The 72089-nt window shown below is 38.3% G+C and overlaps 2 non-coding genes across 2 annotated transcripts; one reads left to right on the top strand and one right to left on the bottom strand.

The window, feature by feature from the left end:
• The first annotated feature begins 39733 nt into the window (after window positions 1-39733).
• LOC112746484 (small nucleolar RNA R71) lies at window positions 39734-39841 on the top strand. The gene has a single exon (XR_003174365.1). It is a non-coding gene; the product is annotated as a small nucleolar RNA R71 (small nucleolar RNA).
• Window positions 39842-63273: 23432 nt separating this feature from the next.
• Window positions 63274-63381, bottom strand: LOC112746108 (small nucleolar RNA R71). The gene has a single exon (XR_003174006.1). It is a non-coding gene; the product is annotated as a small nucleolar RNA R71 (small nucleolar RNA).
• Window positions 63382-72089: the final 8708 nt, after the last annotated feature.

The following is a 72089-nucleotide window of genomic DNA, read 5'->3' as shown; positions in this document are numbered from 1 at the left end:
ATGATCTAGCTCTGTCTCTTACAGCAAAAGGGAAAAGCATGAGCCTGTAGACTTCAGGATCTATTCCATTAGTCTTAACAGTATCACATATCTGCAAGAATTCAGTTAAGAACTGAAAAGGATCTTCAGATGGAAGTCCATGAAACTTGCAGTTCTGCTGCATCAGAGAAACTAATTGAGGTTTCAGCTCAAAGTTGTTTGCTCCAATGGCAGGAATGGAGATGCTTCTTCCATGTAAATTGGAATTAGGTGCAGTAAAGTCACCAAGCATCTTCCTTACATTATCATTATTTTCGGCTGCCATCTCCTCTGCCTGTTCAAAAATTTCTGAAAGGTTATCTCTGGATTGTTGTATTTTAGCTTCTCTTAATTTTCTCTTCAGAGTCCTTTCAGGTTCTGGATCTGCTTCCACAAGAATGTTCTTATCCTTGCTCCTGCTCATATGACAAGGAAGAATGGACAGAAAAATGATAATAATAATAGAGATTCTCTTTACCACAGTAAAGAGGATCCTTATTGTTAGTAGAAGAAAAGAAGAAGAAATTCGAACACAGATAGAGGAGGGGGTTCAAATTTGGTGATGATGTGAGGAAGAGATGTTAGTTAATGAATGAATAAATAGAATAGGATGAGAGAGAAGGAAGGAATTTTCAAAAATTATTTTTGAAAAGGAGTTAGTGATTTTTGAAAATAGTTTTTGAAAATTGTTAGTAAATTTTTTTTTTTCGAAAAATTTTAAAATTTAAAAATAAAAATAATATTAATTAGTTAATAAAAAAAGAAATTTTTGAAAAAGGGAGAAGATATTTTCGAAAATTGAGAAAGAGAGTTAGTTAGGTGGTTTTGAAAAAGTTAAGAAACAAACAAAAAGTTAGTTAGTTAGTTGAAACAAATTTTGAAAAGATAAGAAGTTAGGAAGTTAGAAAAGATATTTTGAAAAGATATTTTTGAAAAAGATAAGATAAGAAGATATTTTGAAAAGATATGATAGGATTAGTTTTGAAAAAGATTTGATTTTTAAAATCACAATTAATGACTTGATTCATAAGAAATCACAAGATATGATTCTAGAACTTAAAGTTTGAATCTTTCTTAACTAGCAAGAAACAAACTTCAAATTTTTGAGTCAAAACATTAATTGTTATTGTTATTTTCGAAAATATGGTATAAAAATAAGAAAAAGATTTTTGAAAAATATTTTTGGAATTTTCGAAAATAACTAAGAATTTTGAAAAAGATAAGATTTTCAAATTGAAAATTTGATTTGACTCATGAGAAACAATTTGATTTTAAAAATTTTTGAAAAAGTCAATCCAAATTTTCGAATTTGATGAGAGAAAAAGGGAAAGATATTTTTTTGATTTTTGAATTTTTATGATGCAAGAGAAAAACACTAAAAAGATGCAATGCATGAAATTTTTAGATCAAAACATGTGATGCATGCAAGAATGCTATGAATGTCAAGATGAACACCAAGAACACTTTGAATGTCATGATGAACATCAAGAACATATTTTTGAAAAATTTTTAATGCAAAGAAAACATGCAAGACACCAAACTTAGAATTCTTTAATGCTTACGCCCTAAGAATTCAAGAATGCATATGATAAACATGAAAAGACACAAAACAAAAAATCATCAAGATCAAACAAGAAGACTTACCAAGAACAACTTGAAGATCATGAAGAACACTATGAATGCATGAATTTTCGAAAAAATGCAAGATGCATATGCAATTGACACCAAACTTATAACATGACTCAAGACTCAAACAAGAACACAAAAATATTTTTGACTTTTATGATTTTCTAATTTTTTTGGATTTTTATTTTATATTTTTCGAAAATTAAAAGGAAAAATAAGGATTCCAAAATTTTTAATATGAATTCCAGGAATCTTGCCATGTTATTCTAAAGCTTTAGTCCAGGAATTAGACATGGCTCACTAGCCAGCCAAGCTTTCAAAGAAAGCTCCAGTCCAAAACACTAGACATGGCCAATGGCCAGCCAAGCTTCAGCAGGTGATCAGAAACAGTAGCAGGTGGATTAACTCCAACTAACTTACTCTTGATAACAAATTGCTGCCTCAGTCCAAATGAATTTAGACATGGCTTTACAGCCAGCCAGGCTGCAACATATAATTACATGGGCTGGAGTGATTAGTTGAATACCAATCCCAAAGTAGTTTGGGTATGGCTTTACAGCCAGATATGATTCAACATATTTCATGAAACACTAGAATTCATTCTTAAAAATTTTGAAGCCATAGAATAATTTATTTTTGAAAACATTTTTATTTTTTTCGAAAAAAGATGAGAAAATTTTAGAAAATTTTTTTTTTTTTTTGAAAAATTTTTGAAAATAAAATAAAAAGAAAATTACCTAATCTGAGCAACAAGATGAACCGTCAGTTGTCCAAACTCAAACAATCCCCGGCAACGGCGCCAAAAACTTGGTGCACGAAATTGTGATCTCCAGGCTCGAACAAATCCTGGTAATGGCTCCAAAGCTTGGTGCTCTGATCTTAATTCATAATTGTCACAACTTCGATACAACTAACCAGCAAGTGCACTGGGTCGTCCAAGTAATATCTTACGTGAGTAAGGGTCGAATCCCACGGAGATTGTTGGTATGAAGCAAGCTATGATCACCTTGCAAATCTCAGTCAGGCGGATTTAAACATGATATTTTATTAGATTCAAATAAACAATAAAAGGGATAGAGATACTTATGTAAATCATTGGTAGGAATTTCAGATAAGCGAATGGAGATGCTTTTCGTTCCTCTGAACCTCTGCTTTCCTGCTATCTTCATCCAATCAGTCTTACTCCTTTCCATGGCTGGCTTTATGTGATACATCACCACTATCAATGGCTACTTTCGGTCATCTCTCGGGAAAATGATCCAATGCCCTGTCACGGCACGGCTAATCGTCTGGAGGCATCACCCTTGTCAATGGCTTCATCTTATCCTCTCAGTGAATAATATGCTCACGCACCCTGTCACGGCACGGCTATTCATCTGTTGGTTCTCGATCATGCTGGAATAGGATTTACTATCCTTTTGCATCTGTCACTAACGCCCTGCAATCGCGAGTTCGGAGCTCGTCACAGTCATTCAATCATTGAATCCTACTCGGAATACCACAGACAAGGTTTAGACCTTCCGGATTCTCTTGAATGCCGCCATCATTCTAGCTTACGCCACGAAGATTCTGGTTAGGAGATCTAAGAGATACTCATTCTAGCTTATTTCATGTAGAACAGAAGTGTTTGTCAGACACGCGTTCATAAGGGAGAAGGATGATGAGCGTCACACATAATCATCACCTTCATCACGTTCTTGGGTGCGAATGGATATCTTAGAAGAGAAATAAGAAGAATTGAATAGAAAACAGTAGTACTTTGCATTAATCTTTGAGGAACAGCAGAGCTCCACACCTTAATCTATGGAGTGTAGAAACTCTACCGTTAAAAATACATAAGTGAAGGTCCAGGCATGGCCGAGATGGCCAGCCCCTAAAACGTGATCAAAGGATCATAAGGTAATCCAAAGATGCCTAATACAATAGTAAGAGGTCCTATTTATAATAAACTAGTCACTAGGGTTTACATGAGTAAGTAATTGATGCATAAATCCACTTCCGGGGCCCACTTGGTGTGTGTTTGGGCTGAGCTTGCGTGTAGCACGTGCAGAGGCCATTTGTGGAGTTGAACGCCAGTTTCTGTGCCAATTTGGGCGTTCAACTCTGGTTTTGGATCCTTTTCTGGCGCTGGACGCCAGATTTGGGCAGAAGGCTGGCGTTGAACGCCAGTTTACGTCATCAATTCTTGGCCAAAGTATGGACTATTATATATTGCTGGAAAGCCCTGGATGTCCACTTTCCAACGCAAATGGAAGAGCGCCATTTCGAGTTCTGTAGCTCCAGAAAATCCACTTTGAGTGCAGGGAGGTCAGAATCCAACAGCATCAGCAGTCCTTTTTCAACCTCTGAATCTGATTTCTGCTCAAGTCCCTCAATTTCAGCCAGAAAATACCTGAAATCATAGAAAAGCACACAAACTCATAGTAAAGTCCAGAAATGTGAATTTAACATAAAAACTAATAAAAACATCCCTAAAAGTAACTAGATCCTACTAAAAACATACTAAAAACAATGCCAAAAAGCGTATAAATTATCCGCTCATCACAACACCAAACTTAAATTGTTGCTTGTCCCTAAGCAACTGAAAATCAAATAGGATAAAAAGAAGAGAATATACTATAAATTCCAAACTATCAATGAAACATAGCTCCAATCATATGAGCGGGACTTATAGCTTTTTGCCTCTTGAATAGTTTTGGCATCTCACTTTATCCATTGAGGTTCAGAATGATTGGCATCTATAGGAACTTCAGATTTCGAATAGTGTTATTGACTCTCCTAGTTCAGTATGATGATTCTTGAACACAGCTTCTTTATGAGTCTTGGCCGTGGCCCTAAGCACTTTGTTTTCCAGTATTACCACCGGATACATAAATGCCACAGACACATAATTGGGTGAACCTTTTCAGATTGTGACTCAGCTTTGCTAAAGTCCCCAATTAGAGGTGTCCAGGGTTCTTAAGCACACTCTTTGTTTTTGCTTTGGACCTTGACTTTAACTGCTCAGTCTCAAGTTTTCACTTGACACCTACACGCCACAAGCACATGGTTAGGGACAGCTTGGTTTAGCCGCTTAGACCAGGATTTTATTCCTTTAGGCCCTCCTATCCACTGATGCTCAAAGCCTTGGGATCCTTTTTATTTGCCCTTGCCTTTTGGTTTTAAGGGTTATTGGCTTTTTCTGCTTGCTTTTTCTTTTATTTCTATTTTTTTTTCTATTTTTTTTTCGCCCCCTTTTTTTTTTTCTGCAAGCTTTGTTTTTTGCTGCTTTTTCTTGCTTCAAGAATCATTTTTATGATTTTTCAGATTATCAAATAACATGTCTCCTAGTCATCATTCTTTCAAGAGCCAACATATTTAACATTCTTAAACAACAACTTTAAAAGACATATGCACTGTTCAAGCATACATTCAGAAAACAAGAAGCATTGTCACCACATCAATATAATTAAGCTAAGTTCAAGGATAAATTCGAAACTCATGTACTTCTTGTTCTTTTGAATTAAAACATTTTTCATTTAAGAGAGGTGATGAATTCATAGGACATTTATAACTTTAAGACATAGTTACTAACTACTAATGATCATGTAATGAAGACACAAACACAGATAAGCACATAACATAGAAAACGAAAAACAGAAGAAATAAGAACAAGGAATGAATCCACCTTAGTAATGGTAGCGTTTCCTTCTTGAGGAACTAATGATGTCCTTGAGCTCTTCTATGTCTCTTCCTTGTCTTTGTTGCTCCTCCTTCATTGCTTTTAGATCTTCTCTGATTTCATGAAGGATGATGGAGTGCTCTTGATGTTCCACCCTTAGTTGCTTTCAATAATTGTGTGGAAGAAAATGTATCCCCTGAGGTATCTCAGGGATCTCTTGATTTGCAGTCAAATGTTCTACCACTGAGCTATAGACCCTTGATGGAAGCGTTTGTCTTCCCTTTCCTCTTTCTAGAGGTTTCTCTGGCCTTAGGTGCCATCAATGGTTATGGAAAAAACAAAAAAGCTATGCTTTTATCACACCAAACTTAGAATGTTGCTCGCCCTCGAGCAAAAGAAGAAAGAATGAAGAAGATATGGAGGAGATGGATGGGAGTGTGTATTCGGCCATATGGGTGGGATTGGGTGGGAGAGAGATGTTGAATTTTGAAGGTAGTGGGTGTATGGATGTGAGTGGTAAATGGAAAACAGAAGGGATGATCATGAATGGAAAGAGAGATGATGAGGTAGGTGGGGATCCTGTGGGGTCCACAGATCCTGAGGTGTCAAGGCATTTACATCCCTGCACCAATTTAGGCATGTAAAATGCCATTGCACACAACTCTGGGCGTTCAGCGCCAGGTTGGTGCCCATTTTGGGCGTTCAACGCCCCTTTGCTGCCATTTCTGGCGTTGAACGCCAGAACCATGCTTGTTCTGGGCGTTCAGCGCCAGGATGCTCCCATTCTGGGCGTTCAGCGCCAGAACTATGCTTTGTTCTGGCGTTTGAACGCCAGACAGATGCTCCTCCAGGGTGTGATTTTTCTTCTGCTATTTTTTGATTCCGTTTTTGATTTTTTTTTGTTTATTTTGTGACTCCACATGATCACGAACCTACGAAAACATGAAAAACAATAAAAATAAGAATTAGATAAACATTGGGTTGCCTCCCAACAAGCGCTTCTTTAATGTTAATAGCTTGACAGTGGGCTCTCATGGAGCCTCACAGATGTGCAGAGCTTTGTTGAGACTCTCCAACACCAAACTTAGAGTTTGGATATGGGAGTTCAACACCAAACTTAGAGTTTGGTTGTGGCCTCCCAACACCAAACTTAGAGTTTGACTGTGGGGGCTCTGGTTGACTCTGCTTGGAGAGAAGCTTTTTTTGCTTCCTCTCCATGGTTGCAGAAGGAGATCCTTGAGTTTTAAACACAAGGGAGTTCTTATTCCATTGAAGGAATATTTCACCTCTGTCAACATCAATCACAGCTCTTGCTGTGGCCAGGAAAGGTCTTCCTAGGATGATGGATTCATCCTCTTCCTTTCCAGTATCCAGGACTATGAAATCAGTAGGTATGTAAAGGCCCTCAACCTTTACTAATACATCTTCTACTTGTCCATAAGCCTGTCTTCTTGAGCTGTCTGCCATCTCTAGTGAGATTTTAGCAGCTTGCACCCCATAGATTCCCAGTTTCTCTATTACAGAGAGGGGCATGAGGTTTATTCCTGAACCAAGGTCACACAGAGCCTTAAAGATCATGGTGCCTATGGTACAAGGTATTATGAACTTTCCAGGATCCTGTCTCTTCTGAGGCAATGTCAGTTGATCCAGATCACTTAGTTCATTGATGAACAAGGGAGGTTCAACTTCCCAAGCATCAATGCCAAATAATTTGGCATTCAGCTTCATGATTGTACCAAGAAACTTGGCAGTTTGCTCTTCAGTAACATCCTCATTCTCTTCAGAAGAGGAATACTCATCAGAGCTCATGAAGGGCATAAAGAGGTTCAATGGAATCTCTATGGTCTCTAGATGAGCCTCAGAGTCCTTTGGTTCCTCAGAGGGAAGCTCCTTATTGATCACTGGATGTCCCAGGGGTCTTCCTCCTTGGGATTCACGTCCTCTCCTCTCCTCACTGGTTCGGCCATGGCGCTTATGTCAATGGCCTTGCACTCTCCTTTTGGATTCTCTTCTGTATTGCTTGGGAGAGTACTAGGAGGGATTTCAGTGATCCTTTTACTCAGCTGGCCCACTTGTGCTTCCAGATTTCTAATGGAAGACCTTGTTTCATTCATGAAACTTACAGTGGCCTTAGATAGATCAGAGACTAGATTTGCTAAATTAGAAGCATTTTGTTCAGAGTTCCCTGTCTGTTGCTGAGTTGATGATGGGAAAGGCTTGCTATTGCTAAACCTGTTTCTTCCACCATTATTAAAGCCTTGTTGAGGCTTTTGATCCTTCCATGAGAGATTTGGATGATTTCTCCATGATGAGTTATAGGTGTTTCCATAAGGTTCACCTAAATAATTCACCTCTGCTATTGCAGGGTTCTCAGGATCATAAGCTTCTTCTTCATAAGAAGCCTCTTGAGTACTGTTGGATGCAGCTTGCATTCCATGCAGACTCTGAGAGATCATATTGACTTGCTGAGTCAATATTTTATTCTGAGCCAATATGGCATTCAGAGTATCAACTTCAAGAACTCCCTTCTTCATAGGCGTCCCATTACTCACAGGATTCCTTTCAGAAGTGTACATGAACTGGTTATTAGCAACCATATCAATGAGTTCTTGAGCTTCTGCAGGCGTTTTCTTTAGGTGAATGGATCCACCTGCAGAAGTGTCCAGTGACATCTTTGATAGCTCAGATAAACCATCATAGAATATATCCAGGATGGTCCATTCTGAAAGCATGTCAGAAGGACACTTTTTGGTCAACTGTTTGTATCTTTCCCAAGCTTCATAGAGAGATTCACCTTCTTTTTGTCTGAAGGTTTGAACATCAGCTCTAAGCTTGCTCAGCTTTTGAGGAGGAAAGTACTTGGCTAAGAAAGCCGTGACCAGCTTATCCCAAGAGTTCAGGCTGTCTTTGGGTTGAGAATCCAACCATGATCTAGCTCTGTCTCTTACAGCAAAAGGGAAAAGCATGAGCCTGTAGACTTCAGGATCTATTTCATTAGTCTTAACAGTATCACATATCTGCAAGAATTCAGTTAAGAACTAAAAAGGATCTTCAGATGGAAGTCCATGAAACTTGCAGTTCTGCTGCATCAGAGAAACTAATTGAGGTTTCAGCTCAAAGTTGTTTGCTCCAATGGCAGGAATGGAGATGCTTCTTCCATGTAAATTGGAATTAGGTGCAGTAAAGTCACCAAGCATCTTCCTTACATTATCATTATTTTCGGCTGCCATCTCCTCTGCCTGTTCAAAAATTTCTGAAAGGTTATCTCTGGATTGTTGTATTTTAGCTTCTCTTAATTTTCTCTTCAGAGTCCTTTCAGGTTCTGGATCTGCTTCCACAAGAATGTTCTTATCCTTGCTCCTACTCATATGACAAGGAAGAATGGACAGAAAAATGATAATAATAATAGAGATTCTCTTTACCACAGTAAAGAGGATCCTTATTGTTAGTAGAAGAAAAGAAGAAGAAATTCGAACACAGATAGAGGAGGGGGTTCGAATTTGGTGATGATGTGAGGAAGAGATGTTAGTTAATGAATGAATAAATAGAATAGGATGAGAGAGAAGGAAGGAATTTTCGAAAATTATTTTTGAAAAGGAGTTAGTGATTTTTGAAAATAGTTTTTGAAAATTGTTAGTAAATTTTTTTTTTTTTCGAAAAATTTTAAAATTTAAAAATAAAAATAATATTAATTAGTTAATAAAAAAAAGAAATTTTTGAAAAAGGGAGAAGATATTTTCGAAAATTGAGAGAGAGAGTTAGTTAGGTGGTTTTGAAAAAGTTAAGAAACAAACAAAAAGTTAGTTAGTTAGTTGAAACAAATTTTGAAAAGATAAGAAGTTAGGAAGTTAGAAAAGATATTTTGAAAAGATATTTTTGAAAAAGATAAGATAAGAAGATATTTTGAAAAGATATGATAGGATTAGTTTTGAAAAAGATTTGATTTTTAAAATCACAATTAATGACTTGATTCATAAGAAATCACAAGATATGATTCTAGAACTTAAAGTTTGAATCTTTCTTAACTAGCAAGAAACAAACTTCAAATTTTTGAGTCAAAACATTAATTGTTATTGTTATTTTCGAAAATATGGTATAAAAATAAGAAAAAGATTTTTGAAAAATATTTTTGGAATTTTCGAAAATAACTAAGAATTTTGAAAAAGATTTGATTTTTGAAAAAGATTTTGAAAAAGATAAGATTTTCAAATTGAAAATTTGATTTGACTCATGAGAAACAATTTAATTTTAAAAATTTTTGAAAAACTCAATCCAAATTTTCGAATTTGATGAGAGAAAAAGGGAAATATATTTTTTTGATTTTTGAATTTTTATGATGCAAGAGAAAAACACTAAAAAGATGCAATGCATGAAATTTTTAGATCAAAACATGTGATGCATGCAAGAATGCTATGAATGTCAAGATGAACACCAAGAACACTTTGAATGTCATGATGAACATCAAGAACATATTTTTGAAGAATTTTTAATGCAAAGAAAACATGCAAGACACCAAACTTAGAATTCTTTAATGCTTACGCCCTAAGAATTCAAGAATGCATATGATAAACATGAAAAGACACAAAACAAAAAATCATCAAGATCAAACAAGAAGACTTACCAAGAACAACTTGAAGATCATGAAGAACACTATGAATGCATGAATTTTCGAAAAAATGCAAGATGCATATGCAATTGACACCAAACTTATAACATGACTCAAGACTCAAACAAGAACACAAAAATATTTTTGATTTTTATGATTTTCTAATTTTTTTGGATTTTTATTTTATATTTTTCGAAAATTAAAAGGAAAAATAAGGATTCCAAAATTTTTAATATGAATTCCAGGAATCTTGCCATGTTATTCTAAAGCTTCAGTCCAGGAATTAGACATGGCTCACTAGCCAGCCAAGCTTTCAAAGAAAGCTCCAGTCCAAAACACTAGACATGGCCAATGGCCAGCCAAGCTTCAGCAGGTGATCAGAAACAGTAGCAGGTGGATTAACTCCAACTAACTTGCTCTTGATAACAAATTGCTGCCTCAGTCCAAATGAATTTAGACATGGCTTTACAGCCAGCCAGGCTGCAACATATAATTACATGGGCTGGAGTGATTAGTTGAATACCAATCCCAAAGTAGTTTGGGTATGGCTTTACAGCCAGATATGATTCAACATATTTTATGAAACACTAGAATTCATTCTTAAAAATTTTGAAGCCATAGAATAATTTATTTTTGAAAACATTTTTATTTTTTTCGAAAACAGATGAGAAAATATTAGAAAATTTTTTTTTTTGAAAAATTTTTGAAAATAAAATAAAAAGAAAATTACCTAATCTGAGTAACAAGATGAACCGTCAGTTGTCCAAACTCAAACAATCCCCGGCAACGGCGCCAAAAACTTGGTGCACGAAATTGTGATCTCCAGGCTCGAACAAATCCTGGTAATGGCTCCAAAGCTTGGTGCTCTGATCTTAATTCATAATTGTCACAACTTCGATACAACTAACCAGCAAGTGCACTGGGTCGTCCAAGTAATACCTTACGTGAGTAAGGGTCGAATCCCACGGAGATTGTTGGTATGAAGCAAGCTATGGTCACCTTGCAAATCTCAGTCAGGCGGATTTAAACATGATATTTTATTAGATTCAAATAAACAATAAAAGGGATAGAGATACTTATGTAAATCATTGGTAGGAATTTCAGATAAGCGAATGGAGATGCTTTTCGTTCCTCTGAACCTCTGCTTTCCTGCTATCTTCATCCAATCAGTCTTACTCCTTTCCATGGCTGGCTTTATGTGATACATCACCACTGTCAATGGCTATTTTCGGTCATCTCTCGGGAAAATGATCCAATGCCCTGTCACGGCACGGCTAATCGTCTGGAGGCATCACCCTTGTCAATGGCTTCATCTTATCCTCTCAGTGAATAATATGCTCACGCACCCTGTCACGGCACGGCTATTCATCTGTTGGTTCTCGATCATGCTGGAATAGGATTTACTATCCTTTTGCATCTGTCACTAACGCCCTGCAATCGCGAGTTCGGAGCTCGTCACAGTCATTCAATCATTGAATCCTACTCGGAATACCACAGACAAGATTTAGACCTTCCGGATTCTCTTGAATGCCGCCATCATTCTAGCTTACGCCACGAAGATTCTGGTTAGGAGATCTAAGAGATACTCAGTCTAGCTTATTTCATGTAGAACAGAAGTGTTTGTCAGACACGCGTTCATAAGGGAGAAGGATGATGAGCGTCACACATAATCATCACCTTCATCACGTTCTTGGGTGCGAATGGATATCTTAGAAGAGAAATAAGAAGAATTGAATAGAAAACAGTAGTACTTTGCATTAATCTTTGAGGAACAGCAGAGCTCCACACCTTAATCTATGGAGTGTAGAAACTCTACCGTTAAAAATACATAAGTGAAGGTCCAGGCATGGCCGAGATGGCCAGCCCCCTAAAACGTGATCAAAGGATCATAAGGTAATCCAAAGATGCCTAATACAATAGTAAGAGGTCCTATTTATAATAAACTAGTCACTAGGGTTTACATGAGTAAGTAATTGATGCATAAATCCACTTCCGGGGCCCACTTGATGTGTGTTTAGGCTGAGCTTGAGTGTAGCACGTGCAGAGGCCATTTGTGGAGTTGAACGCCAGTTTCTGTGCCAGTTTGGGCGTTCAACTCTGGTTTTGGATCCTTTTCTGGCGCTGGACGCCAGATTTGGGCAGAAGGCTGGCGTTGAACGCCAGTTTACGTCATCAATTCTTGGCCAAAGTATGGACTATTATATATTGCTGGAAAGCCCTGGATGTCTACTTTCCAACGCAATTGGAAGCGCGCCATGTCGAGTTCTGTAGCTCCAGAAAATCCACTTTGAGTGCAGGGAGGTCAGAATCCAACAGCATCAGCAGTCCTTTTTCAACCTCTGAATCTGATTTCTGCTCAAGTCCCTCAATTTCAGCCAGAAAATACCTGAAATCACAGAAAAACACACAAACTCATAGTAAAGTCCAGAAATGTGAATTTAACATAAAAACTAATAAAAACATCCCTAAAAGTAACTAGATCCTACTAAAAACATACTAAAAACAATGCCAAAAAGCGTATAAATTATCCGCTCATCAGCACCCAAGAACATGATGAATGAGATGATTATGTGACGCTCATCATCATTCTCACTTATGAACGCGTGCCTGACAAACACTTCCGTTATACATGCAAACAAGCTAGAATGAATATCTCTTAGCTATCTAATACAGAAGACCGAGTCCGAGATATTAGAATCTTCGTGGTATAAGTTAGAACCCATGGATGGCCATTCTTGAGATCCGGAAAGTCTAAACCTTGTCTGTGGTATTCCGAGTAGGATCTGGGAAGGGATGGCTGTGACGAGCTTCAAACTCGCGAGTGCTGGGCATAGTGACAGACGCAAAAGGATAGTAAATCCTATTCCAGTATGATCGAGAACCGACAGATGATTAGCCATGCAGTGACAGCGCATTGGACCATTTTCACAGAGAGGATGAGATGTAGCCATTGACAACGGTGATGCCCTACATAAAGCTTGCCAGGGAAAGGAGTAGGAATGGTTGGATGAAGACAGCAGGAAAGCAGAGGTTCAGAGGAACGAAAGCATCTCTATACTCTTATCTGAAATTCTCACCAATGAATTACATAAGTATCTCTATCCTAGTTCATATTTTAATTATCTATTTAATTATTAAAACTCTATAACCATTTGAATCCGCCTGACTGAGATTTACAAGGTGACCATAGCTTGCTTCAAGCAGACTCCGTGGGATCGACCCAGTGCACTTGCTGGTCAGTTGTGCGAAGTTGTGACAAAGAATTAAGATTATGAACGTGCGTATAAAGGTTTCAGCGCCGTTACCAAGGAATGGAACCGTCACGATTTCTGCGCACCAAGTTTTTGGCGCCGTTGCCGGGGATTGTTCGAGTTTGGACAACTGACGGTTCATCTTGTTGCTCAGATTAGGTAATTTTATTTTAATTTTAAGCTTTTTATTTCTTATTTTCAAAAAATACAAAAAATTTTTCTTCTTTTTCGTTTTTCCCAATTAAATTTAAAAAAAAATCAAAAAAGTTTAATAAAATAATAAAACCAAAAATATTTGATGTCTCTTGTTTGAGTCTAGAGTCAAGTTTTAAGTTTGGTGTCAATTGTATCTTTTTAATTTTCTAAAAATTATTTTCGAAAATTTCATGCATTGCATTCTTCATGATCTTCAAGTTGTTCTTGGCCAGTCTTGTTTGATCTTCATATTTTCTTGTTTTGTGTCTTTCCTTGTTTTTCATATGTACTCTTGAATTATTAATGTCTAAAGAATAAAAATTTTTAAGTTTGGTATCTTGCATGTTTTCTTTTCTTGAAATTTTTTAAAAACATGTTCTTGGTGTTCATCTTGACATTCAAAGTGTTCTTAGTGTTCATCTTGACATTCATAGTGTTCTTGCATGCATCACATGTTTTGATCCAAAATTTTCATGCATTGAGTCTTTTTTATGTTTTTCTCTTTCATCATTAAAAATTCAAAAATAAAAAAAATATCTTTCCCTTTGTCACTCACAAAATTCGAAAATTTGGGTTGACTTTTTCAAAAAAAATTTAAAATCTAGTTGTTTCTTATGAGTCAAATCAAATTTTCAATTTCAAAATTCTATCTTTTTCAAATCTTTTTCAAAAATCAAATATTTTTCATTTTTCTTTTATGATTTTCGAAAATTTCAAAATTGATTTTCAAAAATCTTTTTCTTATTTTTATTTCATATCTTCGAAATTAATACTAACAATTAATGTGATTGATTCAAAAATGTTAAGTTTGTTACTTGCCTAGTAAGAAAAGTTCAATCTTTAAAATTTTAAAATCATATCTTTTTAGTTTCTTGTTAGTCAAGTAATCAACTTTAATTTTCAAAATTAAATCTTTTTAGTTTCCTTTTCAAATCCTTTTCAAAATGATTTTCAATCATATCTCTCAATCATATCTTTTTCAAAATCAATTTTCAAAATCTTTTCTAACTTCTTATCTTTTTCAAAAACAATTTTCAAATCTTTTTCAATCAATCTTATCTTTTTGTTTCAATCATATCTTTTTCAAAACTACCTAACTAATTCTCTCTAATTTTCAAAAATCCCTTCCCTCTCTTTCAAAATTCTTTTTTTATTTAACTAATTATTTTAATTTTTAATTTTAATTTTATTTCTTTTCTAATTTTCGAATTTTATTTTCAAATTAAAAACAAAAATATTTTTATTTTAATTTATTTAATTTTCAAAAATTCTTCTCTCTCATCTCCTTCTAATTATTTATTTATTTACTAACACTCCTCTTCATCTAAGAATTCGAACCTACTCCTCCCCCTTGTGTTTGGATTCTCCATCTTCTATTCATATCTTTTTCTACTCACATAAATGAATCTCTATATTGTGACATAGAGGATTCCATATTTTCTTTTCTGTTTTCTTCTTTTTCATATGAGCAGGAACAAGGATAAGAACATTCTTGTTGAGGCTGATCCTGAACCTGAAAGGACTCTGAAGAGGAAGCTAAGGGAAGCCAAAGCACAATTCTCTGGAGAAAATCTGACAGAAATTTTCGAAAAAGAAGAAAACATGGCCGAAAATAATAATAATGCAAGGAAGATGCTTGGTGACTTTACTGCACCAAATTCCAATTTACATGGAAGAAGCATCTCAATTCCTGCCATTGGAGCAAACAACTTTGAGCTTAAACCTCAATTAGTTTCTCTGATGCAACAAAACTACAAGTTTCATGGACTTCCATCTAAAGATCCTTTTTAGTTCTTAACTGAATTCTTGCAGATCTGTGATACTAATAAGACCAATGGGGTTGATCTCGAGGTCTACAGGCTTATGCTTTTCCCATTTGCTGTAAGAGACAGAGCTAGAGTATGGTTGGACTCTCAACCTAAAGACAGCCTGAACTCTTGGGATAAGCTGGTCACGGCTTTCTTAGCCAAGTTCTTTCCTCCTCAAAAGCTTAGCAAGCTTAGAGTGGATGTTCAAACCTTCAGATAGAAAGAAGGATAATCCCTCTATGAAGCTTGGGAGAGATACAAGGAACTGACCAAAAAGTGTCCTTCTGACATGCTTTCAGAATGGACCATCCTGGATATATTCTATGATGGTCTGTCTGAGTTATCAAAGATGTCACTGGACCATTCTGCAGGTGGATCCATCCACCTAAAGAAAACGCCTGCAGAACCTCAAGAACTCGTTGACATGGTTGCAAATAACCAGTTTATGTACACTTCTGAAAGGAATCCTGTGAGTAATGGGACGCCTATGAGGAAGGGAGTTCTTGAAATTGATACTCTGAATGCCATATTGGCTCAGAATAAAATATTGACTCAGCAAGTCAATATGATCTCTCAGAGTCTGAATGGATTGAAGGAATCATCCAACAATACTAAAGAGGCATCTTCTGAAGAAGAAGCTTATGATCCTGAGAACCCTGCAACCGCAGAAGTGAATTACATGGGTGAATGATGCGTGAGCATCTTTCCTATCTTTTCCTAGTGAATTTGCATCTAATTTGTTGAGTTTAATTAAGAATTAATTATATTTTAGCCACAATGGATGCTATTTTGAGTTTTGTGCAAAATTATTTATTTTAGGTAGCATTCGGATGGATTTGATGAAGTTTCTGCAGAGAAAGAGAAGAATCCAAGGAGATGACCAGCGAATACCGACGCGGACGTATGGCTCATGCGACCGCGCGGAATGGAGGAGATCACAATGACGCGATCGCGTGCCTGACGCGAACGCGTGGACTGGAATTTGCACAAATGACGCGAACGCATGGACGACGCGGACGCGTCATATGCGCCACGTGCAGAAAACGTAGAAAAACGCTGGGGGCGATTTCTGGGCTGTTTTAACTCAATTTTCAGCCCAGAAAACATAGATTAGAAGCTACAGAATGGACAGAACAAGTGGTCCCCATCCATCAACTGAAGATCTGTTAATTAATTCAAATTTAAATTCAAATCTTAAATTAGGAAAAGATATTATTTTAATTTTTAGTTTTAGATATTAGGTTTTAAATTTATTAGGATTAGTTATAAAATGAGGAAGCTTTCCTTCCTTTAGGGAGAGATGCGGGGGAGGATCCCATTCCTATTTTTACAATTTACATTCCATATTCCATGAGCAACTAATCTTCCATTGTTAAGGTTAGGAGCTCTGTCTATTGTATGGATTGATTTTATTGTTTTTTTTATTTTAATTCATGTTTTGATTTATATTTCAATAATTGTTTTTGTTCTTCATTTTATGAATTTGGGTGGAACGGAAGTATGACCCATGTTCTAATTGAGTTCTTGTATAACTTGGAAAATCTCTTTACTTGAACAATAGCTTGAAAACATATTATCTTGAATTTCTAATTGTTTGTATTTAACGGGATACGTGACATATAATCCCTTTATTTTTGGATAATTAGGATTCTTGTGGCATATAAACTAGAATTTGATCATTACCCTCTAATTGGAATTGATTGACCAAGGAATTGGCAGTTGATGAATTTTAGAGGAGACTAGGAAGGTCTAAGGAATTAGGGTCTAGTCACTAATAGTTTGCCATGAATTAAATCTTACATGATTAAAATTAGTTAATAAGAAAAGTCAATCCAGAAAATAGATAACTCTGAAGCCTTAACTATTTTCTCCATATTTTATTCCCAACTTATTTATCTGCCTATCTTTAATATTTTTGCTATTATTTAATGTCTTTTATATTGCATCTCAAACACTATTTTCTACTTGTCTAACTAATCCTATCAAATGCTATTGTTGCTTAATCCATCAATTCTCGTAGGATCGACCCTTACTCACGTAAGGTATTACTTGGTACGACCCGGTGCACTTGCCGGTTAGTAGTGTGGTTAGAGATAACGCACCAAGTTTTTGACGCCGTTGCCGGGGATTGATTGTGATTAACAACTATTCGTTGTTTGATTGTTTAGATTAGATAATTTTTTTTATATATTTTATTATTAATTTTTATTTTGCATTTTTTTTACGTTATTTTTTTTCTTTTTTTTTTCCTTTACGTTTACTTCCACCCCCTCCCCTTTCTACAGTACTTTTTTACTTTTATTAAAATATATATATATATATATATATATATATATATATATATAAAATAAAAAAATAAAAAATAAAAAATAAAAAAAGAAATATTTAAATAAATAAAATAGCACTAAAATTTATTTTTTTATTTCTGAATTTAAGTTTGGTGTCACCCAATTAATTTTATTTTAATTTTTCTGTTTATTTTTCCTTTGAAATTTTCAAATTTATTTATTTATTTATTTAGTATTTTTATTTTATTATTTTACACAGGTTACCTCACAGGGACTTCTCTGTACTCTGACGTAGAGAGTCCCATTTTTTCTTGTTTTCTGCTTGTGTATGCGCAGGAATAGAGACAAAGAACATCTCTTAGACTTTGATCCTGAACCTGAAAGAAATTTCAGGCCACGTTTGCAACAAGCAAGACTTTGCAAGGCTGCAGAATCTACTATGGTAAATAATAACGCTAATGCCAATGTGGTAAATCCGAATGGGGATGATCAACAAAGGAGAGTGCTTGGCTCTTATTCTCCTCCTACTGCAGATCTTTATGGAAAGAGCATTGTGGTGCCTCCTATAACTGCAAACAACTTTGAGTTGAAGCCACAATTGGTCACCCTGGTGCAACAAAATTGCCAGTATCATGGTCTTCCTCACGAAGACCCAAATCAATTTATATCTGATTTTCTGCAGATATGTGATACTGTGAAGACAAATGGAGTAAATCCAGAGGTGTACAAACTCATGCTTTTCCCGTTTGCTCTGAGGGATAAAGCAAAGCTATGGCTAGATTCACAACCAAAGGAAAGTCTAAATACTTGGGACAAGGTTGTTACAGAGTTTCTCACTAAATTTTTCCCACCAAAGAAGCTGACTAAGCTTAGGTTAGAGGTTCAGACCTTCAGACAGAAGGAGGGTGAAACACTTTATGAAGCCTGGGAGAGATACAAGCTACTGACTAGGCAATGCCCTCCGGATATGTTCTCCAAATGGACCCAACTAGATATCTTCTATGAAGGCTTGGGTGAGATGTCCAAGATGAGCTTAGATACTTCTGCGGGCGGTTCATTGCACAAGAAGAAGACACCAGAGGAAACTATTGAGCTGATTGAATTGGTTGCAAGCAACCAATATTTATAATCATCTAACAGGAATCCTGTGAACTCTGAGACCCCTCAGAAGAGAGGCGTGTTAGAAGTAGAAGCTGTTAATGCTCTTCTTGCTCAAAACAAGCTTATGTCTCAGCAAATAAATCTACTTACTCAACAGATGGGTGGCATGCAAGTCTCAGCTATCAACACCCAGAATCCATCACAGGAAGTCTCTTATGACATGGCAGGTAACTTTGTGCAAAATGATAATTATGATTATGCTCAACCCTCTTCTGAACAGGTCAACTACATGGGGAGTGGCCCTAGAAATCTCAACAATGATCCATATTCTAAGACATACAACCAGGGATGGAGAAATCACCCAAACTTTGTGTGGAGGGACCAACCTCAGAGACCTCAGAACTTCAACAATAGTTCTCAGGGCAGTTTCTAGCAGAACAATGATTTGGAAGCAATATTGACAGGTTTTAGACAGGAAACCAGAGCATCCATCAAGAACCTGGAGCTTCAAATAGGTCAATTAGCCACAAAGGTTAATGAAATTGATTAGAGGACCACTAATAGCCTTCCTGGTAACACAATTCCAAATCCAAGAGAGGAATGCAAGGCTATCACCGTAATAAGTGAACAAGTGGCAAGTACGGAAGCACAAGTTATACAGGAAACCAGAGCCTCTATTAGAAACTTAGAGGTGCTAGTGGGCTAACTGAGCAAGCAAATACTTGAGAGGTCTGCAAGTACATTTCAAGGTGATACAGTGGTGAACCCAGGAGAAGATTGCAAGGGTATTCAATTGAGAAGTGGTAAAGTAGCTGGCTCTGAGACTAAGGTCAATGAAGAGCTAGTTGAAAAGGAAGCTCTAGAGGAGAAGAAGGAAGAAGTAGAACACGCCCCTCCAAAGCGTGTGGACAACCCATTCCCAGACTCTCTTGACACTTATCTTACTTTGCCAAAGGCTCCTGAGTACAAGCCTAATATGCCATATCCTCAGAGACTTCAAAAGAAGACTAAGGACAAACAGTTTTCAAAGTTCTTGGAAGTCTTCAGAAAGCTGGAAATAAATATTCCTTTTTGCTGAGGTTTTGGAATAAATGCCTCTCTATGCCAAGTTCATGAAGGAGCTGTTGTCAAAGAAGAAGCGTTTAAAGGGAGATGAGACAGTAGTCCTGACTAAGGAATGTAGTGCTGTCATTCAGAATAACTTGCCAAGGAAGATGCCAGATCTAGGGAGCTTTCAAATTCCATGCACCATTGGGAGCACAACCTTTGAGAAAGCCCTATGTGATCTAGGGGCAAGCATAAATCTAATGCCCTTATCTGTGATGAAGAAGCTGCAAATCCAAGAGACACAACCCACAAAGATAGCATTACAGATGGCAGACAAATCTATGAAACCTGCATACGGATTAGTGGAAAATATCTTGGTTAAAGTGGGTAAGTTCTTCCTCCCAGCAGACTTTCTGATTCTTGACACAGGGGAGGATGAGAATGCCTCTATAATTCTAGGAAGACCATTCCTAGGCACTGGAAGAGCTCTGATTGATGTAGAAGTGGGTGAATTAGTGCTTAGAGTGCATAATGAGCAACTGGTCTTTCATGTCTTCAAAGATATACATTCAACAGGTGAAGAAGAGAGGTGCATGCAGACTGAGCTTATTGATCTAACCCTTCAAAAACCCCCTGATGATACATAGCAGAATCTGCAGCTCAAACCTCCCTTGGCAACAATCAATAAAATTCCTCTTGACATCAAACCTAAGTTTGGTGTTGGGAATACATCATCTACCAAGGAGGAGGTTCCCAAAAAGAAGAAAGTACCCAGAGGATGGAGAAACAAAAAGATCCCCACTGAAGGTTTCTCCCCAGGAATGAAGGTAGTGTTGACCAGCAATCTAGCATGGGTTTATACAGTAATCAGAATCCTCTCTCTCTGGAGCATATTGAGCTACGTTATGGAGACATAGGAAAGAAGTTCAAAGTAAGGGGTGAAGAGCTGAGCCCCTATGATCCTCCTCCTTAGAGGAGCTGACCGTTGATGCACGAATTGTGAATCACACTTTTCACAACTCGTACCACTAACCAGCAAGTGCACTGGGTCGTCCAAGTAATACCTTACGTGAGTAAGGGTCGATCCCACAGAGATTGTTGGTTTGAAGCAAGCTATGGTTATCTTGCAACTCTTAGTCAGGATATTAATTTGTGGTTATCAATTGACTTGCAAATGAACAAGAGAGCATGAATTAAAGGTTACTTGTTATGCAGTAATGGAGAATATGTTGGGGTTTTGGAGATGCTTTGTCTTCTGAATTTCAGCTTTTCTCTTGTATTCCTCTTCCCTCATGCATGCAAAAGTGCAAGGTTCCTTCCATGGCAAGCTGTGTGTTGGTGGATCACCGTTGTCAATGGCTACCATCCATCCTCTCAGTGAAAAGGGTCCACGTGCGCTGTCACTACACGGTTAATCATCTGTCGGTTCCCACTCATGCTGGAATAGGATCCATTGATCCTTTTGCGTCTGTCAATACGCCCAGCACTCACGAGTTTGAAGCTCGTCACAGCCATCCAATCCCAGAATCCTACTCGGAATACCACAGACAAGGTTTAGACTTGCCGGATTCTCATGAATGCCGCCATCAATCTAGCTTATACCACAAAGATTCTAATTAAGGAATCTAAGAGATGCTCATTCAATCTGATGTAGAATGGAGGTAGTTATCAGACACACGTTCATGGATTGAGGAAGGTGATGATTGTCACGGATCATCACCTTCTCTATAATTAAGCACGAATGAATATCTTAGATAGGAACACGCATGTTTGAATGGAAAACAGAAATAATTGCATTACTTCATCGAAACACAGTAGAGCTCCTCACCCCCAACAATGGAGTTTAGAGACTCATGCCGTCAGAGATTACAAAGTTCAGATCTAAAAATGTCATGAGATACAAAATAAATCTCTAAAAGTTGTTTAAATACTAAACTAGTAACCTAGGTTTACAGAAAATGAGTAAACTATGATAGATAGTGCAGAAATCCACTTCTGGGGCCCACTTAGTGTGTGCTGGGGCTGAGACTAAAGCTTCTCACATGCCTGGGCTGTTTTGGGCGTTCAACGCCAGCTTGTAACCTGTTTCTGGCGTTGAACTCCAACTTGTAACCTGTTTCTGGCGCTGGACGCTAGACTGCAACATGGAACTGGCGTTGAACGCCAGTTTACATCCTCTATCCTTGAGCAAAGTATAGACTATTATATATTGCTGAAAAGCCCTGGATGTCTACATTCCAACGCAATTGGAAGCGCGCCAAGTGGACTCCTGTAGCTCCAGAAAATCCATTCCGAGTGCAGAGAGGTCAGAATCCAACAGCATCAGCAATCTTTTTTCAGCCCGAATCAGATTTTTGCTCAGCTCCCTCAATTTCAGCCAGAAAATACCTGAAATTATAGAAAAGCACACAAACTCATAGTAAAGTCCAGAAATATGATTTTTTCCTAGAAACTAATGAAAATATACTAAAAACTTAACTAAAACATCCTAAAAACTACATGAAATTAACCCCAAAAAGCGTATAAAATATCCGCTCATCACAACACCAAACTTAAACTGTTGCTTGTCCCCAAGCAACTAGACAAATAAAATAGAATAAAAATAAGTCACGAAGCAATAATATCTCAGAGTTTTTGAGTGAAGCTCAGATTCTAATTAAATGAGCGGGACTAGTAGCTTTTAGCTTCCGAATAGTTCTGGCATCTCGCTTTATCCATTGAAGCTCAGAATGATTGGCATCTATAGGAACTTAGAATTCAGATAGTGTTATTGATTCTCCTAGTTCAGTATGTTGATTCTTGAACACAGCTACTTTTATGAGTCTTGGCCGTGGCCCTAAGCACTTTGTTTTCCAGTATTACCACCGGATATATAAATGCCACAGACATATAATTGGGTGAACCTTTTCAGATTGTGACTCAGCTTTGCTAAAGTCCCCAATTAGAGGTGTCCAGGGTTCTTAAGCACACTCTTCTTTTTGCTTTGGACCTTGACTTTAACCGCTCAGTCTCAAGTTTTCACTTGACACCTTCACGCCACAAGCACATGGTTAGGGACAGCTTGGTTTAGCCGCTTAGACCAGGATTTGATTCCCTTAGGCCCTCCTATCCACTGATGCTCAAAGCCTTGGATCCTTTTTACTACCCTTGCCTTTTGGTTTTAAGGGCTATTGCCTTTTTCTGCTTGCTTTTTTTTTTTTTTTGCAAGCTTTGTATTCACTGCTTTTTCTTGCTTCAAGAATCATTTTTATGATTTTTCAGATTATCAATAACATGTCTCATGTTCATTATTCTTTCAAGAGCCAACATATTTAACATTCAAGAACATCAAATTCCAAAGACATATGCTCTGTTAAGGCATTCATTCAGAAGGCAAAAAATATTGCCACCACATGTAAACAATTAGAATTTGTTTTATTAAAAATTCGAAAAATATTGCTTCCTTATTCTAAAGAAAATCTTCTATTTTATTCATGTTTAATGATGATGAGAAAAAATAAATTATAACTTAATTTGAGATAAAATAACTACTAATTACTACTATAACCTCTAAGGTAAAACTCAAATAAGAACAATTATCACAGAGTTAAGGTTAAGATTAGAGCTCAACAACCTTGAGTTTGGGATGTGGATGTTCCTCTAGTCTGTGGAGTGCTTGGTCCTTCAAGAGATAACTTCTGACGCTTCAGTTCCTTTAAGTCACGCCCTTGCTCTTCTTGTTCCCTGAGCAGTTTGCAGAGCATACTGTTTTGATTTTGCTGTTCTTCCTTTATTTGGTCCATAGATTCTTGCAACTTGGTGACAGATGCTTCAAGCTGTTCCCAATATTCAAATTGAGGGACTTCCGGGAGGAATTCTTGCACCCTCCTCTTGATGGGGTCATCCTGCATTTGTTGTTTTTCCATTGTGGTTTTAGTGATTGGTTGCTCCACTGAGATGTACTCCGTTATTCCCATCCTTACTCCAGCATCTTTGCAGAGCATAGAAATTAGGCTTGGATAAGCCAACCTGGCATCTTTGGAGTTCTTGTTTGCAAGTATGTAAAATTCAGATGGAATTAGTTGATGAACTTCCACTTCTTTTCCCAACATAATGCAATGGATCATCACTGCTCTTTTGACGGTGACTTCAGAACGGTTGCTAGTGGGCAATATAGAACGCCCAATGAAGTCCAGCCATCCTCTGGTGACTGGTTTGAGATCTTCTCTCTTGAGTTGATTTGGGACACCCTTGCTGCTGGTGGTCCACCTGGCTCCAGGGATGCATATATCCTCTAGAATCTTATCTAGGTCCTTGTTTGTTCTCATCATTCTCCTATTGAAGGAGTCTGGGTCATCTTTCAGCTGAGGTAGCTTAAAGATCTCCCTGATTTTGTCAGGGTGGATGTGAACAATATTTCCTCTGACCATAGTCCGATAGTCATAGAGGGCAGTTCCAGATATTCTCTGCTTGTCTGTTTGCCACAGATTAGTGTAGAATTCCTGAACCATATTCCTTCCCACTTTTGTTTTAGGATTAGCTAGGACTTTCCAGTTCCTGTTTCGAATCTGCTCTTGAATCTTCGGATATTCATCTTCCTTCAGATCGAAATTGACTTTCAGGATCACTAATCTTAGACCCATTATTTTGTAGTAATGATCTGAATGTTCTTTGGTTAAGAACTTCCCTTGATTCCAAAGTGGTTTTGGAATACTCTCTTTCTTGCCTCTTGGAGTGGTTTGTTTTCCTTTAGGAGCCATGATCTTAGTGGGTATAATTTAGTGATCACGGATAAACACACCAAACTTAGAGGTTTGCTTGTCCTTAAGCAAAAGAAAAGAAAGGAGAGGGATAGAAGGGGAGCTAGTGTCGAATGGTGGATGAGAGGAGGGAGGCCGAATGTGGATTTAAAAGGGAGGGGGGTGGGTTTTCGAAAATTTAAAAAAAAGTAAGATAGAAGATATGATTTATAAAAAAATAAGTATGATATGAAAAGATGTGATTTAAAATTGAAAAGATATGAAAGATATTTGAAAAAGATAAATTTGGATTTTGAAAAAGATAATGTGGAGATTTGAAAAAGATATTGATGAGTTGAAAGGATTTTAGAAGGAAAAGATATAGATTTGTTTTGGAAATTTTGAAAAAGAGTTGGATTGGATTGAAAAAGAATTTGTGTTTATGGATTAAGATACATTTGATATTTTTAAAGTAGGGTTTTTTAGAAATTAGGGATTTTAGAAATTAGGGTTTGTAACATGTTTATGCAAGAAATCATGAATTGAAACATGAAAATTAAAATTAAAATGAAAAATATGAAGTAGAAATGAATTTACCTCCTCCCCACCATCCTGGCGTTAAACGCCCAAACGCTGCATGTTTTGGGCGTTTAACGCCCAATTGCTGCTTCTCCTGGGCGTTCAACGCCCAGCTGTTGCTTCTTTCTGGCGTTGAACGCCAAGAACTCCTTTGTCATTGGGCGTTTTTCTAAACGCCCAGGATGCTGTCAATCTGGCGTTAAACGCCTAGAAGCTGCTTCTTTCTGGCGTTTAACGCCCAGATGGCTATCATTACTGGCGTTAAACGCCCAGTAGATGCTCCTTTTGGGCGTTTAACGCCCAGTTGTGCCTCTTACTGGCGTTTTCTTGCCAGTGAGCTCTTTTTCTCTGTTTTGAGTGCTGAATCCTTCTGTAACCCTGTGAACCTATGCAATTGACTCTTTGCCTTATTAATAGTGAACTTTATATAAACAAATAAAATCAAGAATAGGGCAACACAATAGAAAAAGTTTTGCCAATGGCTGGGTTGCCTCCCAGCAAGCACTTCTTTATTGTCTTTAGCTGGACCTTGCTGAGCTTTTAATCTAGCCTCAGCCTTGAGCACTCTTGCTTAACATTACCTTCAAGATAGTGTTTGATTCTCTATCCATTAACAATGAACTTCTTATCAGAATCAATGTCTTGAAGCTCCACATAACCATATGGTAATACACTTGTAATCACATATGGTCCCCTCCACTGGGATTTCAGTTTCCCAGGGAATAGCCTGAGCCTAGAGTTAAACAACAAAACCTTTTGTCCTAGTTCAAAGACTCTTGATGACAGCTTTCTGTCATGCCATCTTTTTTATTTTTCCTTATAAAGCTTGGCATTTTCGAAAGTAGTGAGTCTAAATTCCTCTAGCTCATTTAGCTGGAGCAATCTTTTTTCTCCGGCTAATTTGGCATCAAAGTTTAGGAATCTGGTTACCCAGTAGGCCTTATGTTCTAGTTCCACGGGCAGATGACAGGCCTTACCATATACAAGCTGGTATGGAGAGGTCCCTATAGGAGTTTTGAATGCTGTTCTGTAAGCCCACAGAGCATCATCCAAGCCTCTTGCTCAATCCTTTCTACGGGTACTTACAGTCCATTCCAAGATTTTTTTTAGTTCTCTATTAGAAACTTCAGCTTGCCCATTTGTCTGTGGATGATATGGAGTGGCCACCTTGTGGCTAATCCCATACCGGACCATGGCAGAATAAAGCTGTTTGTTGCAGAAGTGAGTGCCCCCATCACTGATTAGTACTCTAGGGACACCAAACCTGCTGAAGATATGTTTCTGGAGGAACTTCAGCACTGTCTTAGTATCATTAGTGGGTGTGGCAATGGCCTCTACCCATTTTGATACATAATCGACTGCCACCAGAATATAAGTGTTTGAGTATGATGGTAGGAAAGGTCCCATGAAGTCGATTCCCCATACATCAAACAACTCAATCTCCAAGATCCCTTGTTGAGGCATGGCGTAACCATGAGGCAGATTACCAGCTCATTGGCAGCTGTCACAGTTACGTACAAACTCTCGGGAATCTCTATATAGGGTAGGCCAGTAGAAGCCACATTGGAGGACCTTGGTGGCTGTTCGCTCACCTCCGAAATGGCCTCCATATTATGATCCATGGCAATGCCACAAGATCCTCTGTGCTTCTTCTCTAGGCACACACCTACGGATTATTCCGTCTGCACATCTCTTAAAGAGATAGGGTTCATCCCACAATTAGTACTTTGCATCAGTAATTAATTTTTTCTTTTGTTGCCTGCTGTACTCCTTGGGTATGAACCTTGCAGCTTTATAGTTTGCAATGTCTGCAAACCATGGTGTTTCCTGAATGGCAAACAAATGCTCATCCGAAAAGGTTTCAAAGATCTCATTAGAGGGAAAGGACGCCCCTTCTACTGGCTCTATCCGGGACAGATGGTCAGCCACTTGGTTTTCTGTCCCTTTTCTGTCTCTTATTTCTATATCAAACTCCTGCAGAAGCAACACCCATCTTATGAGCCTGGATTTTGAATCCTGCTTTGTGATTAGATATTTAAGAGCAGCATGGTCAGTGTACACAATCACTTTTGATCCTACTAAGTATGATCTAAACTTGTCAATGGCATAGACCACTGCAAGCAATTCCTTTTCTGTGGTTGTGTAATTTTTCTGGGCATCATTTAAAACACGACTAGCATAATAAATGACATGCAGAAGTTTATCATGCCTCTGCCCCAGTACTGCACCAATGGCGTGATCACTGGCATCACACATTAATTCGAATGGTAATGTCCAGTCTGGTGCAGAGATAACTGGTGCTGTGACCAGCTTAGCTTTCAGAGTTTCAAATGCCTGTAGGCACTCTGTGTCAAACAAAAATAGCGTGTCAGCAGCTAGCAGGTTGCTTAGAGGTTTTGCAATTTTTGAAAAATCCTTTATAAACCTCCTATAGAATCCTGCATGCCACAGAAAGCTTCTGATTGCCTTAACATTGGCAGGTGGTGGTAATTTTTCAATTACCTCTATTTTAGCTTGATCCACCTCTATTCCCTTGTTTGAAATTTTATGCCCAAGGACAATCCCTTCAGTCACCATAAAGTGACATTTTTCCCAGTTTAAAACCAGGTTGGTCTCTTGGCATCTTTTCAAAACCAGTGTCAGGTGATCAAGACAGGAGCTGAATGAGTCTCCATATACTGAGAAGTCATCCATGAAGACTTCCAGAAATTTTTCCACCATATCAGAGAAAATAGAGTGCATGCATCTCTGAAAGGTTGTAGGTGCATTACACAGCCCAAATGGCATCCTTCTGTAAGCAAATACTCCAGATGGACATGTGAATGCTGTTTTCTCTTGATCCCTGGGGATCTACTGCAATTTGGTTGTAGCCTGAATAGCCGTCCAAAAAGCATTAATAATCATGACCTGCTAGTCTCTCTAGCATCTGGTCTATGAATGGTAAAGGAAAATGATCCTTCCTGGTGGCTGTATTGAGCCTTCTGTAGTCAATACACATGCGCCACCCTGTAACTGTTCTTGTAGAAACCAGTTCATTTTTTTCATTATGAACCACTGTCATGCCTCCCTTTTTGGGGACAACTTGAACAGGGCTCACCTAGGGGCTATCAGAAATAGGATAAATAATCCCAGCCTCCAGTAATTTGGTGACCTCTTTCTGCACCACTTCCTTCATTGCAGGATTTAGCCGCCTCTGTGGTTGAACCACTGGCTTAGCATTGTCCTCCAATAAGATCTTGTGCATGCATCTAGCTGGGCTTATGCCCTTAAGGTCACTTATGGACCACCCAAGAGCTGTCTTGTGTGTCCTTAGCACTTGAATTAGTGCTTCCTCTTCCTATGGATTTAAAGCAGAGCTTATGATCACTGGAAAAGTGTCACCTTCTCCCAGAAATGCATATTTCAGGGATGGTGGTAATGGTTTGAGCTCGGGTTTAGGAGGTTTTTCCTCTTCCGGAGGAAATTTCAGAGGCTCTTTCAATTCCTCTGAATCCTCAAGATCATGCTGAACATCTTTAAAGATATCTTCCAACTCTGATTCGAGACTCTCAGCCATGTTGATTTCCTCTACCAAAGAGTGAATAAGATCAACTTTCATACAGTCTTTTGGTGTGTCTGGATGCTGCCTGGCATTGACAGCATTCAACTTAAACTCATCCTCATTGACTCTCAGGGTGACTTCTCCCTTTTGGACATCAATGAGAGTTTGTCTAGTTGCTAGGAAAGGTCTTCCTAGGATGAGAGTAGCACTCTTGTGCTCCTCCATTTCCAGCACTACAAAGTCAGTGGGAAAGGCGAATGGCCCAACCCTGACAATCATGTCCTCAATCACGCCTGATGGGTATTTAATGGAGCCATCAGTAAGTTGGAGACGTATCCGGGTTGGTTTGACTTCTTCAGTTAAACCAAGCTTTCTGATAGTGGATGCAGGTATTAGATTAATGCTTGCTCCAAGATCACATAAAGCTGTCTTGGTGCAATTACCCTCTAGTGTGCACGGTATCAGAAAGCTCCCGGGATCCTTAAGATTTTCTGGGAAGCTTTTCAGAATGACTGCACCACATTCTTCAGTGAGGAGAACTCTTTCAGTTTCTCTCCAATCCTTCTTATGACTCAAGATCTCTTTCATGAACTTGGCATAAGAAGGTATTTGCTCAAGTGCCTCTGCAAACAGAATCTTTATTTCAAGAGTCCGAAGATAGTCTGCAAAGCGAGCAAATTGCTTATCCTCCTCCTCTTTGTGGAGTTTTTGAGGATAAGGTATCTTGGCTTTGTATTCCTCAACCTTAGTTACTGCAGGTTTACTTCCTACAGAGGTGGTTGGAGAAGCCTTTTTAGAGGGGTTGTTATCAGCACTGGTGTGTGTCTGATCCCTCACTGGCATTTGATTGCAAGAGGCAAAAGCTGGAGTGGCGTTGGACGCCAACTCCTTACTTGTTCATGGCGTTTGAACGCCAGAACTGTGCTTCTTTTGGGCGTTCAACGCCAATTCCTTGCTTGTTTCTGGCGTTGAACGCCAGGACTGAGCATGGTTTGGGCATTCAACGCCAGCTTTCCACCCAATTTCTGGCGTTTGATTTCCAGAATTATTCCTCTCCGGGCTCTTATTGTCCTCAGATGGATTTTGGGTAGTTTGCTCATTTCTTGGCTTCCTGCTACCTTGAGGTGGGGCATCTAATGTTTTTCCACTTCTCAATTGAACTGCTTGGCACTCTTCTGTTATTTGTTTTGACAGCTGCTGCTTTGTTTGCTTTAATTGTACTTCCATATTTATATTAGCCATTCTTGTCTCTTGTAGTCTCTCTTTGAATTCGGCTAACTGTTTTGTTAGAAAATCCAATTGCTGATTAAATTTAGTAGCTTGTTCTGCAGGACTCAGTTCAGCAGTCACTATTCTAGCCTCTTCTTTCATGGAAGGTTCACTGCTTAGGTACAGATGCTGATTTCTGGCAACTGTATCAATGAGCTCTTGAGCTTCTTCAATTGTCTTTCTCATGTGGATAGATCCACCAGCTGAGTAATCTAGAGAGATCTGAGCTCTTTCTGTAATCCCATAATAGAAGATGTCTAGCTGAACCCACTCTGAAAACATTTCAGAGGGGTATTTTCTTAGCATCTCTCTGTATCTCTCCCAAGCATCATAAAGAGATTCATTTATCTCCTTGTTTAAAGCCTTGGATGTCCAGCCTTAGCTATGTCATCCGTTTTGGAGGAAAGTATTGATTCAGGAATTTTTCTGACAGCTGTTTCCATGTCCTTATGCTAGCCTTAGGTTGGTTATTTAACCACCTCTTAGCTTGATCTTTTACAGCAAATGGAAACAGTAATAATCGGTAGACATCCTGATCTACTTCTTTATCATGTACTGTGTCAGCAATTTGTAAAAACTGTGCCAGAAACTCTGTAGGTTCTTCCTGTGGAAGACCGGAATACTGGCAACTTTGCTGCACCATGATAATGAGCTGAGGATTCAACTCAAAGCTATTGACTCCGATGGAAGGTATACAGATACTACTCCCATATGAAGCAGTAGTGGGGTTAGCATATGACCCTAGAGTCCTTCTGGACTGTTCATTTCCACTTAGATGCATGATGGAGAAAGGGAGATGATGTGGCTTTATTTTATTTATTTTATTATATTAAAAAAATTCAAAATAATAAATAAAATAAAACAAAAACTATAATAAAATAAAAAAATTGAAAATATTTTATGAGGATTTTCGAAAAAATGAAGAGAGAGAATAAGTGGTTAGGAGGTTTTGAAAAAGATATGATTTTTTTTTAAAAAACTTGACAACTAAGATATGATAAGATAAAACTTTTGAAATTTAAATCTGAATTTTTATGAAGAATTTCGAAATATTAGCTTAAAAATAGTTAGAAAAGATATTTTTTTGAATTTAATAGGGAAAGAGAAGAACAATAAAATAGCACAAGATTTAAAATTTTTTAGATCTAGTGCTCCTTCTTTTTGAAAATTTTGGAGGGAAAACACCAAGTAACACCAAACTTAAAAATTTTAAGATCAAGACACAAGGAAAACTCAAGAACACTTTGAAGAATCACAAGAACCACAAGAACATGAAGGTAGAACACCAAACTTAAATTTTTTAGCAAACCAAACTAAAATTTTTGAAAATTATAGAAAGATTAACAAAAAAACACCAAACTTAAAGTTTGGCACAAGATTTAATAGAAAAATTATTTTAAAAAAAATTTAAAAAGAAGATATCCAATTACCAAGAACATAGACCAACGCTCTAGCCAATTGGGCAGTAAATGTAACACTTGTTTTGAAGAAGCATTTTTAATAACTAAGAATAAATTTTTTTTTAAAAGAAAATAAAAACATGCAATTGACACCAAACTTAAAATATGAAACTAAACTCAAACAAAAAAAACTCAATTATCAGTTTATAAAATTTTCAAAAAAAATTTAAAAAGAGAAAATAAGGATTTTAAAAGAAATTTTTTTCCCTAATCTAAGCAACAAAATAAACCGTCAGTTGTCCAAACTCGAACAATCCCCGGCAACGGCACCAAAAACTTGGTGCACGAATTGTGAATCACACTTTTCACAACTCGTACCACTAACCAGCAAGTGCACTGGGTCGTCCAAGTAATACCTTACGTGAGTAAGGGTCGATCCCACGGAGATTGTTGGTTTGAAGCAAGCTATGGTTATCTTGCAACTCTTAGTCAGGATATTAATTTGTGGTTATCAATTGACTTGCAAATGAACAAGAGAGCATGAATTAAAGGTTACTTGTTATGCAATAATGGAGAATATGTTGGGGTTTTGGAGATGCTTTGTCTTCTGAATTTCAGCTTTTCTCTTGTATTCCTCTTCCCTCATGCATGCAAAAGTGCAAAGTTCCTTCCATGGCAAGCTGTGTGTTGGTGGATCACCGTTGTCAATGGCTACTATCCATCCTCTCAGTGAAAAGGGTCCACGTGCGCTGTCACTACACGGCTAATCATCTGTCAGTTCTCACTCATGCTGGAATAGGATCCATTGATCCTTTTACGTCTGTCACTATGCCCAGCACTCGCGAGTTTGAAGCTCGTCACAGCCATCCAATCCTAGAATCCTACTCGGAATACCACAGGCAAGGTTTAGACTTTCCGGATTCTCATGAATGCCGCCATCAATCTAGCTTATACCACAAAGATTCTGATTAAGGAATCTAAGAGATGCTCATTCAATCTGATGTAGAACGGAGGTGGTTGTCAGACACACGTTCATGGATTGAGGAAGGTGATGATTGTAACGGATCATCACCTTCTCTATAATTAAGCACGAATGAATATCTTAGATAGGAACACGCATGTTTGAATGGAAAACAGAAATAATTGCATTACTTCATCAGAACACAGCAAAGCTCCTCACCCCCAACAATGGAGTTTAGAGACTCATGCCGTCAGAGATTACAAAGTTCAGATCTAAAAATTTCATGAGATACGAAATAAATCTCTAAAAGTTGTTTAAATACTAAACTAGTAACCTAGGTTTACAGAAAATGAGTAAACTATGATAGATAGTGCAGAAATCCACTTCTGGGGCCCACTTGGTGTGTGCTAGGGCTGACACTAAAGCTTCTCACGTGCCTGGGCTGTTTTGGGCGTTCAACGCCAGGTTGTAACCTGTTTCTGGCGTTGAACTCCAACTTGTAACCTGTTTCTGGCGCTGGACGCCAGACTGCAACATGGAACTAGCGTTGAACGCCAGTTTACGTCATCTATCTTTGAGCAAAGTATAGACTATTATATATTGTTGGAAAGATCTGGATGTCTACTTTCTAACGCAATTAGAAGCGCGCCAATTGGACGCCTGTAGCTCCAGAAAATTCATTCCGAGGGCAGAGAGGTCAGAATCCATCAGCATCAGCAATCCTTTTTCAACCCGAATCAGATTTTTGCTCAGCTCCCTCAATTTCAGCCAGAAAATACCTAAAATTAAAGAAAAGTACACAAACTCATAGTAAAGTCCAGAAATATGAATTTTTCCTAGAAACTAATGAAAATATACTAAAAACTTAACTAAAACATCCTAAAAACTACATGAAATTAACCCCAAAAAGCGTATAAAATATCCACTCATCAACCGTAAAAAAAAAAGCGGACCGAACACCTCAGGCAAAAAAAAAAAAAGCGGGGGATGCACTCGACGCACAAGCGTCATTGACGCAAACGCGTCAATTATGTGTGCGTAAGAAATAAAAATTGACAGAGAGTTACGCGGGAGTGGCGCTGGACTCATGCCTTTTGCTCAAACGATCCCATGCGAACGCGTACCCCACGCGTTCGCGTCGTTTGTGATTTTCGCCATTCACGTGGACGCGTCACCGACGCGAACGCAAGACCTGCAAATTCGACGTAAAAGAGTGTTTAGGCAGAGAGTTGTGCCGGCTTGGGGCAAGAAGTGTGCTAAAATCACAAATTTGGTCACGCGGACGCGTGACTGACGCGTTCGCGTCAGTTGAACATACGGCCATCCACGCGAGCGCATGCATGACACGCATGCGTCGTATAAAAATTTGGTTCCCAAGCCATGCGAACAGAAAGTCGCACGGGCGCGCGGCTGGCTTAGCGCGAATCGCACAAAACCCAGAGCACTCGGACGCGTGCCTGACGCTTACGCGTCATTATGAAAAAATCGCGACCCACGCGTACGCGTGCAGTACGCGAATGCGTCGCTTGCACCGCCCAGTTTTCTTTCTCTCTCTCCCAATCCTAATTCTCTCTTATTCTCTTATCCTTTTATTTTTCTTTCATCTTAATATTTGTCTCTTTTTATTTTCAGTTCTTCTTTGCTTGAGGACAAGCAAACCCTTAAGTTTGGTGTTGATGCTTCGCTTATAGGTTTTCTGTTTATTCCTATGGCACCAAAAGGGAGGTGAATCATCTTCACAGAGGAGCATAACCAGAAGAATAAAACGACTGCTAGGATAACTAAGGTGGTTGAGTTCCTTTCATTCTATATTCCTTCTCGCTTTTACTATATTATGTTCCGGTTTTCTACTATTTTGCTTTGTTTGCTGCATGATCCTTTATTAGTTAGAATCCTAGGACTAGTTTAGTTTTCTCTTAATTGCTTAATTTTGAAAAGATGTCTCACGTATTACTCACTAAGCCTGAAAAAAAAATATTTTGAAAAAAAAAATTACAAGAGTGATATAGTGCATGAAAAAGGGGGTCTATATTGAAGAATAGTCTTATTTCCTTAAATGTGGTGGTATTTCCTGTGATTCTGAATGCATGACATGAACAGTGCATATTTTTGATAGTGAAGTTTATGAATGTTAAAATTGTTGGCTCTTGAAAGAATGATGAAAAAGAGAAATGTTATTGATAATCTAAAAAATCATAAAATTGATTCTTGAAGCAAGAAAAAGCAGTGAAAAACACAAAGCTTGCGGAAAAAAAAGAAAAAAATTAAATAAAATAAAATAAAGAAAAAAAAGCAAGCAAAAAAAGCCAATAACCCTTTAAACTAAAAGGCAAAGGGTAAAAAGGAACCAAGGCTTTGAGCATTAATGGATAGGAGGGCCCAAAGGAATAAAATCCTGGCCTAAGCAGCTAAATCAAGTTGTCCCTAACCATGTGCTTGTGGCGTGAAGGTGTCAAGTGAAAAGCTTGAGACTGAGCGGTTAAAGTCGTGATCCAAAGCAAAAAGAGTGTGCTTAAGAACTATGGGCATCTCTAATTGGGGACTCTAGCAAAGCTGAGTCACAATCTGAAAAGGTTCACCCAGTTATGTGTCTGTGGCATTTATGTATCCGGTGGTAATACTGGAAAACAAAATGCTTAGGGTCACGGCCAAGACTCATAAAGTAGCTGTGTTCAAGAATCAACATACTAAACTAGGAGAATCAATAACACTATCTAAATTTTGAGTTCCTATGGATACCAATCATTCTGAACTTCAAAGGATAAAGTGAGATGCCAAAACTATTCAGGATTGCAGTTGTAAACCCCACTATAAGAAGAGACATGGCCTTAATCGAACTCTCATTCTCATGCAAATTCACATTCTAAGCTTATATTAGTTTTGGTTGCTTGAGGACAAGCAACGGTTTAAGTTTGGTGTTGTGATGCGTGAGCATCTTTCCTATCTTTTCCTAGTGAATTTGTATCTAATTTGTTGAGTTTAATTAAGAATTAATTATATTTTAGCCACTATGGATGCTATTTTGAGTGTTGTGCAAAATTATTTATTTTAGGTAGCATTCGGATGGATTTGATGAAGTTTCTGCAAGAGAAAGAGAAGAATCCAAGGAGATGACCAGCGAATACCCACGCGGACGCATGGCTCATGCGACCGCGCGGAATGGAGTAGATCGCAATGACGCGAACGCGTGGACGACGCGGACGCGTCACATGTGCCACGTGCAGAAAACATAGAAAAACGCTGGGGGCGATTTCTGGGCTATTTTAACTCAATTTTCAGCCTAGAAAACACAGATTAGAAGCTGTAGAATGGACAGAACAAGTGGTCCCCACCCATCAACTGAAGATCTGTTAATTAATTCAAATTTAAATTCAAATCTTAAATTAGGAAAATATATTATTTTAATTTTTAGTTTTAGATATTAGGTTTTAAATTTATTAGGATTAGTTATAAAAGGAGGAAGCTTTCCTTCCTTTAGGGAGAGATGCGGGGGAGGATCCCATTCCTATTTTTTACAATTTACATTCCATATTCCATGAGCAACTAATCTTCCATTGTTAAGGTTAGGAGCTCTGTCTATTGTATGGATTGATTTTATTGTTTTTTTATTTTAATTCATGTTTTGATTTATATTTCAATAATCGTTTTCATTCTTCATTTTATGAATTTAGGTGGAACGGAAGTATGACCCATGTTCTAATTGAGTTCTTGTATAACTTGGAAAAGCTCTTTACTTGAACAATAGCTTGAAAACATATTATCTTGAATTTTTAATTGTTTGTATTTAACGGGATACGTGACATATAATCCCTTTATTTTTGGATAATTAGGATTCTTGTGGCATATAAACTAGAATTTGATCATTACCCTCTAATTGGAATTGATTGACCAAGGAATTGGCAGTTGATGAATTTTAGAGGAGACTAGGAAGGTCTAAGGAATTAGGGTCTAGTCACTAATAGTTTGCCATGAATTAAATCTTACATGATTAAAATTAGTTAATAAGAAAAGTCAATCCAGAAAATAGATAACTCTGAAGACTTAACTATTTTCTCCACATTTTATTCCCAACTTATTTATCTGCCTATCTATAATATTTTTGGTATTATTTAATGTCTTTTATGTTGCATCTCAAACACTATTTTCTGCTTGTCTAACTAATCTTATCAAACGCTATTGTTGCTTAATCCACCAATCCTCGTGGATCGACCCTTACTCACGTAAGGTATTACTTGGTACGACCCGGTGCACTTGCCGGTTAGTAGTGTGGTTAGACATAACACACCAGTGAACCCTATGGAAACACCTATAATCCCTCATGGAGAAATCATCCAAATTTCTCAAGGAAGGATCAACAAAAGCCTCAACAACGCTTTAACAATGGTTGAAGAAACAGGTTTAGCAATAGCAAGCCTTTTCCATCATCCACTCAGCAAAAGACAGAGAGTCTTGAGCAGGATCCATCTAGCTTAGCAAATGTAGTCTCTGATCTATCTAAGGCCACTTTAAGTTTCATGAATGAAACAAGGTCCTCCATTAGAAATCTGGAGGCACAAGTGGGCCAGCTGAGTAAAAGGGTCACTGAAACCCCTCCTAGTACTCTCCCAAGCAATACAGAAGAGAATCCAAAAAGAGAGTGCAAGGTCATTGAATTAACCATCATGGCCGAACCTACAAGGGAGGGAGAGGACGTGAATCCCAGTGAGGAAGACCTCCTGGGACGTCCAGTGATCAACATGGAGTTTCCCTCTGAGGAACCAAAAAAATCTGAGACTCATCTAGAGACCATAGAGATTCCATTGAACCTCCTTATGCCATTCATGAGCTCTGATGAGTATTCTTCTTCTGAAGAGAATGAAGATGTTACTGAAGAGCAAGTTGCCAAGTACCTTGGTGCAATCATAAAGCTGAATGCCAAATTATTTGGTAATGAGACTTGGAAAGATAAACCTCCCTTGCTCATCAATGAACTAAGTGATCTGGATCAACTGAGATTGCCTCAGAAGAAATAGGATCCTGAAAAGTTTTGTGGAGGAAAATGCATCCCCTGAGGCATCTCAGGGATTTCATGGTGAGGAATTTCCTCATGCTCTTGTTGAGGTCCATGATCTCTTGTTTGCTCCATCCTTTTCTTAGTGATGAGCTTTTGAGGTGAATCTCTCCATCTCCCATGACTCAAAGGTGGAAGCTTTTGCCTTTCCTTTCCTCTTTCTAGAGGTTTCTCTGGCCTTAGGTGTCATAAATGGTTATGAAAAAACAAAAGCAACGCTTTTACCATACCAAACTTAGAAGGTTTTAGGTGGAGGTGTGTGAATGGTTCGGCCAAGGGGGTTTTAGGTGGTTATGATGTGTGAAAAGGAAGGAGTGATGGTTTGAATTTGAGTGGGTGGGTGTAGGTGGGTTGTATGATGGTTTTGGAGGAGTAATGGAGGTGATTGGTGGAGGTTATTTTGTGGAAGAGGGTTATGAAAAGGTGTGAAGGGGAGAGAAGAAAAGGTGGGGATCCTGTGGGGTCCACAGATCCAGTGGGGTCAAGGACTTAACATCCCGGCTCTAATTAGGCGTGTAAAATGCCCTTAGAATGCATGTCTGGCATTAAACGCCAGCTTGCTGCTTGTTTCTGGCGTTTAACGCCACTTCCATACTCTGTTCTGGCGTTAAACGCCAGTCTGGTACTTGTTTCTGGTATTTAACGCCAACTTGATGCTTCTTTCTGGCGTTAAACGCCAGTTTGATACTTTTTACTAGCGTTTAAATGCCAGTAAATTCTTCCTCCAGGGTGAGCTATTTTTAAAGCTGTTTTTCATTCTGTTTTTGATTTTTCAGTAGTTTTTGTGACTCCACATGATCATCAACCTAAAAAAAATAAAATAACAATAGAAAATAAATAGATATAATTAAATAACATTGGGTTGCCTCCCAACAAGCGCTTCTTTAATGTCAATAGCTTGACAGTGGGCTCTCATGGAGCCTCACAGATGTTCAGAGCATTGTTGGAACCTCCCAACACCAAACTTAGAGTTTGAATGTGGGGGTTCAACACCAAACTTAGAGTTTGGTTGTGGCCTCCCAACACCAAACTTAGAGTTTGACTGTGGGGGCTTTGGTTGACTCTGTAGTGAGAGAAGCTTTTCATGCTTCCTCTCCATGGTTATAGCGGGAGATCCTTGAGTTTTAAACACAAGGTTGTCGTCATTCAGTTGAAGGACCAACTCTCCTCTGTCCACATCAATCACAGCTTTTGCTGTGGCTAGAAAGGGTCTTCCAAGGATGATGGATTCATCCTCATCCTTTCCAGTGTCTAGGATTATGAAATCAGCAGGGATGTAAAGGCCTTCAACCTTTACCAACACGTCCTCTACTTGTCCATAGGCCTCTTTTCTTGAGTTGTCTGCCATCTCTAATGAGATTCTGGCAGCTTGCACCTCAAAGATCCCAAGTTTTTCTATTACAGAGAGTGGTATTAAGTTTATTCCTGACCCCAGGTCACACAGAGCCTTCTCAAAGGTCATGGTGCCTATGTTACAGGGAATTAGGAATTTACCAGGATCCTGTTTCTTTTGAGGTAATTTCTGCCTATCCAATGCATTTAGTTCATTGGTGAGCAAGGGAGGTTCATCTTCCCAAGTCTCATTACCAAATAATTTGGCATTCAGCTTCATGATTGCACCAAGGTACTTAGCAAATTGCTCTTCAGTAACGTCTTCATTCTCTTCAGAAGAAGAATACTCATCAGAGCTCATGAAGGGCAGAAGAAGGTTCAATGGAATCTCTATGGTCTCTAGATGAGCCTCAGATTCCTTTGGTTCCTCAAAGGGAAACTCTTTATTGGTCACTGAATGTCCCAGGAGGTCTTCCTCACTAGGATTCACGTCCTCCTCCTCCTCTTTGGGTTCGGCCACACCAAGTAAGGTAATGGCCTTGTACTCTCTTTTTGGATTCTCTTCTGTATTGCTTGGGAGAGTACTAGGAGGAGTTTCAGTGACCCTTTTACTCAGCTGGCCCACTTGTGCCTCTAATTTTCTAATGGAAGACCTTGTTTCATTCATGAAACTTAAAGTGGCCTTGGATAGATCAGAGACTATATTTGCTAAGCTAGATAGATTCTGCTCAGAATTCTCTGTCTGTTGCTGAGTGGATGATGGAAAAGGCTTGCTATTGCTAAACCGGTTTCTTCCACCATTATTAAAGCCTTGTTGAGGCTTTTGTTGATCCTTCCATGAGAAATTTGGATGATTTCTCCATGAGGGATTATAGGTATTCCCATAGGATTCTCCCATGTAATTCACCTCTGCTATTGCAGGGTTCTTAGGATCATAAGCTTCTTCTTCAGAAGATGCCTCTTGAGTACTGTTGGATGCAGCTTGCAATCCATTCAGACTCTGAGAAATCATATTGACTTGCTGAGTCAATATTTTATTCTAAGCCAATATGGCATTCAGAGTATCAATTTCAAGAACTCCCTTCCTCTGAGGTGTCCCGTTACTCACAGGATTCCTTTCAGAAGTGTACATGAACTGGTTATTTGCAACCATGTCAATGAGTTCCCGAGCTTTTGCATGCGTTTTCTTTAGGTGAATGGATCCACCTGCAGAATGGTCCAATGACATCTTAGATAATTCAGACAGACCATCATAGAATATATCGAGGATGGTCCATTCTGAAAGCATGTCAGAAGGACACTTTTTGGTCAGTTGCTTGTATCTCTCCCATGCTTCATAGAGGGATTCACCTTCTTTCTGTTTGAAGGTTTGAACATCCACTCTAAGCTTGCTAAGCTTTTGAGGAGGAAAGAACTTGGCTAAGAAAGCCGTGACCAACTTATCCCAAGAGTTCAGGCTATCTTTAGGTTGAGAGTCCAACTATATTCTAGCTCTGTCTCTTACAGTAAACGGGAAAAGCATAAGCCTGTAGACCTCGGAGTCAACCCCATTGGTCTTAACAGTATCACAGATCTGCAAGAATAAGTTAAAAACTGAAAAGGATCTTCTGATGGAAGTCCATGAAACGTGCAGTTCTGCTGCATCAGAGAAACTAATTGAGGCTTTAGCTCAAAATTGTTTGCTCCAATGGCAGGGATTGAGATGCTTCTTCCATGTAAGTTGGAATTTGGTGCAGTAAAGTCACCAAGCATCTTCCTTGTATTGTTATTATTTTCGGCCATGTCTCCTTCTTTTTCGAAAATTTCTATCAGATTTTCTCCAGAGAGTTGTGCTTTAGCTTTCCTTAGCTTCCTTTTTAGAGTCCTTTCAGGTTCAGGATCGGCTTCAACAAGAAGGTTCTTATCCTTGTTCCTGCTCATATGAAAAAGAAGAAAACAGAAAATAATAGGGATCCTCATTGCCACAGTAAAGAGGTTCCTTTATGTGAGTAGAAGAAGAAAAAAAATTCGAACACAGAAAGAGGGAGAGGGTTCGAATTTTTAAGAAGAAGAGAAGTGTTAGTATATAAATAAATAATTAGAAGGAGATGAGAGAGTAGAATTTTCGAAAATTAAATAAAATAAAATAGAAATATTTTTGTTTTTAAATTAAAATTAAAATTAAAATTCGAATTTTTTTAAAAAAAAAGAAAAATTAAATTAAATTAAAAGTTAAAACAATTAGTTAATTAAAAAGAAATTTTAAAAAAGAGGAATGTGATTTTCGAAAATTAGAGAGAGAATTAGTTAGGTAGTTTTGAAAAAGATATGATTGAAATAGTAAACTTTTAAAATCAAACAAAAAGTCAAGTAGTTAATTGAAAAAGATTTGAAAATCAATTTTTTGAAAAGATAAGAAGTTAGAAAAGAAGTTAGAAAAGATTTTGAAAAAGATGTGATTGAAAATTATTTTGAAAAAGAAATTTAAAAATATTTGATTTTGAAAATTAAAGTTGATTACTTGACTAACAAGAAACAAAAAAGATATGATTTAAAATTTAAAGATTGAACCTTTCTTATTAGGCAAGTAACAAACTTACAATTTTTGAATCAATCACATTAATTGTTAGCATTTATTTTGGAAATAAGAAATAAAAATAAGAAAAAGATTTTGAAAATAAATTTTTGAAAATTTCAAAAGTCATAAAAGAAAAATGAAAAAGATTTGATTTTTGAAAAAGATTTGAAAAAGATAGAATTTTTAAATTGAAAATTTGATTTGACTGATAAGAAACAATTAAATTTAAAAACTTTTGACTAAATCAAGTCAAATTTTCGAAAATTATGAGTGAAATAAGGGAAAGATATTTTTTTTTATTTTTGAATTTTTAATGATGAAAGAGAAAAACATCAAAAAGACTCAATTCATGAAAATTTTGGATCAAAACAAATGATGCATGCAAAAACACTATGAATGTCAAGATGAACACCAAGAACACTTTGAATGTCAAGATGAACATTGTTTTTAGGATAATTTATACGCTTTTTGGCATTGTTTTTAGGTAGTTTTTAATATGTTTTAGTTAATTTTTATTATATATTTTTTAGTTTTTATTCAAAAATCACATTTCTGGACTTTACTATGAGTTTTTGTTTTTTTCTGTGATTTCAGGTATTTTCTGGCTAAAATTGAGGGACCTGAGCAAAAATCTGATTCAGAGGCTGAAAAAGGACTGCAGATGCTGTTGGATTCTGACCTCTCTGCACTCGAAATGAATTTTCTGGAGCTATAGAAACCCAATTGGTGCGCTCTCAATTGCGTTGGAAAGTAGACATCCTGGGCTTTCCTACAATATATAATAATCCATACGAAAACGTGCGTTTGAACGCCCACTTTCTACCCTATTCTGGCGTTAAACGTCAGAACTGGCATAAAAGCTGGAGTTAAATGCCCAAACTGGCACCAAAGCTGGCGTTTAACTCCAAGAAGAGTCTCTACACGTGAAGGCTTCAATACTCAGTCCAAGCACACACCAAGTGGGCCCCGAAAGTGGATTTCTGCACTATCTGCACTTAGTTACTTATTTTCTGTAACCCTAGCTACTAGTTTAGTATAAAACTACTTTTAGTGATTTATTTTATATCTTTGGATCAATTTAGATCCTGGATCAGTTTTAGGCTATCATAGAGGCTGGCCTCACGGCCATGCTTGGACCCTCATCACTTATGTATTTTCAACGGTGGAGTTTCTACACCCCATAGATTAAGGTATGGAGCTCTACTGTTCCTCATGAATTAATGCACAGTACTATTCTTTTTCTATTCAATTCAAGCTTATTCTTATTCTAAGATATTCATTTGCACCCAAGAACATGATGAATGTGATGATCAAGTGACACTCATCACCATTCTCACCTATGAACGCATGCCTGACAAACACTTCCATTCTACATAAAAACAAGCTTGAATGCATATCTCTTAGCCTCCATTCTGAAAGATCGGAGTCTTCGTGTTAAAAGCTAGAATTAATTGGTAGCATTCTTGAGATCCGGAAAGTCTAAACCTTGTCTGTGGTATTCCGAGTAGGATATGGGATGGGATGACTGTGACGAGCTTCAAACTCGCGAGTGTTGGGCGTAGTGACAGACGCAAAAGGATCAATGGATCCTATTCTAATATGAGTGAGAATTGACAGATGATTAGCCGTGCGGTGACAGCGCATTTGGACCATTTTCACTGAGACGACAGACGGTAGCCATTGACAACGGTGATTCTCCAACATACAGCTTGCCATGGAAAGGAGTATGAATGATTGAATGAAGGCAGTAGGAAAGCAGAGATTCAGAAGCAACAAGCATCTCCAGATGCTTATCTGAAATCCCACAAATGAATTACATAAGTATCTCTATCTTATTTTATGTTTTATTTTATATTTTTATTATCAAAACATCATAACCATTTGAATCTGCTTGACTGAGATTTACAAAGATGACCATAGCTTGCTTCAAGCCGACAATCTCCGTGGGATCGACCCTTACTCACGTAAGGTTTATTACTTGGACGACCTAGTTTACTTGCTGGTTAGTTGTGCGGAGTTGTGAAAAAGAGTTGAGATTACGATTTTTCGTACCAAGTTGTTGGCGCCATTGAGATCACAATTTCGTGCACCAAGTTTTTGGCACCGTTGCCGGGGATTGTTTGAGTTTGGACAACTGACGGTTCATCTTGTTGCTCAGATTAGGTAATTTTATTTTATTTTTAAGCTTTTTATTTTTGAAAAATTTTCAATATATATATATATATATATATATAAAATAAAAAAATTATTCTCTGTCTTCAGAATTCTTAAGAATGAATTCTAGAGTTTCATGATGATTTGTTGAAGTCTGGCTGGCTGTGAAGCCATGTCTAATCTTTTGGATCGAGGTTTCAACTTATCATCATAAGAACTTGTTGATTTCTATCAATCTTGCTATTGAATGTAATGATCTGCTAAAGCTTGGCTGGCCATTGGCCATGTCTAGTGTTTTGGACCGAAGCTTTCACTAAAAGCTTGGCTGGCTAGTAAGTCATATTTAATTCCTAGACCGGAGTTTTAGACTAACATTGCATGATTCTTGGAATTCTTATTAAAAATTTTGAAATCCTTATTTTTCTTTCTCCAAATAATTTTCGAAAAATACAAAAAATTTTTATAAAATCATAAAACCAAAAATAATTTGATGTTTCTTATTTGAGTTTAGTGTCAACTTTTAAGTTTGGTGTCAATTGCATCTTTTTAATTTACTAAAATTTTTGAAAATTCATGCATGTGTCCTTCATAATCTTCAAGTTGTTCTTGATGATTTTCTTTATTTGATCTTTGCATTTTCTTGTTTTGTGTCTTTTCTTGTTTTTCATATGTATTTTCAATTTATTAGTGTCTAAACATTGAAAATTTCTAAGTTTGGTGTCTTGCATGTGTGTCTTTTCTTAAAAATTTTCAAAAATAAGTTCTTGGTATTTATCTTGACATTCAAAGTGTTCTTGCATGCATTACTTATTTTGATCTTAAATTTTTATGTTTTGTTTCATTTTTTGTTGTTTAATAGAAAAAGAGAAAAACATCAAAATGATATCTTTTTTTCTCTCTCCTCATTAAAAATTCAAAAATAAAAAAATATCTTTCCCTTATTCTTCTCATAAATTTTGAATATTTGAGTTGACTTTTTTTAAAAAAATTTTTAATTTAAAAAAAATCCTATCTTTTCAAAACTTTTTCAAAAATCAAATCTTTTTCATCTCCCTTTCATGTTTTTTTTTTCGAAAACTCTTTAAAAATTGATTTTCAAAATCTTTTTCTTAATTTTATTTCATATTTTCCAAAATCTTTACTAACAATTAATGTGATTGATTCAAAATTTCAAGTTGTTACTTGTCTATTAAGAAAGGTTCAATCTTTAAATTCTAGAATCATATCTTTTGTTTCTTGTTAGTCAAGTAATTAACTTCAATTTCAAAAATCAAATCTTTTTAAATTTCTTTTCAAATCTTTTTCAAAATAAATTTCAATCATATCTTTTTCAAAACTTAATTTCAAAATCTTTTCTAACTTCTTATCTTTTCAAAATTGATTTTCAAAATCCTTTTCAATTAACCACCTAACTTTTTGTTTGATTTTAAAAATTCTTATTTTTTTTACTATCTAACTACTTTCCTCTCTCTGGTTTTCGAAAATCACTAACCACTTTTTCAAAAATCTTTTTAATTAAGTAATTTATTTAGTTTTCAAATTTCATTTTGTTTCTCTTTTTAATTTTTGAATACTGTTCATACCTTGGGTCGAGCTGTCCGACCCGGGATGATTAGCGACAAGACGACCGTCCTCTTCAGGTCAGACTATCCGACCTCTTCCTAAAGAGCTCGGCCAAATTGCCAGGAAAGCCCAATAAAGGGCCCAAATAGAGGAACACGACCCAAAATCCAAAGGCAGCCCAAGCCTATAGAGATAAGGGCGGTTCCCTTGAAGATAGGATAACCCCACTCAAAGATAAGATAAGATAAGATAACTAACTTATCTTATCTAAGAAGGTCACTCTACACCATGATAAATATGCTGGAGCAGCCAGGTATAACTCATACTCTGATTCTACTAAAAACCTGTTTAATACCCTTGCTAACTTAAGCATTGGAGTCCCTTGCAGGTACCACCACCCTCTGACGATAAAGGATCAGCAGCATCGCCAATTCAACAAGCCAAACATGACAGCTCCGGCCACCGCCCACAAGCCGGATACGTCATCTCCAACCAGCATAGAAGATCTCATCCGAGATCGACCTACAGTTTCAGGTAACCCTCGGAACATTGGCGCCGTTACCGGGGAACCTGGAAGTCATCCCATCACCATGGCGGACGACCATGACAACGACCACGATTCGGATCTAGAAGATAGAACGCCGCATAAGAATACGGACACTATGCCAAAAGATACTCCTCAACCTAACTAAAATAACGATTCACCAAATGTAGGAGGCATGGAGGCACTTCAAGATCGCTTAAAGCAACTCGAAAAACACGTGGAACATCAACGAGAAGCTGAGAGAGAACTACGAAGGGAAGTTAGGCGACGCCGCGAGTTAGAGGACAAGCTCCTAAAACTCGAAGCAGATCTCAAGACTAAGACTACTCGATCAGGTCACGAAGATGACTCCCGTAAAGACCAAAATCCAGTTAGCAAAGAGATCATGAAGGCCAAAATCCCAAAAAATATCAAACTTCCCGACATGACTTTGTACGATGGCACTGTAGATCTCGGCCATTATCTTAGTAATTTCAGAAGTAGAATGTACCTCACCGACGCCTCAGATGCAGTTTGCTGCAAAGCCTTTCCGACTACTTTAACAAAGACAGCAATTAGATGGTTCGACAATCTACCTCCTAGGTCCATCTCAAGCTTCGACGACTTAGCCAAGAAGTTTCTGGCCAGATTCTCCATTCAAAAAGATAAGGCTAAGCACGCCCCAAGTCTATTAGAAATCAAGCAAGAAGATCGGGAAAATCTCTGCAGCTACATAGAAAGATTCAACAAAGCATGTCTGGAGATACAAAGCCTACCAACAGAGGCCGCCATTATGGGCCTCATCAATGGCTTGCGAGAGGGACCTTTTAGCCAATCTATATCGAAAAAACACCCCACATCTCTGAACGAAGTGCAAGAACGAGCAGAGAAGTACATCAACATGGAGGAAAACTCTCGACTAGGGGACACCTCAAAATCCGGATTCACCTACTCCTCCCGAGATAAGGACAAAGAGTCCAAAAAGAAAGAGGATCAACATGGGGAAAAAATAAAAAAATACCACAATTATACCCCTCTTCGGGCGTCCCTTGTGGATGTATACAGAGAAGTTTGCCATACTGAAAAAATACCCCCAGCTCGACCACTCAAAGGCAAAAAAGGAGGAGGAAATCAGGCTGAGTATTGTGAATACCATCGAATCCGCGGGCATTCCAACAACGAATGCTTTGACTTAAAAAATGTCATAGAAAAACTACTAAGAGAAGGGAAGTTAGATTGGTATTCGGTGGGTCGAGCAGATGATCCCAGAAAGAGAAGAAGGGATGAAGATGTTGGACGGCCTGAACGACCACCTTGTACGCCCGAGAGACACGTCCATATGATACACGAAGGATTTGCGGGAGGAGGGATCTCCAAATCATCTCGAAAAAGATATCTTAAAGAAGTATATCATGTCGAGGGAAGAGAGAAAACACCTGACATCCCCACAATTACTTTTACCAAAGAGGACGCATCCGGCATTATCTCAGGACATGACGATCCTATGGTCATCACTATCATATTAGCAAACGCAAATCTCCACCGCACACTGATAGACCAAGGAAGCTCCACCGACATTTTGTTCAAAACTGCCTTCGACAAACTCGGCCTGGAAGAAAAAGAACTCAGCGCATATCCGAACAGCCTGTTCGGACTGGGAGACACCCCAGTTCAACCACTTGGATACATCTCACTACACATGACCTTTGGAAAAGGAAACCAGTCAAGAACATTCAAGATAGACTATATCGTGGTTGATGTGAGTTCAGCCTACAACACCTTAATAGGTCGGACAACATTGAATCAGCTGGCGCAATAGTCTCGACTCCACATCTATAAATGAAATTTCCAACTGCAGAAGGGATAGCTACAATAAAAGCAGACCAGAAAATGGCGCGCCTGAAGAACTGAAGATTGATGGTTTAGAAGTTATAATAAATACTCGTTGTAAGTATAGTTACTAAACCAAGCAATCAACCTTTCTTACAAAATTTCTGGTTATCACAAGTAACAGACCCCTAAATAAATTGATAACCGAAGTATTTAAACCTCGGGTCATCTTCTCAAGGAACTGCAGGGAAGTATGTTCTTATTATTGGTTATGAAGATTGTAAATCGGGGTTTTTAAGATGAGGAACAAGTAAATTAAATTGCAATTGAAATAAGTAAAAGACTGTAAAGTAAATAAATAACTGTAAAACAAACTTTTGGCAAGGTATGAGAAATTGGAAGTCCTATCCTAGTTATCCTTATCAATGATGATAAAAATTGAATCTTAATTCCACTCAGTTAATCTTTACTTAAAGTAAAGAAAGGTCAAGTGACTAATTAGTTTGATCTTTGAATCCTAGTTAATCCCTAAGGAAAGATTGGGATTATTGAAGTTCAATTCAATTAGCAAAGATAACAATTATCAATCATGTTTGAGTTTGATAACTCCTGAGTTACTGATTTCTTAGCCAAGACCAAAAGGAGAAAAATAAATCTACTGGAATAAAAATGTCTTCAAATTGGAAACAACAGTAATATAAATAAAAGAAAGCAATCATAAACTGAAATACCTCAAATAACATTAATTCAAAGAGTAATCTGTAACATAGAAGAATTCATAAACTAAATTAAGAAAACAAGTAATTAAAAAGGAATTTTGAACCTGATAAAAAGAGATAATCCTGAAAGCGAATAAAATCCTAAATCTAAATCCTAATCCTAAAGAGAGGGGAGAGAACCTCCCTCAAAACTAAATCTAAATCATGAAAAAGTGAATTATGAAAAACTTGATTATGAATGGATGCATTCCCCCACTTTATAGCCTTTAATCTGTGTGTTCTGGGCTGAAAACTGGGTCAAAAACAGCCCAGAAATTGCTCCCAGCGATTTTTGTTACGTGCAGGTCGCAGGAAGGTGACGCGGAGGCGTCGTCCACGCGGTGGCGTTGATTGAAGTTTGCAGATGCGACGTGGGCGCGTCATTCACGCGTTCGCGTCACCTAACGTCGGGGCAGCTATAGCAAATTATATATCAAATTGAAGCCCCGGACGTTAGCTTTCCAACGCAACTAGAACCGCATCATTTGGACCTCTGTAGCTCAAGTTATGACTGTTTGAGTGCAGAGAGGTCAGGCTGGACAGCTTTGCAGTTCCTTCAACTTCTTGTATTCCTTCCACTTTTGCATGCTTCCTTTCCATCCTCTATGCCATTCCTGCCCTGTAATCTCTGAAATCACTTAACACACATATCAAGACATCTAATGGTAATAAGAGGGGATTAAACATATCAAAATTAAGACCAAAGAAGCATGTTTACAATCAAAGCACATAATTTGGAAGGTAAATGTGAAACCATGCAAATAGTATGAATTAGTGGGTAAAGAATTGATAAAAACCACTCAATTGAGCACAAGATAAACCATTAAATAGTGGTTTATCAACCTCCCCACACTTAAACAATATCATGTCCTCATGCTAAGCTCAAGAAAAGCTATAAAGATGAAGAGGAATAGTAAAATATATGAAATGCAACCTATCTATATGAATGCAACTACATGCAAAATGTTTTTATCTACTTGGTTTAAAAATAAATAAGTTCTCCAAGACAAACATAAATCAGATTTCACTAATTCAAATTATACAATAAAAGACAAGTAAACTTGTAAGAAGATAGCTCATGAAAGTAGGGAACATAGAATTGAGCACTGAACCCTTACTGGTAGTGTATATCACTCTAACTCTCAAGTGTCTAGGGTCAATCACTCTACTCTTCTCTAGTCATGCTTTCTAAAATTTGTTCTTCACCTAACCAATCAACAATATTTAATATACCAATGCAAACATCATGAGGTCTTTTCAAGGTTGTAATGTGGCTAAGGTAAGGGTAAGGGTATATGTACATGGCTAAGTGAGCTTTATAAATTGAATCTTTAATTAACCTAAATTTTTACCTAACATACATATACTCTATATAACTCTAGAATCATGCCTAGCTACCCATAGTCTTCACTTTTGCATTACATACTCATGTATCAATTTTTCTTTAATTTTATCACATATGCATTGATCTTTTATTTATTTATATTATATATATTTTTTTCTCTTTTTCATTTTCTCTTTTTTTTTTTAGAGAGACATAAAAACTAGAATAACATATCAATGCATATGAAATTTTTTTTTAATTTTCTGTTTTACATGAGTAGGTACCCAAATTTTCCAATATTCAAAATTAGAAACATGATACATTCCCTTATTAACCCAAGTTCCCACAGTTTTCCCACACTTAATTATTGCACAATCCCTATCTTAAGCTAACCAAAGATTTAATTAGGATATTTAATTGTTTTTCTGCTTAAGGCTAGTGATGTGGTAAAATACAGAACAAATGGGGATTAAAAGGCTCAAAGTGGCTGACAAGGGTGATTTAAAGGGTAGGCTTATTTAGGATAAGTGAGCTAAAATCAAATAATGGCCTCAATCATATGCAAGCATGTAAATACACTAAATAATGGACATATAGATTGGAACAAAATATAGATTACAATCATAGAGAAGGAAACACACAGGAATAAAATATTTATGGTTAAATAATGTAACCATATAAATAAGCTCAAATCTCACAGGTTGTGTGTTCTTTAGCTCAAAAATCATGTTCCAAATACAACTTCAAACAAATTTAACACAAAAATTTTGATTTAAATTAGTGAAATACTATAAAATTTCTTGAAAAAAAAAATATTACTTCAACCAAGTAGTAACTAAATGCATAAAATCAAACAAATATGCAATCAAATATGCAGATGCAATAATAAACAAATAAAGAAAATAAGAGTATTGATGTTGAAAAGAAGGTAACTAACCCATGGAGATCGGTATCGACCTCCCCACACTTAAAGATTGCGCCGTCCTCGGTGCATGCTAAGATGTACAGGTGGATGGAGGTTGTGGTTCCTCAGCTGGGGCTCTTTTCGTTCCTTTCCTTGCCGGTGTTTTAGGAGTAGCTTTCTCTTTACCCTTCTTGGTGGCCATCCTGAAAAGGAAAAAAGAAAGTAACTTTGAAAGCTAAGGGTTAGAGCAAGGAAGAAAGCGGGAAGGGTGGTAATCAATGCACATTAAAAGATGAATGATGTTAACACATGGTCATGACTACATGTGAAAAATCATCAATGGAAATATAGCGAGTGCATATGATGACAATTAAATGCAAGATGTTTATTGGCATGCTGGCAAAGGCATGAGTAGCATAGATCAAGCATTCAATGTCCAAGTTAGATTACCAAGCCTCTCAAAATAATAACTTGTTTGTAATAACAATTATATTTAAGTAATAAAATATAAAAAGGGTTTTGTGAAAAGCAAGCATTTAGAGTAGTAGATAGAAAGAAATCGAAAAAATAGTGCACAATGCCAAACGAGCTTTTTCACAATCACATAGCAAGCATGGTAAATAAGCTATTGAAAGTATTAAATTGAACATGCAAGTAACCCTTTAAAAAGTAATTGTCAAACAATTTCATAATAACTCACAAGAAAATAATTACCCAATTAAATTTTTTGAACACCAATATAAAAATAACAAATTTAGAAAAGAAAATAAAAATATGCACAAAATTAAAAAATACAATGAATGAAAATATGCAAATAAATTAAATAAAATATAATGAAGGTGAAAAGGAATGAGAAGTGAAAGAAATAAAGTGAGAAAGAAAGGAGAAAAGATAGAAGAAATTAGGATTAGAGAAGAAAAGATAAGATATTTGGCAAATTAGGATAAGCTGTGCGGCGCAAGCGACGCGAACGCGTGCTCCACGCGGTCGCGTGACTTGCACTTATACGGATTGACGCGGTCGCGTCAGTCACGCGGTCGCGTGACACAGTTTATGCTACTCGCGCGAGGGCAGCCTCGTACTCGCACAACTCTCTGTTCAAAATACATTATTGCCAAAATCTAGGGTGACGCGATCGCGTGGGCATGCGATCGCGTGAGTGGCCATTAGAAGGATACGACGTGGACGCGTGAGCCATGCATCCACATGGTAAGGCGTGTGCGATCAGCACCAGTCCAGCACCACTCTCGCACAACTTTCGGTCGTGCACCCTTTCTTTCGTCGATTTTCAGGTCACGCGGCCGCGTGAGTGACGCGGACGCGTGGGAGGCAGGTTCCCCATGTGACGCGGTTGCGTGGGATGATTTGTGCTAAAAGCACGCCTCCAGCCACGCTACCGCGTGACTTTCTGTTCATTTTCTTATTCTTCCTGAACCACCTGCGATGCGGACCCGTCGATGATGCGGTCGCGTCACGTGAAATTTTTTTTTATGCATGAAAAATGCAGAATGCAATGCTAATATGAATGTTATCCAAAACTCAAGGTTCAATACAATAAAATAAAATAAAACTCGAAAACAAATAAAACTAAATAAAAATGAAAAAAAAAAAGAACGATCATACCATGGTGGGTTGTCTCCCACTTAGCACTTTTAGTTAAAGTCTTGAAGTTGGACATTTGGGGAGTCCTTTGTTATGGTGGCTTGTGCTTGAACTCATCCAAGAATCTCCACCAATGTTTGTGATTCCAATGGCCTCCTGGATCCCAAACTAGGCACGTAAAGCCCTTGAGCAGTTTTAAACAGGTTCTCAGGCTTCCAGTGTGCTGAATGTCAGAACAGACTCCAGGATCCCAAACTTTGCTTTTACACCCGTCTTTGTGTTGATCATCATGATTCCATTCGCGTAGCAAGCAATCTGAATTCTCACTAAAGCGGCCAAACAACTTCCTAGACCCATTCAGTTGAGCTCTACACCAACCTTTGCATTTAAACTTAAAGCTTCCAACCATAATGAACCTTGCAGGACAATTCTTACCACTGGCCATCTTCCTCTTACTCTTAATGCCACAAAGAGCTCTAAGTTGACCATCCGTCTCCAGTTGCCCATATTCAAGTGGGATTAGAAAGCTACGGGAGATGGATTTTACCCACTTGAATGTTGTGAAGGATGATGGCAACTTAGGGGGAGGGGTCTCCAATAACTTTGGCAAAGTGATTCCAAGCTCCACTCCCTTGTGCTCTTTGACAACTTCCACCTCTTTGCAAGCTTCTTCAATTTCAACCTCTTCCTCTTGGTAGCTTTCTTCCAATTCAATCTCTTCTTCATTGCTTACCGAGGGTATGGGAGGCTGTGCTTCTTCTTCTTTAATCTCCATCTCTTGACCAACCTCTTCCAAGTCTTCAACTATGATATGCTTTGGAGGTTGTACACCCTTCTCAACATCAAATGCAACCGTCTTGGAAGGAGGCTCTATGTCATGACTTTCCCATGGAGGTTCAGCATCTCCTAAGTCTTCAACCACTTCTTCCTCCTCAATGGCGGGAGTAGCTTCTTCCAATTGTTTTAATATAAAATCGTGCTGCTCACTGTCCACCGGAGTTTCTAATGTCTCCTTCATGATACGTTCTTTATTAGATTGCCCACATGAGGCCATGGGGGTTCCTTGAGTGTCCGAACGTCGGGAAGGTAATCGATTTATCGCTTGATCCAGTTGGCGAAGGGTTGCTTAAAGTTTTGAACATGTTTCTGTGAGACGATCCTTTGATTCTTGTTGCGCTCGGTTATCATAAGTAGGATCATAGTGCTCTTGGATTGATGGATATGATGATGGAAAATATTGAGGTGGTGGTTCTTGGGAGTAATTGGGTTAGAATTGGGGTGGTTCTATATATGGTTCATATGGTTTAGAAGGTGGTTGGTTTGGTGGATGTGGGTTAGGATCATATGAAGGTGAATGGTGGTAGTTGGCTTGTGAGTGTGGTGGTTCAAAGTTGTGTTGAGGAGGTTCATAGGCATATGGTGGTGGTTGTTGATAGTCCATTGGAGGTGGTTGTCGCCAAGAGGGTTGATCAAATCCTTGTGGCTCCTCCCGTCTTTGATTGTTCCAACCTTGATGCCTGTTCTCATTGTAATTTTCTCTTCCTGCAATATAATTGTAACCAGACTCATAGCCAAAGGGGTGAGAACTCATAATAGTAAATAAAAAATAAAAACAAAAATAAAAATAAATTTTAAATTAAAAGGTTATTTAAATTTTGAATTTTGAAATTTGATTTTTGAAATAAGATAAGATAACTAAATTATTGAAAAATTTTGGAAAATTTTTTTAATAACTAAATAAAAACAAATAACCTCTTAATTTATGAAAAAGCAAAAATAAAAATAAAAATAAAAACAAATAAACAAGCAAAAAGCAAATATTTACAATAACCAATAATAAGGCACACGTTTGCAATTCTCCGGCAACGGCGCCATTTTGAAGAACTGAAGATTGATGGTTTAGAAGTTATAATAAATACTCGTTGTAAGTATAGTTACTAAACCAAGCAATCAACCTTTCTTACAAAAGTTCTGGTTGTCACAAGTAACAAACCCCTAAATAAATTGATAACCGAAGTATTTAAACCTCGGGTCGTCTTCTCAAGGAACTGCAGGGAAGTATGTTCTTATTATTGGTTATGAAGATTGTAAATCGGGGTTTTTAAGATGAGGAACAAGTAAATTAAATTGCAATTGAAATAAGTAAAAGACTGTAAAGTAAATAAATAACTGTAAAAAAAACTTTTGGCAAGGTATGAGAAATTGGAAGTCCTATCCTAGTTATCCTTATCAATGATGATGAAAATTGAATCTTAATTCCACTCAGTTAATCTTTACTTAAAGTAAAGAAAGGTCAAGTGACTAATTAGTTTGATCTTCGAATCCTAGTTAATCCCTAAGGAAAGATTGGGATTATTGAAGTTTGATTTAATTAGCAAAGATAACAATTATCAATCATGTTTGAGTTTGATAACTCCTGAGTTACTGATTTCTTAGCCAAGACCAAAAGGAGAAAAATAAATCTACTGGAATAAAAATATCTTCAGATTGGAAACAACAGTAATATAAATAAAAGAAAGCAATCATAAACTGAAATACCTCAAATAACATTAATTCAAAGAGTAATCTGTAACATAGAAGAATTCATAAACTAAATTGAGAAAACAAGTAATTAAAAAGGAATGTTGAACTTGATAAAAAGAGATAATCCTGAAAGCGAATAAAATCCTAAATCTAAATCCTAATCCTAAAGAGAGAGGAGAGAACCTCCCTCAAAACTAAATCTAAATCATGAAAAGTGAATTATGAAAAATTTTATTATGAATGGATACATTCTCCCACTTTATAGCCTCAAATCTGTGTGTTCTGGGCTGAAAATGGGTCAAAAACAGCCCAAAAATACGTTCAGGTCGCGGGAAGGTGACGCGGAGGCGTCGTCCACGCGGTGGCGTGGATTGAAGTTTGCATATGCAACGCGGGCGCGTCATTCACGCGTTCGCATCGCCTAACGTCAGGGAAGCTATGACAAAATATATATCAAATTGAAGCCCCGGATGTTAGCTTTTCAACGCAACTGAAACCGCATCATTTGGACCTCTGTAGCTCAAGTTATGACTGTTTGAGTGCAGAGAGGTTAGGCTGGACAGCTTTGCAGTTCCTTCAACTTCTTGTATTCCTTCCACTTTTGCATGCTTTCTTTCCATCCTCTAAGCCATTCCTGCCCTGTAATCTCTGAAATCACTTAACACACATATCAAGGCATCTAATGGTAATAAGAGGGGATTAAACATATCAAAATTAAGACCAAAGAAGCATGTTTTCAATCAAAGCACATAATTTGGAAGGTAAATGTGAAACCATGCAAATAGTATGAATAAGTGGGTAAAGAATTGATAAAAAACACTCAATTGAGCACAAGATAAACCATAAAATAGTGTTTTATCAGCGCCGCTGTTACAATGAAATTCTAAACCTCAGAGGCAGAGGAGAAGAATTCCATACAATCGAACTCGGTGGAGTTCAGAGACGGGAAGAACTCCGCCCACAACCCATAGGTGAAGTAGAGTCTAGATCGGAGACATCCCGGACAAAACAACCAATATTGGTACAATCCTAAAGGGAGACATAAAAGAATCACTTGTAGAATTCTTACGAGATAACGACCTCTTTGCATGGAAGGTTGCAGACATGCCAGACATAGACCCCAAATTAATGTGCCACAAATTGGCGGTCTACCCAGGATCTCGGCCAGTACAACAAAGACGTAGAAAGCTCGGACCAGAACGATCCCAAGCTGTGGAAGAGCAGGTACAAGCTCTACTGGAGGCAGGATTCATAAGAGAAGTCAAGTACCTACTATGGCTAGCTAATGTAGTCTTGGTGAAAAAATCAAATGGGAAGTGGTGGATGTGCACCGACTACACTAATCTCAACAAAGCCTGCCCAAAAGATCCCTATCCACTCCCAAGTATCGACGCTCTGGTAGATGCCTTCTCTGGATATAAATACCTCTCGTTTATGGACGCATATTCGGGATACAATCAAATCCCAATGTATCCACCCGACCAAGAAAAAACTGCATTCTTAACCCTAAAAGCAAACTACTACTATATCATCATGCCATTTGGCCTTAAAAACGTGGGAGCTACTTATCAGAGATAATGAATAAGGTCTTTACGGATCACATTGGAAAAATCGTGGAAGTCTATGTGGACGATATGTTAATAAAGATACAAAGTGAAGAGACGTTATTGTCCGACCTGACCCAAGTATTCGACACTATAAGAAGACATGGCATGTGACTCAACCCTGCCAAATGCACCTTCACAGTAGAAGCTGGCGAATTCTTGGGTTTTATGGTCACACAAAGAGGAATCGAGGCAAATTCGGATAAATTCCGGGCCATACTCGACATCAAGAGCCCGACTTGTGTCAAAGAGGTACAACAACTCAATGGAAGGTTGGCAGCCTTGTCCAGATTTCTAGCCGGATCGGCAATAAGATCTCTCCCCTTCTACACCACTCTAAGGAAGGGAAAGAGGTTTGAATGGACAACGGAGTGCGAGCAGGCCTTCCAAGATTTCAAAAGATTTCTGGGACAGCCACCTATCTTAACTCGGCCACGGGAGGGAGAACAACTCATATTGTACCTCGCGGTAGGAAGTCGGGTAGTAGCCTCAGCACTAGTTTGAGAAGACCACAGTGGAAAACAACCCGTATACTTCATCAGTAAAACATTACAAGGATCCGAGCTGAACTACCAAAAAATAGAAAAATTTGCCTATGCTCTCATACTAACATCTCGACGACTTCGTCCATACTTCCAAGCTCACACCATTAGGGTTCGGACCAACCAGCCCATAAAAGGGATTTTGCAGAAAACAGACCTAGCAAGTAGAATCTTGCAATAGGCAGTCGAGTTGTCTGAATTCGACCTTCAGTACGAAGCTCAGACAGCCATCAAATCGCAATATCTGGCCGACTTCATTGCAGAATTTACAGACACCCCGGAAATCCCCACAGAATGGAATCTCTACGTGGACGGTTCCTCAAATAAAACTGGAAGCGGTGCGGGTGTGATAATTGAAAGCAACCAAAAAACCCAAATCGAACTCTCCCTCAAATTTGGGTTCCCTGCCTCAAATAACCAAGCTGAATATGAGGCACTACTAGCTGGTTTGAAGCTGGCTAGGGAGGTTGGAGCTCAAAAGCTTATCATCTTCAGTGACTCACAAGTAGTCACTTCACAAATAGCAGGGAGCTACCAAGCAAAAGATCCCACCATGAAAAAGTACTTGGACAAAATCAGGGAACAACTCGGACAACTCAGAGAATATGAGGTCCGTCATATACCCCGAGAACAAAATGCCCGAGCTGATGCACTCTCAAAACTAGCCAGCACCAAACCAGGTGGCAACAATAGAAGCCTTATCCAAGAAATGCTGCAGAACCCGTCAATCTCAGAAAAAGAAAAAGTCATAGCCATAGCAGGTCAAGATCAAGGATGGATGACTCCCATAATTAACTACCTTAAAACAGAAACACTCCCCACAGATGAAAAGGAGGCAAAGAGGTTAAGGCGAGAGGCACAATATTACACCATCATAAACAACATCCTATACAAGAGAGGGATTTCGACGCCCCTACTAAAATGTGTACCAACCTCTAACACAAAAGAGGTCTTGGAAAAGATACACAGTGGCACATGTGGCAATCATCTCAGAGCTCGATCTCTTGCCAAGAAAGTACTCCGAGCCGGATTCTTTTGGCCAACTTTGCAAAAAGAAGCCACCAAGTTCGTCAAGACATGTTCACCATGTCAAAAACATGCTAACTTCCACATCGCCCCACCAGAGGAGCTCATCAGCATAACATCACCTTGACCATTTGCATAACATCACCCGACGAAAATAAGTCAGACCGGTCGAACACAATAACCAAAGTTATAAAAAGTAAATCCCTGGAAAGAGGTCTGGCCAGCCCTATAAAAGAGGATTACTAAAAATAACCTAGAAAGGCCCAACATGATGAAGTCGGCCCAGAACATAAAGTTATGAAAGTGATCCCTGAAAGAGACCTGAACAATGTCCAAGAAAGAGGATTACTAAAAATAACTTAGAAGGGCCCGACATGATGAAGTCGGCCCAGAACATAAAGTTATGAAAGTAATCCCTAAAAGAGACCTGAACAAGGTCCAAGAAAGAGGATTACTAAAAATAACTTAGAAGGGCCCGACATGATGAAGTCGGCCCAGAACATAAAGTTATGAAAGTAATCCCTGAAAGAGACCTGAACAAGGTCCAAGAAAGAGGATTACTAAAAATAACTTCGAAGGGCCTGAGATGATGAAGTCGGCCCAGAACATAAAGTTATGAAAGTGATCCCTGAAAGAGACCTGAACAATGTCCAAGAAAGAGGATTACTAAAAATAACTTAGAAGGGCCCGACATAATGAAGTCGGCCCAGAACATAAAGTTATGAAAGTAATCCCTGAAAGAGACCTGAACAAGGTCCAAGAAAGAGGATTACTAAAAATAACTTAGAAGGGCCCGACATGATGAAGTCGGCCCAGAACATAAAGTTATGAAAGTAATCCCTGAAAGAGACCTGAACAAGGTCCAAGAAAGAGGATTACTAAAAATAACTTCGAAGGGCCCGAGATGATGAAGTCGGCCCAGAACATAAAGTTATCCCTGAAAGAGACCTGACAAAGGTCCAAAAAAGAGGATTACTAGAAGTAACTTAGAAAAACTAACATGACGAAGTCGGCCTCCCAAAGACCTTAACGTTATAAAAAGTAACTCCTAACAGAGACCTCACAAAGGTCCAAATAGAACGGATTACTAGAAATAACCTCAGGCCCAAGTGAGGAGGCCGACATACAAGTTGGACCCAAACATACACAACCTCAAAGGAATCAAGCCACAAGTACGAAATACAAGGGCAATCCAAAGAGGTCAGACAATAAGGCTCCAACACTCCGAAAAAACCTGAAAAGGTATCAAGCAAATGCAGACAAACATGTCATAGAAAAGCACAAGATATAATAATAAACTTAAGAGGCTGCCAAAATTGGCCCCAAGAGCTCGAAAAATACTTTTGTTTTTAAAAGCAAAGTTGCTAAACAAGCAACCAAGAAAGTAGCAAAAGTTGGAACCACCATTTACAAAATAGAAAGTTTAAAAGCCCACAAGCCGGGCTATCTACACAAACATCCACATAATCATTAAAGATCCGAAGGCTTCTCAGCAGCATCAACACGGGGTGAAGGAGGGCGGGTCTGAAGAGGCACCGCATCCACTGTCCCATCATCCCGGTTCAAGATTTGACAATCAGGTTCCGACTCGGGATGACCAACCTCAGCTGAAGGAGCTGAAGAAGTCGGCACAACAGAGGTTTTGGCGGCAGGCACAGAAGGAGGTTCAACATCATCGTCATCAGGTTCGTCAAGAATAATCTTTCCGTCCTTTACAACGTTGTCCAGGCTGAAGAGAGTAAGGTCAAGCTCGAGTGCAAGAACCCGAACCTGCTCCTTCAGGTTCTCATAAGCAGCATTTACACTACCTATAAGGTGACCCTAGAGGTCGGCATAATCAACTCGGCAAGCCTCTAAATCATCCCTAAGACGCATCATTTCCCTGTAAGTCGAGACATAGCTCTCCTTGTGCTTCAATGCCGTGTCTTCAGCCAACCTCACAGAAGCCGCCAAGGCAATAAAACTAGCCTTTTCGCCCTCTAACTTATTCTCTAGCTTGGTCACTTTCACTTCAAGCTCCTCCTTCAAACCGTTCATCAGGTCGAACTCCAGCTTAGCCTCCTCCATAAAGGCTTTGGTAGCATGAAGGGGAAGATCTTGGGCAGTTCGGTACAGGGCAGCCCCCATATGTGCCATCTTGATGCTACTCCGGGTTATGAAATCTAAGTGACAAAAGAGAGAAACATCATCCATAGAAAAGGCACCATAAGGACCGATCTGCTGGTCGACAAACCCAATAGTGTCAAAATCAGGCGCATCTAGATTGAAGGGTTCAACTGTCTGAGGTCTTTTGGAAGGAGGAACGGCCGGAGGAGAAGAAACAGCAGCAGCAGAAGACTGCGGAAGATCAACTAAACAGACCCGAGGAGTAGGGATCATCCTCCTCGGTCCAGGAGAGCTCGGTACAAATGGATTCGATGGAACCTGAGAAGACCCTTCCCCTACCACCCTGGCCGAGATGTTCTGAGCCGCAGTAGCCTTCCTCGCCTTCTTGAAGGCCCTCATCGAGTCGTTATTTTTGGCCATCTCTGAGAAATAAAAATCAATAGTTTACAATCCAAAAAAGAGGAAGAAGGCAAAGAAAAAACGAGAATAAAATGTATTAATGGAAATACCCAATGCAGTTCGGACAAGGGAGGGGTCCCCCGAAGATTTTTTAGTATCAAGATGAGGAGGTTCCCCCCAAATATGCTCTAAAACATTTACAAAGGCTTGCTCAACTTCATCGAGCATCTCCCACGTATATCGAGATACCACTACATTCTGTTTCCAACACAAGGGGAATGCAGGCTCATCATTTGCTTCCAAAAAAAAAATGGCCGAGCTCCCTCAACTGCTTGGACCTTAAAAAAGTAATTCTTGAAGTCCCTAAAGGACTCGTCATACATGGCAAAAACTTTATGCCCTTATGCAGATCTAAAAGAAACCCACGAGGCTTTTTTTTTTGAAGAAATCCCGGGCTTAGTTAAAACAAACAGATAAAGGAAAAGAGTCTGAGAAGGAGTAACGTCCAACTCTTGGCAAAGAAGCTGAAAAATCTTGATAAAACCCTAGGAGTTCGGATGGAGCTGGGATGGAGCTACATTACACGACCACAGTAAATCGGTCTCAAAAGAAGTAAAAGGAAAAGTGATGTTAAACTGGCTGAAAAGATAGTCATAAGCATAAAAGAAAGGGCGCTCCCCCGGGTCAGAACAGGAAAGCAAACCCTCTCCTCGGAATCAGATGCTACCAATTCATAATTCATTTCCGGATCTCTACTTTTACAGAGACGGTGATGTTTCCTAAGCTCCACACAAAACTCAGCATTCACCACAGAAACACACATTAACACAAGGGAGTCCAACCAATCGGACATCCCTTCAGGAACCTTAGAAGACGTCTATACAATATTTTTGCGAGAAGACATGGCCAACTAGTCCTACAAACAAGAAAAGAAGATGGATTACTAAAAAACATCTCGGGCGAAATTAAAACAACTCGGCCAACATGATTCAGAGCAGCACAAACAACAAAAGGAAACCCCAGGACCCACACTAAAGATCTAGGGGCATCCTTTGGAGGTAGTCATGGAGCAAGGACTCGGGAAAACCTACAAGCCCACATCTCGATACGTCCTAACAGGAAGATAACCCCTTTTCTTTTTACAAACTAAAGCGACACTCTGAGAAGAAAGCCACAAGCCACAAGATAAAGCCATCAAAATAACTACCTTCTAGACTCACAGTCTCAGTTCAAGTAGCAAACGGTGCTACCAAAAAGCAAAATGTCTCATCAAAGACGCAACCTTTTTCAGATAAATAAAATTTCCCCCAAAACAAGCAACAACACGGAGAAAATCGAAACAAGCATCGTTATCTTCTACAAAGTTCATCAGCAAAAAGCGGCGAAAGTTATCAAAGGAGCAACCTTTTGAGAAAGCAAACATGTCCATACAGTTCGTAAAAGAGGAAAGACCAGAAAGCAATAAATGGCACAAACCTCAGAATACAGAAGGACCATTTCAAAATCAAGATATACCCCCACAACAGTAACAAGCAGATGCATGACAAAAAGCTCAGAATTTCCAAAGTCAAGCCAGAAAAAGAATAACGCAAGCAACGAAGGAAGTAAAGAAGGAAGAACGAACCTGAGAAAGCTCTAAAGAATGTTGAAAGCCGGAGCAAACAGGATCGGAATCACCTCTCGAGCAAAGAAACGTCACAGGGAGAAAATGCAAAATGCAAAATTCAGGCAAAAATAGAAAGTGAGAAAGAAAAGGGAAGTTACGGTAAAGAGACAGAGAAGAAACCGTTTTCCTGAGTGTAAAATTCAAAATAAAGAGGTTAGAGAAACGGGGCATTAAAAATCAATTAATGAGGGTATTAAACCCTCGCACATTCCCAAGACCAGAGCGCTAATACAAAGCGCGCGCTTTTAGAAGAAACAGAAGAAGGAACGTTTTGCATTCAAGAAAGAAAACTCTACAAAGAAGAAGTCGATAGATGCTCGAGTTCGGCTTCACCAGAAGGGTCGAAGTCCCAAAACTAAGACTCAACCTCCAAAAGAAAGACCGAGCTCGAGCAGGGGCACTGTTCATACCCTGGGTCGAGCTGTCCGACCCGGGATGATTAGCGACAAGACGACCGACCTCTTCAGGTCAGATTATCCAACCTCTTCCTAAAGAGCTCGGCCAAATTGCCAGGAAAGCTCAATAAAGGGCACAAATAGAGGAACACGACCCAAAATCCAAAGGCAGCCCAAGCCTATAGAGATAAGAGCGGTTCCCTTGAAGATAGGATGACCTCACTCAAAGATAAGATAAGATAAGATAACTAACTTATCTTATCTAAGAAGGTCACTCTACACCATTATAAATACGCTGGAGCACCCGGGTATAACTCATACTCTGATTCTACTAAAAACCTATTTAATACCCTTACTAACTTAAGCATCGGAGTTCCTTGCAGGTACCACCACCCTCCGGCGACAAAGGATCAGCAGCATCGCCAGTTCAACAAGCCAGACACGACAGCTCCGGCCACCGCCCACAAGCCGGATACGTCATCTCCGACCAGCATAGAAGATCTCATCCGAGATCGACCTACAGTTTCAGGTAACCCTCGGAACAAATACTAACCAATAATTAAAATAAACACAAATATTTTCCTTTTATTTTAAATTAAATTCGAATTCTCTCTCTCTCTCATCTCTTTCTATTTATTTATTTATCTACTAACACTCCTCTTCCACTCATAATTCAAACCCCCTCTTCTTCTCTATGTTCGAATTTTTCTCTTCTCCTTCTTCTATTCTTCTCTTCTTCTACTCACATAAAGGAATCTCTATACTGTGACATAGAGGATTCCATATTTTCTTTGTTCTCTTCTCTTTCATATGAGCAGTAACAAGGATAAAGGCATTCTTGTTGAACCTGATCCTGAACCTGAAAGGACTCTTAAGAGGAAACTAAGAGCAGCCAAAGCACAATACTTTGAAGAGGACCTAACTGAAATTTTCAAAATAGAGAAAATAGCTATGGCCGAACCCAACAACAACAATGCAAGAAAGGTGCTTGGTGATTTTACTATACCAACTTCCAATTTCTATGGAAGAAGCATCTCAATTCCTGCCATTGGCGCAAACAACTTTGAGCTTAAGCCTCAATTAGTTTCTCTAATGCAACAGAATTGCAAGTTTCATGGAATTCCATTGGAAGATCCTCATCAGTTCTTATCTGAGTTCTTGCAAATTTGTGACACTGTCAAGACCAATGGAGTTGATCCCGAGGTCTACAGGCTTATGCTTTTCCCTTTGCTGTAAGAGACAAAGCTAGAACATGGTTGGATTCACAACCTAAGGAAAGCCTGAACTCTTGGGAAAAGCTGGTTAGTGCTTTCCTGGCCAAATTCTTTCCACCTCAAAAGATGAGCAAGCTTAGAGTGGAAATCCAAACCTTCAGATAGAAGGAAGGTGAGTCCCTCTATGAAGCTTGGGAAAGATATAAGCAATTGATCAAAAGGTGTCCTTCTGACATGCTTCCAAAACGGAGCATCATATGTATATTCTATGATGGTCTGTCTGCGTTGTTAAAAATGTCATTGGACCATTCTGCAGGAGGATCTCTTCATCTGAAAACCCCTGCAGAAGCTCAGGAACTCATTGAAATGGTTGCAAATAACCAGTTCATGTACACCTCTGAGACGAGTCCTGTGAACAATGGGACACCTCAGGAGAAAAGAGTTCTTGAAATTGATACTCTGAATGCCATATTGGCTCAGAATAAAATATTGACTCAACAAGTCAATATGATTTCTCAGAGTCTGAATGGATTGCAAGCTGCATCCAACAGTACTAAAGAAGCATCTTCTGAAGAAGAAACTTATAATCCTGAGAACCCTGCAATGGCAGAGGTGAATTACATGGGAGAACCCTATGGAAACACCTATAATCTTTCATGGAGAAATCATCCTAATCTCTCATGGAAGGATCAACAGAAGCCTCAACAAGGCTTCAACAATAATGGTGGAAGAAATAAGTTTAGCAATAGCAAGCCTTTTTCATCATCTTCTCAGTAACAGACAGAGAATTCTAAACAGAGCTATTCTGGCCTGGCAACCATAGTCTCTGATCTATCCAAGACCACACTAAGTTTCATGAATGAAACAAGGTCCTCCATTAGAAATTTGGAAGCATAGGTGGGTCAGCTGAGTAAGAAGATTACTGAAACTCCTCCCAGTACTCTCCCAAGCAATACAGAAGAAAATCCCAAGAGAGAGTGCAAGGCCATAACCATGACCAACATGGCTGAACCTGGAGAGAGTCAGGAGGACGTGAGTCCCAGTGAGAAAAGCCTCATGGGATGTCCTCTGGACAGAAAGGAGTTTCCCTTTGAGGAACCAAAGGAATCTGAGGCTCATACAGAGACTATAGAGATTCCATTGAACTTCCTTCTGCCATTCATGAGCTCTGATGAATATTCTTCCTCTGAAGAGGATGAAGACATCACTGAAGAGCAAGTTGCTAAATATCTAGGAGCAATCATGAAGCTGAATGCCAAGTTATTTGGTAATGAGACTTGGGAGGACGAATCCCCCTTGTTCACCAATGAACTAAGTGCATTAATGAGGCAGACATTACCTCAGAAGAAACCAGATCCCGAAAAATCCTTCATACCTTGTACCATAGGCACCATGACCTTTGAGAAGGCTCTGTGTGACCTAGGGTCAGGGATAAACCTCATGCCACTCTCTGTAATAGAGAACTGGGAATTTTTGAGGTGCAAGCTGCAAGAATCTCACTAGAGATGGCAGAAAAATCAATGAAATCGGCTTATGGACTAGTAGAGGACGTGCTAGTGAAGGTTGAAGGCCTTTACATCCCTGCTGATTTCATAATCCTAGACACTGGGAAGGATGAGGATGAATCCATCATCCTTGGCAGACCCTTCCAAGCCACAGCAAAAGCTGTGATTGATGTTGACATAGGAGAGATGGTCCTTTAGTTGAATGAGGACTACCTTGTATTCAAGACTCAAGGTTCTCCTTCTATAACCATGAAGAGGAAGCATGAAAAGCTTCTCTCAATATAGAGTCAAACAAAACCCCCACATTCAAACTCTAAGTTTGGTGTTGGGAGGCCACAACCAAACTCTAAGTTTGGTGTTGAGAGGCCCCAACCCTGCTCTGATTATCTGTGAGGCTCCATGAGAGCTCACTGTCAAGCTATTGACATTAAAGAAGCGCTTATTGGGAGGCAACCCAATGTTATTTAATTATATCTATTTATTTTTCATTGTCATTTGATGTTTTCTTTAGGTTGATGATCATGTGAAGTCACAAAAACAATTGAAAAATAAAAAACAGAATGAAAAACAGCATTAAAAATAGCTCACCCTGGAGGAAAAGCTTACTGGTATTTAAACGCCAGTAAGAGTAGCAGAATGGGCGTTAAACGCCCAGTCTGGCACCATTCTGGGCGTTTAACGCCAGAAAAAGGCACCAGACTGACGTTTAACGCCAGAACAGGGCATCAAGTTGGCGTTAAATGCCAAGAAAGGGAGAAAAGCTGGCGTTAAATGCCAGAAACAAGCAGCAACCTAGCGTTTAACGCCAGAAGTGCACTCTATGGGCGTTTTGCACGCCTAAATGGAGCAGGGATGCTAAGTCCTTAACCCCTCAGGATCTGTGGACCCCACATGATTCCCACCAATCTCAACTCACTCTCTCTTCTTCACACCTTTTTATCACACTCTTCCCCAAATACCCTTCACCAATCACCTCCATATCTCTTCCCAAATACCCTTCACCAATCACCTCATTCACTTTTCCCCAAAATACCACCTACCTTCAAATTCAAAACTCTTTTTCCCTCCCAAACCCAACCCCAAATACACGAACCTAACCCTCCCCCACTCCTATATATACCCCTCATCACTCCTTTAATTTCACACATCACAAACACCTTATACCCCCTTGGCCGAATTCACCCTCTCCCTCCATCTCCTCCATTTTCTTCTTCTTCTTCTTCATTCTTTCTTCTTTGCTCGAGGACGAGCAAACCTTTTAAGTTTGGTGTGGTAAAGGCATTGCTTTTTGTTTTTTCATAACCATTTATGGCACCTAAGGCCGGAGAAACCTCTAGAAAGAGGAAAGGGAAAGCAAAAGCTTCCACCTCCGAGTCATGGGAGATGGAGAGATTCGTCTCAAAGGTCCATCAAGACCACTTATATGAAGTTGTGGCCAAGAAGAAGGTGATCCCTGAGGTCCCTTTCAAGCTCAAAAGGAGTGAGTATTCGGAGATCCGACATGAGATTAGAAGAAGAGGATGGAAGTTCTCTCCAATCCTATTCAACAAGTCAAAATCTTAATGGTTCAAGAGTTCTATGCAAACGCATGGATCACTAGGAACCATAATCAAAGTATGAACCCGTATCCAAAGAATTGACTTACAATGGTTCGGGGGAAATACTTAGATTTCAGTCCAGAAAATGTATGGTTGGCATTCAACTTGCCAATGATGTAAGAAAATGCACGCCCTTACACTAGAAGGGTCAACTTTGATCAAAGGTTGGACCAAGTTCTCATGGACATATGTGTGGAAGGAGCTCAATGGAAAAGAGACTCAAGAGGCAACCTGGATCAATTGAGAAGACCGGACCTTAAGCCTGTGGCTAGAGGATGGTTAGAGTTCATCCAATGCTCTATCATTCCTACTAGCAACCGATCCGAAGTAACTATGGATCGGGCCATCATGATCCATAGTATCATGATTGGGGAGGAAGTGGAAGTTCATGAGATTATACCTCAAGAACTCTACAAGGTGGCTGACAAGTCCTCCACTTTGGCAAGGTTAGCCTTTCCTCACCTCATTTGTCACCTCTGCAATTCGGCTGGGATTGTCATAGAGGGAGACATCCTCATTGAAGAGGACAAGCCCATCACTAAAAAGAGGATGGAGCAAACAAGAGAGCCCACTCATGGATCTCAATAAGAGCATAAGGAAATTCCTCATCATGAAATCCCTAAGATGCCTCAAGGGATGCACTTTCCTCCACAAAAATATTGGGAGCAAATTAACACCTCCCTAGGAGAATTAAGTTCCAACATGGGACAACTAAGGGTGGAGCACCAAGAGCACTCCATCATTCTCCATGAGATTAGAGAAGATCAAAGAGCTATGAGGGAGGAGCAATAAAGGTAAGGAAGAGACATAGAGGAGCTCAAGAGCACCATTGGTTCTTCAAGAGGAAGAAGACGCCACCCTCACTAAGGTGGACCCGTTCCTTAATCTCATTGTCTATTTATTTTTTTTCTCTATTTTTGTTCTCTATGCTTTATGTTTATTTATGTTTGTGTCTTTATTACATGATCATTAGTGTCTAGCGTCTATGCCTTAAAAGCTATGAATGTCCTATGAATCCATCACCTTTCTTAAATAAAAAATGTTTTTAATTACAAAATAACAATAAGTACATGGTTTCGAATTATATCTTGAAATTAGTTTAATTATTTTGATGTGGTGGCAATACCTTTTGTTTTCTGAATGAATGCTTGAACAGTACATATTTTTGAATTTGTTGTTTATGAATGTTAAAATTGTTGGCTCTTGAAAGAATAATGAAAAAGGAGAAATGTTATTGATAATCTGAAAAATCATAAAATTGATTCTTGAAGCAAGAAAAAGCAGTGAAGAACAAAGCTTACAAAAAAATGGCAAAAAAAAAAAAAAAAAGAAAAAGCAAGCAGAAAAAGCCAATAGCCCTTAAAACCAAAAGGAAAGGGTAAAATAAAAAGGATCAAAGGCTTTGAGCATTAATGGATAGGAGGGTCCAAAGGAATAAAATCCTGGCCTAAGCGGCTAAACCAAGCTGTCCCTAACCATGTGCTTGTGGCGTGAAGGTGTCAAGTGAAAAGCTTGAGACTTAGCGGTTAAAGTCATGATCCAAAGCAAAAAGAGTGTGCTTACGAACCCTGGACACCTCTAATTGGGGACTCTAGCAAAGTTGAGTCACAATCTGAAAAGGTTCACCCAGTTATGTGTCTGTGGCATTTATGTATCCGGTGGTAATACTGAAAAACAAAATGATTAGGGCCACGGTCAAGACTCATAAAGTAGCTGTGTTCAAGAATCAACATACTGAATTGGGAGAATCAATAACACTATCTAAATTCTGAGTTCCTAAAGATGTCAATCATTCTGAACTTCAAAGGATAAAGTGAGATGCCAAAACTATTCAGAGGCAAAAAGCTACTAGTCCCGCTCATCTAATTAGAGCTAAGTTTCATTGATATTTTGGAATTTATAGTATATTCTCTTCTTTTTATCCTATTTGTTTTCAGTTGCTTGGGGACAAGCAACAATTTAAGTTTGGTGTTGTGATGAGCGGATAATTTATACGCCTTTTGGCATTGTTTTTAGGTAGTTTTTAATATATTTTAGTTAATTTTTATTATATTTTTTTAGTTTTTATTCAAAAATCATATTTCTGGACTTTACTATGAGTTTGTGTGTTTTTCTGTGATTTCAGGTATTTTCTGGCTGAAATTGAGGGACCTGAGCAAAAATCTGATTCAGAGGCTGAAAAAGGACTGCAGATACTGTTGGATTCTGACCTCCCTGCACTCGAAATGGATTTTCTGGAGCTACAGAAACCTATTTGGCACGCTCTCAATTGCGTTGGAAAGTAGACATCCTGGGCGTTCCAGCAATATAGAATAGTCCATACTTCGCCCGAGTTTTGATAACGCAAACTGGCGTTTGAACGCCCACTTTCTACCCTATTCTGGCGTTAAACGCCAGAACTGGCATAAAAGCTGGAGTTAAACGCCCAAACTGGCACCAAAGCTAGCGTTTAACTCTAAGAAGAGTCTCTACATGTGAAAGCTTCAATGCTCAACCCAAGCACACACCAAGTGGGCCCCGGAAGTGAATTTCTGCACTATCTACACTTAGTTACTTATTTTCTGTAACCCTAGATACTAGTTTAGTATAAAAACTACTTTTAGTGATTTATTTTATATCTTTGGATCAATTTAGATCCTTGATCAGTTTTAGGCTATCATAGAGGCTGGCCTCACGGCCATGCCTGGACCATCATCACTTATGTATTTTCAACGGTGGAGTTTCTACACCCCATAGATTAAGGTGTGGAGCTCTGCTGTTCCTCAAGAATTAATGCACAGTACTATTATTTTTCTATTCAATTCAAGCTTATTCTTATTTTAAGATATTCATTCACACCCAAGAACATGATGAATGTGATGATCAAGTGACACTCATCACCATTCTCACCTATAAACGCGTGCTTGACAAACACTTCCGTTCTACTTGAAAACAAGCTTGAATGCATATCTCTTAGCCTCCATTCCGAAAGATCGGAGTCTTCATGGTATAAGTTAGAATCAATTGGCAGCATTCTTGAGATCCGGAAAGTCTAAACCTTGTCTGTGGTATTCCGAGTAGGATCTGGGATGGGATGACTGTGACGAGCTTCAAACTTGTGAGTGTTGGGCATAGTGACAAATGCAAAAGGATCAATGGATCCTATTATAACATGAGTGATCCACCAACATATAGCTTGCCATGGAAAGGAGTATGAATGATTGAATGAAGGCAGTAGGAACGCAGAGATTCAGAAGCAACAAACATCTCCATATGCTTATCTGAAATCCCACCAATGAATTACATAAGTATCTCTATCTTATTTTATGTTTTATTTTATATTTTAACTATCAAAACCTCATAACCATCTGAATCTGCCTGACTGAGATTTACAAAGATGACCATAGCTTACTTCAAGCCGACAATCTTCGTGGGATCGACCCTTACTCACGTAAGGTTTATTACTTGGACGACCCAATGCACTTGCTGGTTAGTTGTGCAGAGTTGTGAAAAAGAGTTGAGATTATGATTGTGCGTACCAAGTTGTTGGCGCCATTGAGATCACAATTTCGTGCACCAAACACTTAGTGTTGCAACCCTCTCTTTCTGTGTAGAGCTTTACAGAGCCCCCAGACATCAATTCTAAGTTTGGTGTTGGGTAGTCATCAACAAGCTCTAAGCACAAAGGTACTAAGAAGAAAGTACCTAAAGACTGGATGGACAAAAAAGTCCTAACTAAAGGCCTCTCACCTGGTATGAGAGTTGTTTTCACCAAGAAGCCAGTCTTACCATACACAACAAATCACATCCTGTCTCTAGAGAATGTGGAGCTCATTTATGAGAAGACAGGAAGAAAATTCACTGCCAGGGACAAAAATCTGAGCCCATACTCACCTCTGTAAGGAGCTAACGGTCAAGCTAATGACGTTAAAGAAGCGCTTGTTGGGAGGCAACCAAACCTTAATTAATTATTTATTTTTATTTTAGAGTCATTGATGAACGGATTTTTGTGTGGTCTAGAATTTTACAATAAATTCTCGTTTCAAGTATAGTTTCCAAACCAACAATAATCCTTTCATACAAAAACTTGGTTGTCACAAGTAACAAACCCCTAATAAAATTGATAACCGAAGTATTTAAACCTCGGGTCGTCTCTCAATGAATTGCAGGGAAGTGTTCTTATAATTGGTTATGGAAAAGTATCTTTTGGGATTTTGGATAAGAAACAAGAAAGGTAAATGGCGATGAAATTCAAATGATAAAAATGTCTTGGCAAGGTTTGGTGGTCAAGGATCTCTATCCTCATTACTAACCACAACATGATAATTGCAAGGATCAATTTCATTAAATCATCCTCTAGCTTAGTAAAGGAAAGTCAAATGAGCTACATCAATCCAAGTCTATAAGTCCTAGCTCTCCACTAATTCAATTAGTGAGAACTATAGTCAATGGATACCAATCAATCAATTACTTGTACATTAGTAATGATGAACGGACTTTTGTGTGGTCTAGAATTTTACAATAAACTCTCGTTGTAACTATAGTTTCTAAACCAACAATAATCCTTTCATGCAAAAGTTTGGTTGTCACAAGTAACAAACTCCTAATAAAATTAATAACCGAAGTATTCAAATCTCGGGTTGTCTCTCAAGGAATTGCAAGGAAGTATGCTTATAACTGGTTATGGAAAAGTATCTTTTTGGGGTTTTGGATGAGAAACAAGAAATGTAAATGGTAGAGGAAATAAACTAGCAACTAATAAAGGCTCTTGGCAAGGTATGAGAATTGGAAGTTCTATCCTTGTTATCCTTATCAATTATGATGAGAATTGTTCATCGCTCACACTTAGTTAACCCTCTAATTATGAAGGAAAGTCAAGTGGACGAATCAATTTGATTCCTCAAGTCCTAGTCAACTCCTAAGGAAAGACTAGGTTTAGTGGAATCCAAATCAACTAGCAACTTTCAATTATCAATCAACATAGGAGTTTGATAACTCAAGTGTCACCAATTACCCAACCATGGACAAAAGGAGAAAAATCTAACTTAAAACCCTCCCAAGCATTTTATCAAATACTTGGAAGGCACAACACAAAAGCATAGAAAAGCAATAAGAGATAATAAAATCCAAACAACCAATTGAAAGTATCAATAACATAAATTGAAGAAAGCAATCATAAATATATAATACCTCAAATTGAATTAAATAGAAAATCAAATCTAACATGAGAATTCATAAACTAAATGAGGAAGATAAAGTGGTCAACAAGGAAAATCAATAAACTAGAGTGCTAAGACAAATAAAAGTAGAAGGGAAACTAATAAAACTACTAATAAAACTAAGGTAGAAATCTGAATTGGAGAAGAATTAAACCTAAAGACCTAAAACCTAGAGAGAGGCTCTCTCCTCTCTCTAGAAACTACATCTAAAACCTAACTAATGTGAATGAATGAGTCAATGATTGATTTTGCTCCACTCCTAGCCTCTAATCTGTGTTTTTGGGCTTGAAACTGGGCCAAAAACAGCCCAAAAATCGAGCATCGAACCCTCACCGGAACTGTATATACTCTGATTACTCAAGTGTTTAAGGTTCGATTCTCTCAATTCTCTACTAATCTCGCTTTCTAAGACTTGCTCTTCATCTAACAATCAACAAAGATTTGATGCACAAATACACATATCAAGAGGTCTTTTAAGGGTTGTAATAGGGTTAGGTCAAGGTAGGATTGTATTTGGTTAAGTGGACAAAAATCTGAATCATTGATTAACCTAAACTTTCCACCTAACTTAAAACAATCCATACAATCAGAATATAAAATCTAACTACCCATTAACTGTGTTTACTACATATTCATGCATCCCAAAT

Source organism: Arachis hypogaea, chromosome 14, assembly GCF_003086295.3.
Source record: "Arachis hypogaea cultivar Tifrunner chromosome 14, arahy.Tifrunner.gnm2.J5K5, whole genome shotgun sequence".
Lineage (NCBI taxonomy): Eukaryota > Viridiplantae > Streptophyta > Magnoliopsida > Fabales > Fabaceae > Arachis > Arachis hypogaea.
The sequence above is the reverse complement of the archived record's forward strand: the minus strand, read 5'-3'. Positions and strand labels throughout refer to the sequence as shown.